Raw genomic sequence first — 72089 nt, 5'->3', positions numbered from 1 at the left:
GCACAAACTTCAGATAATTTAGGAGAGAACCTGTTTATCAAGGAGTCTCTTTAGAAGAGCTGAGCATTGAGGGTCCAGGTCTACCTGCAGGAATTTCCCATTGACACCCCCCCCCCGCCACCATGCCTGGGCTCACCCACAAGGACTCCAGAACCAAATTTACCAAATCTGATTACACAAAAAGAACCACCAACAATATATATGTGTGGGATGAAAAAGGCTCTGACTATTCCTATTTCATCTGTCTAGAAATTTCTATCTGTTGGTAAAGAGATTGGATTGGATTGGTCTTCAAAATAAGGTGATTTTATGTGCATTTGTTTTACTTTGACAGTCTTCAAATGCTAGTTGGTTGTAAGATTGTTATTTTTTAGTAACAACTGTAATGACAAAATGGTAGCTGCTATTGTTTGAGCACATACTGTGAGCCAGGTGTTGTTCAACACCACAGCTTCACAGTCCTTGAGATAAACACTGTTACATCTAGCATTCTCCAGTTAAAGAAATTGAGATTCAGAAAGGTTAAGTAACTTGTCTAAGACCACCTAGCCAGTCAGTAAGACTCCGGTTTTGAATCCAGAACATCTGACCTCAAGGACTGGTCCCTTATTGGTGCACCCACAGGCCTCGCTACTGAAGTAGTTTGCCCACCGCTGGGCTCTGTTGTTTGTGGGGGGTGTCTTATCCTCCGACAAAATGACTCAACGCATACCTGTTCGACAGGCAGTTGTGTTATGTCAGTACTTGGTGCTGAAGGTCATGGAGGTGGGTGGTGACATTGGGCTCACAGGACTGTTGAGCTCTACAGAGCAGTGTAGCAGTCAAGGGTCCTTAAGTCCTGCTTAGGAGTCTATACGAAGGAGATGGCAAGAGTTCATATAAAAGATGCCCGTTAAAGGATTGTATGTCTGACCATCAAAATTCAGACAATAGAAATATAAAATAAAAATTTAGCTTACCCTGATGGAACATAATCTAGCTAATAAAATCATGTGTTGACAAAACATGTAGTAATAAAGGAGATCAGGAGAAGGGACTGGGATGGGAGAGTGGGGAAGTGCTAGGGAGTGATATTGGCCAAATCATGTTGTGCATCTGTTCGAATATGCAACAACAGATCCCATTATTATGTACAACTATAATGCACCAATAAAAAATGGAAAGATGAGAACCCCCAAATCACATCTCTTATTCTGGAGGTGACCCTGATTCTCCCTTCCTAAATCAACCTGTCTCTGCTTCCAAAGAAAGAATTTAGTAATAAAAAAACCTTTCAAATTAAAGCTAAAAATGAAATAGCATAAAGAAAACAGCTATAATTTGCATACATGTATATGTATTAAATAAGAAATATAAGCAGTTTCTTGAGGATTATGAAATTTGTGGCATTTATTCATACTTTACATTTTCTAAACTTACTTACATTCATAGTGTACTGGTTTATTTGGGGGAGGGGGGAAGCATTAAAGGCTTTTCCTCAAGTTTCCTAAATCCAATGAATTTACTTTTGAAGGTAGAATTTCTCACAAATCTTTTATTCTGCAGAGTCTATAGATTTCAGTAGCATTTTCTGTGCCTTAGAGTACTAATGACATAAACGAAAAAATTGAGTGGCATAATGGCTTTGACTTGTGAGGGAGAAGCAGTGGCCTTCTTTGACTTCTTTTTAAATCACTAGTTTATCATCTGAGCCTGGAGCAAGGCGGTCAGAGAGGCAGCAATCCTTGGCTGTCAGGAGTAGCCAGAGCGGTGTGGGTGGAAAGCAGAAATAGACGCCACAGAAGAGGCACTGCGTCCACTGACTGCAAAGGCCATGTACTTTCCCAGAATCCTCTTGGAATTCCCTGCGGGATGGCCCACCCCATCAGTGTTTTGGGAAATGTCCTCCCCCCCCCTCACCCGTGAAGATGTATCTGATCCAGACTCATCTGCAGCCCCATAACTCAATAATACATTTCTCCATTGTCATCACAACCAAAGACTAAGGAAATCTGTATCGGAAATCTAGTTGTGTTGAAATCCTAACATGAATCCAAAATCACAATTCTGATACATCTTAATGTCAGCTCGGGGATTTTTATGTGCATGATTTTTTTAGAATTTGGCTTTTAATCTTCAGCTTTGTAAAAATTCCTGTTTGGTTAAAATTGTCATGTCAACTTTTATGAGGCGATATTAGAATGCAAATGTAACACAGAAGACTGTTGGCAATGAAGGTGAATGACTCCATTTGCGACCATAAAATCTGGACTTCTTGCTGAGGGTGAGGACAGAGGTTAAGGACCTAGACGAGTTCAGCCTTCAGCTAATGTACTTCCAAAATAGACCTTAAAAATCTTATGACTTCCACTTGTAAATCAATGGAAATGTAACTGATGTGATACAGCAATCTGTATACGGGGTAAAAATGGGAGTTCATAACCCACTTGAATCAAACTGTGAAATATGGTATATTAAGAACTATGTAATGTTTTGAATGACCAACAATAAAAAAAATGTATTTTTGAAGATTTGCAAAAAGAATTTGAATAAAAAAAGCTTATAAAATGTTTATTTGAAAAAAAAAATCTTATGACTGATTGGGAAAAAAAATCTGTTCAATTTTTAAATATCACTTTCAATGAAACACCCAGTTGCACTGGGTGGATTTGCACTTAGTATGTCAGGATTTAAAGACTTTGAAAGGAATGTTTTAAAGAAGGAAACGATGCTCATTTGGTCATCATCCAAATTCAGCTCAAAATTATCATGGGAGTTGAGTATAGGTACCCATCTGGTAGATGGTACCCTATAAGGAAACATGCAATCAAATATTCTGAATCTTAACTTTGTTTTCTTCATGGGGTTTTGTCAAATAATTGGCATGTAGTTGTGTGTAAAAATCGCAACACATTGCATCTCCCTATCTGGACAGCTCAACATTTGCTCAAGAGCTCATTGCAAAAAAATCACTCAGCAAAAATTTGCAAAAATTCAAAAGAATGTTCTTAAAACCTGCCTTCAATTCATTGTTAAATCTAACAGATAAACAGCCTATGCTTAATCACCTAAACTGTTGATGGACCAAAGTTGATATTTCACCCCTACTAAAAGATGTTGCCAGTGGTATGTGTTCTGCACAACAAATATATCCAGGAGAAACAGCTTTGGAAGAGGCAAAAATCGTTGCTGTAGAACTCATTTCTCCTGGACATATTCAGTAAAACCTATCATTTCTAGGTAGGAGTGGGTCAGACTGAAGTGTCACTTTGATTTTATAACATGGAGAACCAACTGTTTTCTAGTGATGTAAATTTTTCGAATTTGGCTTTTAATCTTTCAGCAGTATTTTCTGTGCTTTAAAGGTGATATGGAAGTCTCAAAAACCTGAAGCAAGTAATTGAATCCAAGAGGCAGTAGGTTGTGGGCTGTTTTTTTTTAATGTTGTTTCAGGTGTTAATGAACCTTTATTCACTTATTTATATGTGGTGCTAAAAGTTGAACCCAGTGCCTCACCCATGTTAGATGAACATTCTACCCCTGAGCTACAACCACAGTCCTAATGGGCTGTTTCATTTTAGTACTAGAGATTGAACCCCAGAGGCACTTAACTACTGAGTGACATCCCCAGTTTTTATTTTTTGAGACAGGGTCACACTAAGTTGCTGAGGCTGTACTTGAACTTGGAATCCTCCTCCCTCACCTCCCGAGTTGCTGGATTATAGGGTATGCCACCATACCCAGCTGGGCTAAATATGATGTAGAACATAGTAGTAAAATTTGATCTAAAAATAGAAAAAGATTTTTTTCCAGCCATCAGAAATTACAGTAAATATTGAGATGTTATGCTACTATAGTAATATATGCTGATATTTCAATGATTTCACCTGCTCAAACAATCAAATACATATGAAAAGGTAACTGACAAAATCCTGATATTCTGGGTTGCAGAATTGTTCATTTTCTTGTAATTTCTAAAATTTTAAATATGTGGATGCATTAACTTCTTCTAACTGGATTTCCAGTTCTTTTAATACCATCTGGCTTGTGGTCACTAGGTCATTATAGGGAAATGAAAAGCAGATGTATTTCCTCTTTAAATTCTAGTTCTACATGACAGTAGAATTTGTTTTATTTATATGGTTTTGGTCCCAGAGATTGAACTCGGAGACAATTTCTTCCTGAGCTACACCCCCAAGCCCTCTTTTTTTTTTTCCTTTAAAAACAGGGTCTCACTAAACTGCTGAGACTGGCCTTGAACTCAGGATCCTCCTGCCTCAGCCTCGTGAATAGAGGGGGTTAACACATCTGGCATATTCCCTTTGTAATAAAGGGGTAGTAAAAAGTTTGAAGTTGTTATTAAAATGTTAAAGCTTGAAAATAGAAACTTTTTGCATCTTGTGTACAGGGGTACATATACACCCACATATACCTCCCCTTCATATGTAACCTGTCTTAAGGCAGGGAAGGGATATTTGTGCCTTAACTGAATACTTGTTAATTGGGATTAACAATGAGTAGTATGTTTAGTCAAACGTATTTTTTTTTCTTAAAAATCCATTTTTGTCAGTGAACAGCATCCACTCTCTTCCTACTAGGGTCACTGTGCTTTGGTTTTGGAGAATTTATTCCTTTCACTGGTTGATTGCCCTCCCATCCTGGTCCCAGGGTGAGTGCACATGCATGAGGTGCGAGCCAGTCACACTTTCCCCAAGTTTCAGTGATGAGTGCAGAATTAGGCACATGGTCCAACCTCCCATAGAAGAGAGTAAATCCCGGACTTGGACAGCCCTGACCTGAGACATGTGAGACCCTGAGATTGTGGTATTGTCCAGTTGTGAGCCTGCAGCTGTGGGAGGGCCACCATGCAAACCCCAGAATGCACAGGCTGAGACAGGGATCCTAATGGAAACTCTTGTGCTCTGGATCCAAGCTGCCCCTCTTAACCTGGGTTTTTCTGGTTGTGTGTGACAGTAAGTTTCCTTGTTGCACGAGCCAGTTCAGTTAGATTTTCTTGTACTTTCAACTAAACACCACCTGATACAGAAACCAGATAGGAAAATGATAAGCAGATGCTGAGTCACTTTCTTCCATCCTGTAGGTTGTCATACTACCTAAACTTCACCTTTGTCTTTGTTGTGGGAGCCTATAAAACTAGGAGTGCCTGTCCCAGGGGTATTTAGAGATGGGTGTTTGAAACAACTGTGAAGAAGTGTCTCCTGGGGGTGCCTGTGTCTGCTTCGTGACTTCAGGGCGAAGGGATATTGTTGGAGGCCTAGTTGTCTGATTTTTTCTCCTTGATTTAAAATTTTGTTAGTGTTAAGGCATTACAGACATTAAAGATCCAGTTTTCACCCTGCTTAGAAGCAAAACATCCGTTGCTTTTTTTATGTCACACTGGAAATCCATGTTCTTTTTTAAAAATTCTTTTTAGATATACGTGACTGTATTTTTTGACACACATGCAGTATAACTTCTATTAGGATCCCATTCTTGTGGTTGCACATGACGTGGAGTTTCACTTGTGTGTCCATATAGAACAGGAAAGTTAGTCCCGTTCATTGTGCTGTCTTCCCTCTTCTTATTCTTTCCCTTTCTATTCCCTTTGTCCAATACAATGAATTTCTATTCTTCCCTCCCCCACCATTGTGTGTCAACACATATTCACAGCCACATCAATGTTTATAGCAGCTCAATTCATAATAGCTAAGTTGTGGAACCAACCTAGTTGCCCTTTTTTTGTGGAATATGTACACAATGGAATGTTCTTTAGCCATAAAGAAGAATGAAATTCTGGCATTTACCAGTATAATGAATGGAACTGGAGACTGTCATGCAAAGAAACCCAGGGTCTTACATATGCTGGACGGGGGTCCAGTACTGAGTCACACTCCTATTGTCTCCTGCATTCACATTCTTCTTGTATTTTAGCCAGCGGATCAACAGTCTTTTTCCTCTTTCCCAAAATAGGACAAAGAACATCCTTTGTGTACGTTAGTTGTCATTTTGTTAGAATAAACCCCTACACAGTGGAATTTTCTGGACACAAGTTACTTTTCAGAAAATTGCACAAATTTACATTTCGGCCAGCGTAGTATGAAACAGCTTGTCACACTCATCTACTCTGGGTGTTAGTAAAAGTCCCTTTCACACGGGCAGTTTTATGAGTAGGATTTAAAATCCTCCCCTGCTGGACTGTAAACCCCGAGGACAGGCTGAGCACATATTCTGCCAGCACCTCCCACGGTGCCTGGCAGAGAGCGTGTGCCGACACATGATTCTGTGGAGAAATGTACATGAGAATTTCAATTGCAGTTCAATGAGCATTAACATTTTGCCCCCCCAAACTTTAGAGTACCGCATCCATAAAACCAACGGGAGATCCATCTTGGCCACAAACCTCACATGTTGCTAAGTGGCACTGGAAGGTCACTGTCATCAAAGCTCAGCCTTTGGAGATGCACCAGCCCTATTTAAATGACTGAATTTGTGGTGCTCCATCCTCTTTCCGAGTTATGTCACCTCCAGCTGCTTTAACAATTCTACAACCAAATGAGTGATGTCTCAAGTTTTCTTCAAAGGCTCTTAAACTCTTTGTGACAATGTTTCTTGAAGTCATTCAGAAGTTTCCTTAGAGCTATTTAGCATCCCAGAGTCCTTAATTATTCTCACACTTAGCACCAACATCCCCACTTATGATGGTGCCCCTTATGATTATCAACTTTATGATGGTTCAAAACATACCCATACAGTCACCTGTCGTCTTTAGTATTTAATAAATTACATGAGGTACCATATTCAATACTACTATAAAATTGGCTTTGCATGAGATGATCTTGTCCACTTAGTCTAGTGGAAAGGTCAGGAATGTGTTTAAGGTAGGATCAGCTGAGCCAGGATGATTTGGTAGACTAGATGTATGAAATGTGTATTTGATTTGATATTTTCAATTTATGGTGTGTTTGTCAGGAAGTAACCTCATTGTAAGTTGAGAGACACCTTATAAGATTAGTCTGGAACCTCATGGTGTCTCTCTGTTTCTTCCTCTTTTGGTGCTGGTCATGAAGCACAGAGCATTGTGCATGTGGCATTATGGAGGCAGAGCCATTAAGTTACTGGGAAACCTTGCAGCAGTCTTGGTGGAGCTGACCCCCCCACCTTGTGTCCTCATGTTTGCAGTGTGTGGGGAGCTGTCAGCTTCTTTCAGGAAGCATCTCTGTCACCTTGCCTGTTGATCCGCTGGCACAGCTGTCCACACAGATAAGCAAAGAGGTACATTTAACAAGAGCTAAATCTACAGGGATTATAACTGAAGTCAAGAGTGACTATGAAGGCCAATTAGGGAAGATCCCTTAGCAAACAAGTCTTCAGAATTCTCATCATAGTTACATTATGAAGTTTTCTTCACATTACTTTATTCAGTTTTCTTTATTCAGCAAAGAAGTGCTGATGAACACTGCTTCGTGTCCAAACCAGGCATGGTACAGCGTCGCCTTTCTCCTGACACTGAAGAAAGGCACAATCTCCCTCCAGCCCCAGCTTCCCAGAGAAACACCCTGCTGAGTTCAGAACCACGGACAGTGACGCTGGAGGTGACATAACTCGGCACCCAGCAATCTTGGACTTTGGTGATCCTGCGACAGATCCCTCTCTTGATTTCTGGGACTTCGTAGGCCCTGCTGAATGATCGGGGAATGTTCACTGTCTCCCCTAAACTCACGGAAATGGCTCATTGGTGACCCTGAATCCCTTGCCAACCTAGTACTAACGCAAGTAGAAATACTGGGTGCTCTGGAACTTCTTTGTGTCCTCTGTCAGCGGCACTTGTTTTTAAGTGTGACTTGGAAAGGAATGGAATTGATGAGGTGACTTCATGAAATCAGTGCATACTTGCACTCAAATCATAAAATGCAGTTTCCATGAGATGGGGGGCTTCTAGGGCCCAATGATATTTGGCAGAGCAGAAGCAAGATAATGGCATTTATTACAGGGGAGTCCATGAGCTTTGCCTTGGGGTGTGATTACACGTGGTGCTCCCAAGGCATGAAATTCTTCATGTGAAAATGATTTTTTACCTTAACAGACAAGCTATCCCTCCCTGAGGCTTACCCTTATTTACATGCATAAAACAGGCACAGATTCCTTCTCCAGTGAAAGGAAACTGACTACAAGGTAACTAAATTGAATAGTCCAAGAACTCCAAATGGCCAAGATTTCTTACAAGTAGCAGCAACATACAAGATCAGTTTGAGTGTGAACCATGGAATTAGTTCACAGTAGTGCAAGCCAATTTGATGCCTTGTTTCCTTTTTCTCAAAAGGGCCAAAGAGGTGATCAGAACAGTGAGTTGCTTGTACCATTTTTCTGCGGCTTGTCAACTTCCAATGTTGCTAAAATGGGGAAAAAGAAGCTAAATGACTTGTATTATCAGAATCTGGTCCTCGGTTATCTATCCCACCTCCCATAGGGGGGAAAGGGGGGGCAATCTTATTTTAGACCCTTCTTTTTTGTACAGTTTAAGTGTATGAATATGAGCAGAAATAGCAGGAAATGTATTCAAGTCACCTTGCTACAGTAGGAAGCTTAGGAGCCTGAGATATTGGTAGGAGAAAAGGTCATGCAGTGCCAAGGAAGACAAAATGGAAAAGTTGAATTTTGACAAACTCATATCCTGACAGATGATGGCATGAACAGCCAGGGCAAACCCTCACCAATACACTCTTGATGTTGGTGTGATGTCTGGCTACATGGCTCTGTATCCCACACTCCTATGCAGTCTGCTGAAGCCCTGCCCAAGAGAGCCGGGAACTGACCTCCAGAAAGTCTGGAGCCTCAGGAACCAGGTCACAATGTAAGAACCAGTTAAACAGAAACTTGGCCAGCGAACCAAGGAGGGTTGTGGTAATGAGCCAAATTATGTCCTAGGAAGAAAAACAGACCCTGAGTGAGTCATAACAGGAGGGTAAACAAAGATAAACTGCAGTGACCTCCGAACTCCCTTTCAGCACAGATCCTTTCACCCCGTATCAGTGGAATGTTAATGACTCGCATCCCTCCAGAGGTCCTGTTGCAACAGCAAACACTGGCAGCTACTATCGCCCCTTGACAAGTTCGCTGGCCCTTCTCGTTTTCACTGGCCCTTTCTTATCTTTCAACCTCAGTGAAGACTTGCAGATATTTGCATTCCTAGCAGGAGAAAGTCTTAAGAGGAAATTCTATGTCCTTATCCCCTTTTCTTAACAGCATGGCTTCTAAGGATCAAGGCAATTATGGCCTGCAAAGTGACTTAGAATAAAGAACGCAAATAGGGAGTGTTAAACACCATAAACCCTGTATTTAAGCCTGCCTTCAGTTACCTCTTCCAGTCTCCCTCACACCCATGAAGGAGGTCCTCCTGATAGGCCCATTTTGGAGATAAGGAAACTGACAGGAAGATGAACCTGCCAAGTCACACCTGCCAAGTGACAGATTTTTCTCACTATACAGTTTTCATCAATCTCATTACACTATCTTCTCTTCTCCAACTGTGCCTGACATAGGCTGCCTCTCACAGGACTTGTGTGCCCCATCCAAAGGACTATTGCTCAGATAAAATCAGAACATCACAAATTGCTGGCATCAAAGATGAGAACTGAGTAACTCTGAAAAGACCTGGTGGAGCAGGAATTTTTCTTATGGTGGAGGGCGGATACTGGGGGTTGAACCCAGGGGTGCACTTAACCATTAAGTCACATCCCCAGCCCTGGAGAATTTTTCTTTTTAGTTGCTGATAGATCTTTATTTTTTTAATACGGGGTACTGAGAATCAAACCCAGTGCCTCTCACATACCAGGAATGTGCCCTACTATTGAGCCACAGCCCCTGGAGAATCTTAAAAAATAGGCCAAATTTTGCCCCCCCCCCAAACATACCATTTCCAATCTACAACTTAAGGCTGTTAGGAGTACTAACCTCCTTATATGCTAAGTGCTAACTGCTTTCTTGTGTTCAGTACCATCTGATTTTTAATAGGCATTGGATGAGTAGTGGCTGTTTCTGATAGATATGGTGTGTTTATTCCTGAATAATTATTTTTTTTAAACAAAGCTATGATTTGTACAACTACAACGCCAGCTAGAAAACTTTGAGGGAATATGGGAATTGACATGGTGGGTGTGAAAATGTGACAGGTGTATGCTATCTTGGGTCTCATTCTAGTTCCCAGCTATCTTCCTACCCTTCACATACATCCACTAATTATTCCTTTTCTCTTGCATTTCGTGTATTACTTCATGTGACCTTATATCATCTTAAGAGATTGCTGAACATGCCTAAGTTTTAAAAATAAATACCAGGGCTGGCCAGCTTCTCAGCTTTGCGAACACAAAAGGAAGACCATGTGTCTGTGAACATGGCCTAGTTACTGTAATTCTGTGCATCAGATGAGCTAGAATTGGGAGAGTCAGAAATTGGAATTAGAGATTTATTGAAAATCACTGAAAAACCTAAAGAACTGTGGCCAGAGTAGCTTAAAATATACCTGCTACAACTGACTTGTCCCTGATGTTTTAGTGATTGAAACCAAAAGGCACTCACTGTTGTGGAGAGGGTGCTCTGGATAGAGGAGTGAATGTTTGTTCTTTTAAGTCAGCAGATGCCACTTAGATTAGGGTTGCAGCCTTTAAAAAAAAAAAAGTTTAAGGGGGAATAAGAGAAGAGGAAAACATGTCCGAATTCCCCTGGGAAGCTTGTATTCCATAGAAAACAAAGCCCCAGCCAGCAGCTACCCTTGCACACAGTCAGCTCCAGCCTCGGGGACTGAGCCAGCTGAAAATGTCCGTGGGTTTCCCAGCCGCTCTATCCCATGTGGTTCCCAGTGTTGGTAGCGTGGAAACCTGAGCTGCAGGGAAACAAAGAGGTGGATCAAAGCAGAGATGAGCGCCCTCAAGTCTGCTGCTCTCTTGAGGGGGCCACGTGTTGACGAAGGACCCCGTCTTGGAGTGCCCAAGAGTCTAGGCACAATCAGCTCATGTTAAGTGCCACTGTGAACTGGACTGTCGGCAGCAGTCTGCTAGGTTCAGTAAAATGTGGAGGCTCCGCATCTATGGGCCTCAGTTCCCTCTCTGCTGCAGGGAGCATGTCTGTATGCAGTTAGGTTTTTGAACACAATGTTGCTGTGAAAGAGAATTGGCCTGTCCTTCAAAGAGCCCGTGAACTAATCTTACAAATTTGAGATAGGCAAGTGGTATGGTGCGTGCATGCTTATTAGAAAGACGCGTGAAGCATGGCTTGTATAAGAGGGTGATAATGCTATTTTTGTTACCATGTCACCATGCAAAGATGCCCAACCATGTCCTTGGATTCATGAGGAAAGAGCTTGAGGGTAGCTGGTTTCCAGCCCCTGCTCCTACAACCTCTGAAGCAGAAACCTGTTATGTCCTCCCTCAGATGGCAGTGTGGGGACTGATGGAAGCATAAAGGAACCATTAAACCCAAAGACAGCAAATACGGTGCCTGTGTGCCTCGCATGAGCAAGAATCACAGGCTAAGGTCATTCGATGATCTGTTGCCTTAAATACCTATCTTTTCCCATGGTTTCTCTCTGGGTCTGCCCTTTGTTCTCATCTTCCTGTGCTTTTTCAATTTACACAGGTCCCACACTATGGCTGCCCTTGCTGTGGAGTTGCTCAGTTCTTCTTCCCACAACTGGTATTAATCTACTCTATCAAAAGTCCTAAGCAAGCCAGTATGGTGACAGACACCTGTCATCCCAGCAGCTTGGGAGATTGAGGCAGGAAGATTGTAAGTTCAAAACTAGCCTCAGCAACTTAGCAAGGCCCTAGGCAACTTGGTGAGACCCTGTGTCTGAATAAAATACAAAAAAGGGCTGGGAATGTGACTCAGTGGTAAGTGTCCCCCAGTTCAATACATGGTACCAAAAACCAAAAAACTCCTAAGCAAATTTAATCAGCTCAGCCCAGCTATGGTTGGCTCCCTTAGGCAGGGATCCTCTAATGGGAGGGGTTCTAAACTGGGATGCACTGGGCAGAGGTGGTGCGTTCAGGCTACAAAAAGGGTCAAATTCCCTTGAATTTAATACTTACCATTTGGCTTGACTGTCATCAATTCTAAGACACAGTTGCATTTTTGATCTCTGAAATGGGGATGCATCTTTGCATCTGTTAGGAGGCAGCAGAGAGCTACAGGTGCCACTGCCTGTAGGTACACAGTGAATACGCTGTCATCAAAACTGGCATCAGGAATTCAACTGGTTGGAAACCCCAAAGACACAGTAGAGACTCTAATAACCCCGGACAACCAAGCATGGGTCATGGGCTAATCCCATATCCTTATCATTCCCGAGCAGGGGCCATAGGCAGGCTCTAGTGATCCTACAGCCACTTCCATGATCTAATTCTTTAGGGATTCTTAAAATGCCATCATTGCCAGGACCCCCAATAGGATGAAGGGTATGTTTTGTGGTGTGGCAGAGTTGCCAAGACAAAGTTGAGATTCAGAAGAGTTAGGTGCCATGTATGAAAGTGTTCGGGACTCTTCGCCAAGCTCTTTTGTTTTTATATGTATAAAGCCTGCAATACTTTGTCTAATTAGGATCTAAGACTACTTGAGTAAATACAGAAGAGCTTTAGCAATAATGAAGCATTAATTGGCAACTTTAATTTTTATTTTACTCAGACTAAAAGATCATGCCACAACTAATAACTGTCTCAGTCAATGAAATATGGTGACATCAACAGAGGTAGCAGAGTTCCGAACCTTAAAGATGGTTAAGTCCTAATAAATGCATCACCTCACTCTCTCCCTCAGAATTCATGCCCACAACAGACATGGCAGACGATCCCGTGATTCTCTACCATTCACACGGCAGCAATAGTGGTCATGCAGAATAGACACTGGGGTATACTTGTTCTTCACAAAGGCGTCACAATGTCGGGAGCACCTGGATTCTGTCGTGACAATGGTTCGTGTTCAGTTTTGAACACTCAGCGTCACCCTGGCTTGGTGTTCAGATTCTCTGGCTTTTATCTGGATTCCCACCCATGACCGCCCCCCCCCAGGGTCCTTGGGTAACAAAGTGCACCATCACTCCATTCTCCAGCCTTCCCCTTAAGCCACCTTACTCCATCCCTTTGAAAACATGTTGGGTCATTTCAACAACTATTCGACTTCTCCCTCAGCTCATTAATAATGGCATTCACTAAATCAGCTCACTTAAAAATATCTTTCAGAGAAAAGAGGGCATCTGAATTTCAGGAAGGTCAGCAAAGAGCGCACATGAGATAATTATTTTCTAATTCCCTCCTGTATGAAAATGGCTCATGTCCACTAGGCCCTGAAGTTTCTCTTTCATGCGGTGTACCACTGCAAACTTGAGAAATGTGTGAGATTCAAAATGGATCCAAAATCTCATTGTTTCAATGTGTGCCCATGAGGAGTTCTGGTTAAGGACCAAATTCTTTGTTTTTCTTTTTGTGTCCCCTGGTATTAATTACATTCAAAATAAAATGGTGACATTCTTTTAGTTTTCATCATGCATCTAGGAGTGCACAATGAGAATGGAAACAAATTATTTCTGGAATTTTATTAATTATAAAATTTGAAATTATAACATTTTATTTCTGGAATTTATAATTTAATGGAATTAAATTATTCCTATAAATCATGTATATATATTTATATATATACTCCTGACAATTAGGAGTTTGGTTTATGTTGATAGCAATCCATTTGATCAAAATTTTTAGAAACCATCTACACATCAATTGCTATCAATTACAGGTACTGCATAGATGGAAATGAGTGAAAGATTAAATGCATCCTGATAGGGATAACTTGTACAATAACTTTTTCTTTAAATGTGCTGCTGGGGATTGAACCCAGGGCCTTGTGCATGTGAGACAAGCACTCTACCACCTGAACTATATCACCAGCTCTGCACATTAGTTTTTGATTTTGACATTAAGCAATGCCCAAGAGGCAGTGAACCATGTTGATGAACATGAAAATAATGACAGCCACTCTTCCTGTGGCCAGAGAGTCTGACAATTTCACTTAGCATTATCTTCTCTAACGCCATCCATTTACCTGCAAATGCCATGATTTTATTCTTCTATTGCTGAGTAATATTCCATTGTGTATATATGCCACATTTTTTAATCCATTCATCCACTGAAGGGCATCTAGTTTGGCTCCACAGTTTAGCCATTGTGAATTGTGCTGCTATAAACATTGATGTGGCTGTGTCCCTGTAGTAGGCTCTTAAGTCTTTTGGGTATAGATCGAGGAGAGGAATAGCTGGGTCAAATGGTGGTTCCATTCCCAGCTTTCCAAGGAATCTCCATACTGCTTTCCATATTGACTGCACCAATTTGCAGTCCCACCGGCAGTGTGTGTGTGTGTGTGTGTGTGTGCCTTTTCCCCCACATAGACCAGGGTGGCACAGAAGCCTGCCCTCAGCAAGGTCCTCCTCACCACCCACTGGGACATGGCCAACCTATGTCTCAGTAGGTGGTCTTAAGTAGAATAGTCAAGAAATGATCCTTGGAAGCCAGGGGCTGGTTCCTGGCTTTTACGAAGGAGGGTGTGGGGCAGGATGGATCATGGAAGAAATGGAACATGAAGAAGGCCTTGGCCGTGGCCAAGTTGGACTTGCTGAGGACTAAGCCTGAGTTCCTGTGTAGAGTGTGTGCCATCATTTGGTCACAGATGGATGTGGCCTAGGTGCAAGGACAGTTGTAGAAATGGAAAGAAACAGGTGGAAAGAATCACATTAAAATTGACAGGTCTTGACATCAGGAAAAAGTGAATGAATTTGAGGGTTTAAGTCTTAAGATGGTTTAGAGAAACTGGATGAGAAATTCTGAAGTAAGTGTTGGTTTTGGAAGAAAACACATGGTTGCTTTTGAGATGTTTTGACTTTGAACAGTTTATGAGGTCCCTTGGTGAAGATTTATTTCCTGGGGTCATTGGAAAATGGGGCTCAGACTGGAGTGAGGGGTTGGGCCGAGGATGCAGTTGTGGGAATGAGCAGTTACAAGAAAGGCCATAACGAAGGCCACCATGGGGACAGATGAGCAGTGGGCTGAAGAGAGACTTGAGGTAAGTAAACCTCACCAAAGACAACTGGAGAAGAGGGTAGGGTGGGGAGAGAGACCAATTACGTCCCCAACATTGTTTTTCAGGGAGAGTAATAATCACCTTATAGGAAGCCAAGGTTTACTTGATACTCCTCAGCTGTCATCCCAGAGACTCTGGTTGTGAATTTGATCTTTTGTCTGCACCTCCAGGTCCATCTTCCACTCTTAACTCCTGCCCTCATTCCAGGAGGCTGGCCTGTGCACACAGGCACATAGGCTTCCCTTGTCCCGTGGCTCCCTTCTTGCAATGCCATGTCCTTTGTTTGTGTGTGTGTGTGTGTGTGTGTGTGTGTGTTTTGTTTTTGTTGTTGTTGTTGATGGGCATAATCTTTATAATTTTTATATGATGCTGAAGATCAAACCCAGCACCTCATACTTGCTAGGCAAGCGCTCTACCACTGAGCCACAACGCCAGCCACGGCCATGTCTTTTGAAGGTCATTGCTCCTCCCAAAGTGGTACCTTTTCTCCTGCTGGGTGTGGCTGTCTCTTCCTCTGTTCCTTTAGGAAGTAGGACGGTATCTTAGTTTCCTTGGGCTGCCATGATAAAGGACAAGGGGTGTCTTAAAACAACAGAAATTACTTCTTTCACTGTTCCGGAATTCAGAAGTCTGAAATCCAGGTGTTGCTATGGTTGGCTCCTTTGGAGACCTTGAAGGAGGAACTGTCCCTGCCTCTATTTGCTGGTGTTTGTGACACACCTTGGTGTTCCTCGTGCGTGCTTTACACTGCCTCTGCTTCTGTCTGCACATGTCCACCTTCTCTGGGTCCTTTGTGGTCATAGATTGAGGCCCCACCCTAGTCTAGCATTGATCTTAATCCTATTTTCATCTGCATGAACCCATGTTCTGAGGTTCCTGGGTAGATGAGAAGGGGGGTATACTATTAACCCCCTCAGCTCTACTGTGCCCTTGGCCCCAAGTTCCTGTACTTGCTGTCCTCATTTCCCTGCCCCCACCCCCATTTTGATTTCAGTCCTTGTGTTAATAAACCTTCCTTGTCTCATCCTAATTTCAGTGTGCCCTCCATCTGGGGTCGGGGTTCTGAGTGGTTAACATACTGTCAGTAAAATTTTTTAACCTCATGTACAAACCTAGATTAGAACTAATTTTTCACATCTCCCTTTTGGGGCTCAGCAGTCAGGAAAACCAGCATTCAAGTGTAAATGCTCTCTCCAGCCTAAATTTCTGCTATATTTATCCTTTATTCTGAGTGACTCTTGTTTTGTTCTCATTTTAACATGCTTTTGTTATTTTAGAAGAGATGAAATTGGATAACTTAGTAAGAAAAATGCTTGATCTCCAAGTCTCCCTTTCTCTTGCCAAATCAAATCTAAGCATCTATTTTTCACATTACGGGGGATGAACAGTGGCTAATCAAAAGCATCATTCTTGTTCACCCTGGTTGATTATGACTGAGAGAACATGTAAGTAGTGTTTCCCGAGTGTGTACTTCCATGATTCTATGCAATCATGATAACCCAACTTCATGGTAAGGGTTTCACAGCACAATTAATACAGCTCTAGTATCAGGCCCGGTGATGGGCTTACATCCCGCTGGGCTGGTGCTTGGTCTTGTGTTTAGTTTGAGGATATTGTCATGGGGGCCTTGGCAAGAAGAGGAACATGAAAGACAAATCCTGTTTCAACCCTTAACAGTTCGAATGTGGCCTCTTCTCTTCTCCTTCCATCTCATGAGGGAGCTTTGAAGCATTATCAAGATTGGGCAATTTTTCGTAGAAACTTAGAGCTGGAAGACGGTAACCCCAGAGTCTGTCATTTCGCAATGAGAAGATAAAGGCCCAGAGGGGCAGATCCATCCCTCAGTGCCTGGGATGCCTGCATGTAACAGCGGTGTGGTTGACACTTTGGCTTCCAGTGGCAGTGTGATTTGTTCTAGGTGACCGTGGCAGAGTCTGAGTGACCACAAAGAGCCAGTGCTGTAAAAGTTCAGGGGGGGAGAGTGTCGCTGGCTGCTTGGCTTAGAGAGCCAGAAAAATGTCTATGCAATCGTGATGATGACGTGGGATCAACCCCGAAAGGTGGGTAGAGGTTACGTAGCTTCTGGTTCCCATGGGTCAGGCAGGAGAACATTCCACACTCCTGCTGGTGGTCATTTAAGAGAACTTGCCACCGAAACTGCCTGTAAATAAATGCAGCTGTCTATTTAGCACTCCCAAGGCCTGCGCTATTTAATTTGCTATTAACTTAAGTCATAAGCTTTTCATTTAAACAGGAGAGGACAGTAGTGATCAACAAAACACTCAATTAAAAAATAATAGTACTTGGGATAGGAAACAAAAGGGTGCATTCTAGGATCAGATACTACTGATAATAATGGGGAAGTTTTACTGAGGAAAATAGTTTTGAGTGGAATAAGTCTAGACTACCCTACTGAGAGCATGAACATAGCTCACATCTAACTTTTTAAACTGAAAAAGTTTTGGGTTCATTCCAGAGCTATCAAACTCCAGTATGGGAATTTATAAAGACTGACACTGAGAACATGTATATTCAGCTGTCAGAAATTCAGTGATCTTTGATGGTTTTCCACCTTTTGAGGTTTTCTGTTCAGTGAGTGAATTGGCTGAGTAACATGGTTAGCGCTGAACCTTCTGAGGGTATTAGAGATGAGCAAGATGCACCTCTTGCCTTGTAGGAGTTCGCGGATGGAAGGACAAACATGTCAAAGAGGAGTTGGAGGAGGAGAATGTGCTGCAGGGGGCAGGTGTCTCTGGGCTGGACCCACAGGTGGAGCTGAGGCTCTTCTTGGAAAACTTAGACATTTGCTGTGTGATTGATCAGTTGGAAACAGTAGGGAAGACCTGGCAAGAGCGTAGTGGGGCCACTTGTGTTTGGCAAAAGACTTGGACTTGATCTGCAGGTAGTGGGAGCCGAGAGGTTATATTACATGAGGTGATAAGAAATTTTTTAAAAAAATTTGCACTTGATGTAATATCGACAGAGAGGAAAATGAATTAAGAGGTTCTGAAAAGGGTGAGAGATCTTAAGGTCTGTTCAGACCTTAAAGGATGCTGGCAGCAGAGATGGAGAAGGGAAATGGATGTTAGAAACATGTCTGGGGGGCAGTGCTGGAACTCAAGGGGTAGAATAATAGCATAACTGGGAATCTGGGCTCTGGAGTCAGACAGATCTGGGCACAAATTCCAGCCCTGCCGCTTACTGGACCTGGCCAAGTTGCTCAACCTCTCCCAACCTCAGTTTCCTGATTGATGCCTGTCGGTGGTACCAGTTGAGAGCCCTCAGCAGGATGATTGAGTATGTAATAACACGCTCAATAAATAATAGCTGCTGCCACTGGTATTACACCCAGGTATCCCAACTTCCAGCTGGTGAGCCTCCAAATTCTATTCCAAGTATCATTACTGTCAAAGACACTTGATGGGGAGTGTGGGGAACTTGACACCGGGGCAGTTCACATTGCTCATTCATGACCACCAACTATCTATAGGCTGTGTCACGTCCACATCACAGACTGGTCCTTGAAGGGAACAGGCACAAACCCATCCCCATGGAGGAATAATGGGTCAGGGCACCAATCTGATGGGACGTTGGGAGCCTGTCTTGTGTGAGAGCCTTTCCTCTCACTGTTTGCTGGTTGTGGTTCAGTGGTCTCTGTCCCTTTGCTATGGGATTTGTCATCGGGGACACAGAAGTTAGGTGTCCTTTGATGGGGAAACAGTGCAGAACTGGAAGGGATTCAGCAGGCTTCCTCCCAGCCAGGGAGAGAGCGATGTTTGATTTTCGCAGCCTAGCAACCGAGTCACCTCAGCCAAGGAGCAGGGGTTCTTGCAGCTCCGCTCTGGCACGCCTTTCATTTCTGAAGTGGAATTTATGGCTTTGTCCCTAATGTGCCTTTTTTTTTTTTCTTTTGGAAATTAGATCCACAAAGCCAAGTCATGTAAGCTCGAGAATTCCAAGGGCTTGGGAGTCGGGCTCAAATTCACTGCTAGACCAGTGTTTAGAGCTGCCCTCTGGCTCACCTTTGTTTAGATAAATAATTGAAAGTGTGTCATTTACAAGGCTGGGGCTCAGAGGCGCATAGAGGAATCTGGCTAAAGGCTCCTTAATTGGAAGCAGCAGATAACCAGCAACACAGCCCGTTCCTCCCTTGGGAAGTTAACTGGGGATGCGGAGATTATGATTTTTTTTTTAATTGTGTTCTTGGGTTGCCCAATTTAGAGGATGGCATGCATATGACCCTTACCTGACATGAAAAGCAAATGTGCTCCCCTATCCCACTGGGGGATGGTTTAGATCACGAGGTGACGATGCTTCCCTCTGCTCACACTTGGAGAGCCATGACTGGGAGGCCTGGGCTGGGTGCTGAAGGGTGGCACTACGGGAGGCTGGGGCCTTGCCCTGGAGCACCATCCAGGTGGAAGAACAAAGCACTCTAAAATTCCAGAACGTTACAGATGGTGTCCTCAATCTTGGCTGCTGTTTTGTGCTGACTCTGGGATCCAGCCCAGAGATGGGCTTGATTGTTCCCTTCCTTGGACCTGGGCATAGGTCTTTTTCATCAGAAAGAAAATATTTTAGTGGATTGCAGCATGCAGCCAGGACAGAGAACCACCGATTCTTTTTTCCCCTAAACATCCTGAGGTTGCCACCAGTGGTAAGAATGTGGGTGTTTAGTGCAGTGGAAATCCCTCCCCAGTAGATGAGAATTCGGGGAAGGCTTCCAGGGAGAGGAGGAATGGAGCAGAACCTCAAAGAGAAAGAGGGTCAAGTAAGAGGATGAGCCACACTGCAGCTCAGCAGCAGAGGACTGGAGCATCCCATCCCTGCCTAGCTCATCGGCTTCTTAGAGTAGTTCATCTCTCCCCTCAAATCTGGCCAGTCGCTCAGACCAACTGCCCACCGTCCTGAACTCCATCTCGGAGTGTGAACTGTTCTGTCCTTGTGTTCCCCACTAGAGCGTGGGGATGGAAGGAGAGGTGCTGTCCCCAGGAAGAAGAGGACCCAGCACAGGTTCCCAAGAAGCCCCCTCATCTGGCTGCTTCAGCTGAGCATTCTTGGTGCTTCTGGCTTAAAGGAAGCTTTGCTAACAAAGGCCCAGGGTGTCACATTCAGTCTTCTCATTCAGATCTTGTCAATGAGCAACTTTTCTGAGCCAGACGCCTTGCTTTAGACTCTGGGCATGGAAATCCTGGATCTAACCCGTCTTCACTTACCATCTGACACTGAAGAACCATTTCTTGGCCTATAAAGTGTCGATCGTCACAGAGTCCACCTTGTCCATGGTTCTGAGGGTTCCATGGAGCTCGTGCAAAGGGCAGCTGTCTGCCATGTTACTCGGGTTACTCGGCTCTGAGGCTGCTGTTAGCAAAGCCCTCTACCCTTTCTGTATTTCCCCTGTCACAAGGAAGAGAGATCTGACAGTAGCAGAGGCATGGTCCTTTGCAACAAGGGTAGGCCCTTCCTTGGCTGCTTTCTGTGGAAGGGCACAATGGCACAAGGCCAAGTGCACAGGGAGAGAGCAACAAATGTGCCGCTGCAGGTGCCCTTGGGCTGTTTCCACGGGCAGAGCATGCTCATTAGGAAGGTGGGGTGGGGACTTAACAGAATATCACTGACAGTCTGTTAGAAAGAGGCTGTCATTTCTGGGCCTCTACCTGCTGAAGGTTTCCAGATGCCCAGGGGACCGAGACTGACTGGAGTCCGCACACCCTTCAGCAGGAGGAGATCAATGAGTTAAAGGGAAGTGCTGGCCTTTGATCTAAAAACCTTGTTCCCACTGCTGTGAGGGCTTCTCCTACAGGGGAATACAGACAGGGTGGTGTGGTCTTGCCAATAGAGGCTTCCCGGTCCTGAGGCACAAGGTGGGAAATGGCCACTTCAGGGGGTCTGCTAGGATCTGTAGAAGACATTCTGCTTTGGGTCCAGCTTGTTAGCATAACGGTCACTGGCACAATTATGCAGTAGGACTAGGTGCTAATGTCCTGTATAAAACTGCCATTTAGAAAGAGTGGACTATGACTCGATGTATACCCCCTGCTCCATGCTTGCCCAGAGCCCACCTAGGTTCTAATCCCTGGGAAGGGCCTAGCCCCAATATGGGAAGTCCTTAGGGCAATTGTGATTTCCATCCGAGGCTCTGCTGGTCCACACCTGAACTCCCACCACTGTGTATACACACACTTCAGACCTGGGGAGACCTCAGAATCTCCCTAGTGAGGAAGTGGTACCTTAGAACCAGAGAACCACTGCTCTGTCTAGAGAAGACAGCACCTACCTAGACACCAGAAAGTGCCCCCTCTTCCCTTCCCCATATAGCTGTCACTCCCACAGCATTCAAGATTATTACAGTGCCTGACATTCCATGTCAGTTATTTCTCTTAGTTGGAAGCCATTATCTTAAAGTGGATGCCCTAAAATTGGTATCTTAAGTACCAATTTCTCCTTGTAGATTCTGGCTTGACAGTGTTCTAGAATTTAGTGATGGAATACTCTAGTCACTCGATTTTTTCCAGCAATGCTTAGGATGATGAATGGTGCCAAATCTATGCCAAGTGTTCAAGGTCACATATATCATTTAATCACGTGGATCTGTTTGCTCTTTATCTTAAATGCCTGTACTTGGGATGGGGAAGAAAATTCACTCTCTACAAATTCCAAGAGCCACTTGGCCTTGGAGTACAGCCGGGGACCACAGGAGAAAGCATTTTGAAGATCTGGGGGAGGTAAGTCGATTTATAATGTAACAGGAGTGGTTACCACAGGAGACAAATGCATCCATCAGCCTTATCACTTATTCTAATGGAGCCCCCAGGAGGAATTTTGAGGGGAGAGGAGGGCTGGAAGTGGACCCTGGGGAAAGCAAAACAGAAGACCAACAGCAACAAGGCAGTGCCAATGGATTGTGCACTAAACTTGGCAAAGACACTAGGACTTCCATGTTTAAAGCAAGCTTGCATTTACAGAATTCATTTTCTGGCTCTTCTGCTTGCTTGGTTGTGCCTGGTACAAATGGTTTCTTGTTTTAAACTTGCACACCGATTCTTTGTCAAGGTTATCTGTAAATAATTCAAATGAGTGTTGTAAAACACGTGGACATCCAAATGTTGATAGAATCCGAGTCTCAGTACGATTAAAAATGTTGACATTTGAGCCACTTGAATGACTTCTGTCTGCAAAACAGGAATTAGTTTTGGATGAAACTAAGCTCATTTAGAAACCTACCTGTGCTTGACACTCAAAAACTTTGTACACTATTACTTCCAAAAATTGAGTCTTTTCTGTGTTACCAGAATAGCTGAAGAATAATAATTTCTTGGTTGTAAAGAATAGAAATACCAGGTGAATCTCGAGGATCCAGAGAGTTGTGGTTGGGATACTTGGGCTTAGAACAGGGGCGCTGTCAGAAAGTGAGGCTCTCCCAGGAATGGCTCCTCCCTCTGTCTCCCCCAGAGTCTCTGCTATCGATGCCCAGTTTCCTAATTCTCATTCAGGGTGTCGGCTGGCTCTGTTCTCTCCAGACCCCTTCCCACTGTCAAAGCCTCGGCTACATACCAAGGCTGCTGAGCCTGACCACTGGGCATTTGTGGGTGAGGGCCATGCAGCAGTGTGTGATTGGTCCAACACCTTGATGTGGATTGGGAGAGGAGGCTGAATTAGCTGGGAGATCCCTCTCCCAGTCCTTTCAGCCTGGAGGGGTGGTGCCATGCCTCATGGTACCAAGCCAGAATATCCATACTGAGTGATCATAAGACCATGGGGACAGTTTTATTTAGGAAGACCTGTGGACCATAAGCACAGTGGCTGATACCTCTGGTCCAAGGATACTGAGCCACATTATGTTCTAGATAACAAGACACCAACGACCATCACCGTATAACAAGCGAGTAAAGCAGTGTTATGTCTCTTGGCCAAAGTGAGGAGCACCTCATTGTTCTCTGCGTGTCCTCATCGTGCCCCAGTAGGATCATCCAACCTGAGATCCAGACCCCATCTCAGAAGAACTCTCAAGGCTGTGCCCAAATGGGCCCACTCCATCCTTTGGAGATTGTTAATGAACTGGGTGCTGTTTGGTGTCCTGGGTATTTTATTTTTAAAGCTCATGTTGATAAACATTACTAATATCCTGTGTCCTCAATGATGGTTCAGGCTCTTTTCACATAATTCTTTGCATTTCCCCAAGGCATATGTCAGTGACATGCCCAAGGGCAGCCTTTAGTTGTTGTTGATGCATCTAGATTACTGTGCTGTGATCCTTCATTCCTGTACTTCATCATAACTATGATAAACTTTCACTTAATATATACCTCAACCCTATGTTGAGGGACAGTAACAATCACTATTACTCTGTAACTACTACTTTCCTTCATGGGACATACCCTATACAGCAGGTATTCAACTGGATAGTTCATACATCTCACTTAATATTTATAGTAATAAAGTAGATGTTGGTATTCTACTTATAAGTTACATGTAAGAAGTATCCATTTCTTCTATCAATTAATGAAGAGAGTGGCAAAGTCAGATCCTAGTCTTAATATCTGCCTGTCTTTAAAACATTGGCCTGTGGCCATGGTGCCGTGTGTCACCTCCCCATTCTTGTACTTGTTTATGGTTTTGATTAGTCAGGACCCCTAAACATACAGGCCTATATGATGCACAGCAGGAGTACAAAATGAATGTCCTTGGCTGCCCTGTCCAGCTAAGAAGTTACCAGTCAACCCCTGGGTGGAGCTTCACCAGTAATAGCTTGCCTGGACTGCCTGAGACTCCCAGTTCTTCACTAAAAACAGCAGAGTAGATGGTGTCTAAACAGATCAAGTGGAAAGTTTTCAGACCCAGGAGGCTGAAGATGGTAAAAATGATCCATTTGTCATTGTTTCCTACAAAAAAACATGAGTGTATACCATGTGCCAGGTACTATTTTGAGTCGGTATCTGGCTTCTGGCAATCCCTAATTCCTTTTATACCCATGATACAGAAAGGAGGAAAGAATGAATGAATGAGAGCCCACAAGAGACCAGGAGAGAGAGAATGAAGAGAGAAAGCCATAAACCTTATTTTTATAAATAGCATCTTGGATAGGTTCTTCGCAAGGAAAGAATTCTTGCCAACTTCAATTCAGGAAAAACAGGCTGAGCATCTGTGATCGTTCATACGCAGGCTAAATGCTCAAGACAACTAAGGCTCAACCCCTGCTCTATAGCAGCTCATGGTCAACAGACAGGGTTATCTGATACTAGCAGTGTGTCCTCCCGTAACCTGTGAGATACTCTGTGGAAAGTTACCTTTTATCACAAAGCCCAAAACCATAGTACTTGTTGTTCAGACTTACTTATTCTGAGACACTATGTTAAAATTGCAAAAAAGAAATGGTAAATGACGAGTCTATAACACATTGAATATAGAGATGGGGCAGCCTTCCCTTTAATTAAATTGTTCAGCTGTCAAGGAGCTTAAGTTGTATTGAAAGTGGGTCTGCCTTGCGCCGAGAACATCTGTCTAGTCCTGGCCTTGGAAGACCTTGTCAAATTTAGCCATGTATTGACCAATGGGTGATTCTGCTTCAGAACCACCACTGGAGTAGATGCATCTAGAAGTCATTACCAGGTGAGAGTGGGGTGGCCAGGGATCAGGGCTGCTGTGTGCTCCCCTGTGCACCTTAGACTATTACAAAAAACCTGTACGTGTCGCAGCTAAAGGTACACCAGAGGTGGCTCTTATGTGTTTATAAAACACTTTCAAGTAACATATCACACCAACCTCTGGAGTGATCAAAGACTATCTGTTTTAAACAATCCTTTCTAATGCTTTTTTTCCCCCTGAGGACCACCCTGAAAAAGGTACCTATTAATGGGACATTTCATACTATAACTGTTTTATATAAAATGTACTACTTTCAGCCAGAATTTCTTTTTAAGGTGGAGGAGACCTTAGTGATTTCCCATGTCCAAGGTCTGCCCCGCTTTTCCCCTCCTCCAGGTAGAGGAAACAGACTTAACACAGGGATGATTTGCCTAATGTCATAAGTTTGTTAGCTTCTTGATGTCACTTCTGACTAGTTCCTTTTCTCTCTGGCTTCCTGAATGTGTTCAGTTCTACAGGAGGACATGTTCCCAAGTCTCCTTCTGGGCCCCTGACCTCCTTGGGTGAGAGTGTCAACTGTTCAACTGCATCTGCTGCTCTGGAATCCGTCCCTTCCCACCTCCACCTGCTGCTCGCCCTTGAGCTGCCTAAAGCCCTGAATACATCAGGCAGATGTTCCAACTGATGTGAGGCCTTCTAGTCATCCCAAAATCTCTGCTCCAAAAATCCAAATTTCACACTCTGCAGACTTAACCTGTATTAGAAAATGGCAGTATCATTCTTCAGGCAGCAATGTTAAAATAACTGTCTCGACTGACTTTTCATTGTTTTTTTTTCCACACCCAGCAGTTAGGAAGTCCTATAGAGTCTCCCTCAAATATTTTTAAAGCCCATTTTTCAAGTCTCACTACCCTGATGGACACACTCACATCTCTTAGATGAAACATTTCAGCAGCCTTTTTAACTGACCTGTCTGCAGTCTTTTTTTTTTTTTTTCCAGCCTCTCCTCTAACCATGTTCTATGGTTCTCTGTATCCTCGTAAGAAATAAATTCAGGTCTGGGAAATGCACCCTATAAACTGTTGAAGGATATCCTGAGCGAGCATGAAGGAAGCTATTGCTCAGGGGAAGCTGAGATCACCCAGCATAGACATCACTGTATTGGGGCTGGTTCAAGGGCTCACGAGTTAGCCTATCTTTTATATCTCCAAGAAAGGTAACACCTCACTGGAGCCTGGTGTCTGCCGGTCAGGGGTACCTCCAACACACTACATACTTCTCTGCCCCTGAGTATTAACTCAGTTGCACTGAGAGATCTCATATAGGTCTGCTGGGTTGCTCTTAATGCTCTTTTGTGTTATCCCTAGCTGTGCATATGCATTTCTCCCACATTGTCACTGAGGATGAGTTGCTAATCTTACTCATCTGTCTCCTATACCACCCAGCTCAGGGCAGAGGTGACCTCTGGAGCCCAGCCATCTGGGCTCATGTTTCACTTCAACTCCTTTGGAAAACAAGTTGTTTGTGAGAATTAAGCCATGGAAAACGCATAGCAAGTGCTCAATTAGTATCGGTTTAATTAAGTCAATGCTTCCAGTTTTTAACCTGAATTAAAATTTTTATTGCATTATTGGCTCATTATTTTAAATTCTGACCTTTATAAATAGAATATTCTTATTATCTGCAAATGATTTGGAAATAGGTCGTACATTGGGTGTTGTATGAGTTTCTCCAGTGACTTAGACATGAACTGATGTCATGTGTATTTCATTTCATCCCCTAAGGGTTTTATGCATGTGGGATAGGATGTGTCATTATGCATGGGGGATAGGATGTGTCTCATTATAATCAACCTATAAAGGAAGACTTCTGATAGGTCCCCGGTCTTTTCAAATTCATCACCAGTGAAACTTCCATTTTTTCTCACTTAATTCTCAAGTGACTGGCCAAAAAAAAGGGGGGGGGGTAACAATTTGAATCAGCATATCTATTGCATCTCCTTATACTGAGATCTCTCTGAAAATGCTTCATTTACCTGATGAAATGCATGAAAAATGGGACTGAGTGCCAGTGAAACTCTGCCCACTGTGGGATGAAAGATCCTTGCCCTGTTAAGACAGAGCAGCATTCAGCCTTGAATCATTTACAAGGAAATTTCCAGGTATTTACATTCCAAAGATTAACATTTCATCAGGTTCAAGGGCTCCATGCACAGTTGTTACTGGAGCAAAACAAAGGCCATGTCTCCTCTGCCCACCTTTGGCTTCTTAACCTTCTATTTCAGTAGCTTTTCTCTTTAGGAACCAATTCTTGCCATCATGTTGGCTTTGTGTTTTAGGCTCCAATAACTAAACCAAAAATAGCTTAATCAAGACAGTTTTTCCCCTGGGTGCTCATGGTGATGGCACAATTCATTGGATTGGGTTCTTTGTGTAAGATATACCCATCACCCAGGTATTTCCTCACATTGCCTGGGTGGTGTACCACCACCACAGTTACATTCCCCTTCGTGGGAAGTTGAAAAAGAAGGGAGAGGCCATGTTCCCTTCCATTTAAGGCACCATCTGAAAGTTGCAGACCTCATGGTCACTTGCATCTTGCTGGCCAGGCCAGTTGTCAAGCTGGAGGTGGTGGGATGAGAGGCTGGGAAATTCTGCTATTCTGGGTTCTTAAAATACCCAGCTGTATCCCGGTTTCCATTTTTGTAGGAAAACAAGGGAAAAGTACAGGAAAACGGCTGTCTGTGCCATAGTAGTGACTCGAAAAGGCTGTGGATGGTTTGGGTCTTGTAGAAGGAAGAGAAAAGGCCATATTTAAAAGCAGGCCTGTGGGTAGTTTGCCTTAGAGCTCTGACTCCATTAGAATTCTTTCCCACCTTGGCAGTCAAAAAAACTTTATTTTTTCGGTTAGCTTTTTTCTATTTTCTCATTACAAATGAAAGAGCTTGTAACTCAAGGAAACGTAAATATAGTTAAGCAAGATGAAGGTGCTCAAGGTGTCTAGGGTTTGCCATTTAGGAGTCTTGAGCAGAAGGTCAGAGTTGAAATCCTAAGAAAGGACCTACCCTTTGAGGAAAAGGAGTAAGAAGGCAATGACTGAGCTTCAGGTAGAATCCACACAGTGGGAGGATATGGCAGGAAAGAAAGCAGAAACTTTTGGGAAATGCAGAAACTTTGGGGATTGGGCAGTAAACCAGCCTGCCTGATTGAGATGCTGTACTGATTATCACGCATGCTATTACTGAAGATACAGTCAGCTTGATAAAGCTATCGTAGCAGTGTTTTTAAAAAAATAGCTTTTAGTTGATGGACCTTTATTTGTATGTGCTGAGAATCGAACCCAGTGCTTCACACATGCTAGGCAAGCACTTTTCCACTGAGCTACAACCCCAGCCCCTATTGTAGCATTATTAAGCATTTGGGCATTACTATAACACTTAAAGGAGAGCCTCAAAATAAAGAAATGTCTAGGACTTTGACATTAGTCCCACAAAGTTACTGCATGCAGCGAACCAAATTGCTGCCAGGGAGCGGTCTGTGCTGTTCCGTGCCTTGCCTTCAGAGAATGACCACAGAGTAAGGTTCCTAAGCAGAGCTTCCAGAAGTAAGCAACTGTGGGAACTGGTGAGAGCAGAGGGTGGTTGGTTTATATGTGCCTCTCAAATGGGAAAACTGGTCAATGAAAATTTTCCTTCACAGTGAACCTCTGTTAAACCAGTTAAATGAGGTGGAAAAGTTAATGAACAGACTACTGAATTATGCTCTAATTTCCTAAAGCAATTTAATGATTGCCACATACTGGTTCTCAGTGACTAGGCCGAAAGCAACTTAGCGGAGACCACCTTGGTCATGGTGACTTCGTGAAGGAGTCGCCTCCCACTCTTGAGTTGGTTTAGTGGATCCTGGTCAGTGCAGTCCTGCTCAGACCCGTGCTCCTGAATGTTACATTATGCTAAACCAGTTTCCAACACCAGAAGTTTCTGAAGCCACTGCTAAGTGTGGCCTGAGAGAGGTACCAGAAGACTTGGGAAAATGATCCTTGAGTTATTTCCTTTAGTTCCTTTTATTATGAACCCAATTAATGCTCATTACAGAAAATTAAGAAAACACAAGAACATCTTTTATATTGCCCACATAAGGAGCACCACTTGACCATATTGTGGAGAATACCTAATCTTATTTTCGTACACTTAATGTAAAAATGAATCTCATTCTTCATATGTAAGCATACATGTAGATAACATTTTTTGCAAAGATAGCTTCAACCCACTCCCACTTCTCAATTTCTTATATTTAAAAGAATGTTGTATTAACATTTAAAAAATAATCACCATATCTGAATGGTGGTGAAAGGGGAAAGGCAATCAGGATGATGATGGTTGCTGAGGTGGACACTCACTTGGGGGAGTGATGAGAGGGGAAAGGGGCTAGGAGACAGCTGGAGTGTGTAGCGTTGAGGTTAGTTGCAAAGAGGAAGTGAATCCAAGTCTCTCATCCCTGGACTCTGACCACCCATCTGCTGAGGACCATGACTCTGCCTGTGGAGCACACTGGTATGAGGGGTGACCAGGTGTGTTAGCCTGGCAGGGTAGGCGGCCATTGCATTTCCTGCGAGTTCCCATGCCAGCTTTCCATAAACAGCTCCTATCAGACACCTTCACCTCTGAGAGGGGTGATCACAGGGAGGGGAGTCTACTAGATTGAGAGGGCTTTTCTTTAGGCTGAGAACAATCTCTGTGCAGTAGTGACGGGGAGGCATGACACACCTCACTGAGATGCTGGTCCTGTGTTGCTGTCAGGGAGGCCTGACTGCCGCTCAGTTAAAGCCATGTATGACAGGCGTCACCCTGGCAGGCATACTTCTTGGTCTGCCCGCTCTGCTGCATCATGGTGTCCTTGATGTGGGCTGGGGTGGGGACACAGCAGGTAGCTTTTCTGTTGGGCTTGATGTGTGCCAGTCCTTACTTAGGTCTTGGTGGGTTGAGCCTGTTAACCCTCACCTGTATGTTGGGTACTATTGCTATCCCATTCTACTGATGAGGAAATTGAGGTAGAGCCCATGGGAAGGTAGAGAACCTGGATTAAAAACCTGGAAGTTCATGTCCAAGGCCCAGATCTCTAACCCTCAGCTCTTCTAAGTATATGATGAATATCTGTTGGCTGAAAACATGGCTTTCAGTCTTGTTGGAATTCATATCTTCTGGTTATTTTCCTGCCCCCATCAAAGAGTAATTCTCCCACAAATACTTAAATTTTTCCCTCATAATTCAAATGGCTATGGTTCAGCTGACACCGTGACTAAGGTTTTTAAAGTTTAGAAGAATGATTTCAACTGTGTTGCCTCTTCATTTAATCATGTGTATGTGTAGCAACATAGACAAAAAAATTACCATTCTAATCATTTTAAATATATAATTCTGTAGCACTAAGTACCTTAACATTGTTCTGCAACCATTACCACCATCCATTTCTAGAACTTTTTCACTTGCCCACACTGAAACTGTAACCTCATTGAACAGAAAGTCCTTGTTCCCTGACCCACCGTCCCTGCAGCAGCTGTCCCACCTTGTCTCTGAATGTGACTATTGTAAGTATCTCATAAGCAGATTCACACGCTGCCCTTTTGCGCCTGGCCTATTTGAATGAGCACAGTGCCTTCAAGGTCTCCCTGGGGTGCAGCCTGCGGCAAGACTTCCTTCCCACATTTTATCTGTTCCCCTGTCAATGGACACTTGGGTTGCTTCATCTTTTGGCTATTGTGAATATCTGAGCCCCTGCTTTCAGTTCTTTGGAGAAAGTTGAAATGGAATGACTGGATCATAGGGTGACCATTTCAGTCTTTAGGAACCGCCATACTGTTTTCCTCAATTGACCTTAACCATCAGTAATTGTGTATGCAAGCAGATTAGGCCTAAAATGCCCATTAAGAGTCTTTCAACATTGACCCCAGGACTTGTAATAACAAGTGCACAGGGGGATGAATTGATGAGTTTGGGGGGTTGGTTTGGCTTTGAGTTTACCTTGGTGATTTTGATATGGAATGACTATTACATTTGCCTAGGAAGAATCCTCTTTCTGATTAAAAGAGTGGACCAAGCACACCCAAATCAGAGTGAGTTGTTTTACTCACTTCTGTTCTCAGGACTCGAATGATGTAAAAGGAATTGTGGTAGCTCCCACAAAGTTGAGCGAGGTTCAGTGAAGGTTGCAGGAAAGGGAGAAGGTAAAAGGAAGAGAGGAAAGATTGCTCACTGCAAGGAATTTCACAAAGAAATTCAGAACTCACTTTTAAATCTTCAGCTCTTTAAAATAATCCCTAAGGGATCATATTCTGTGTGCTTCCTGACCGAAGTTTCCTATGGACTGTTCTCGGGCACACTTCAGGATGGTAGGAATGATAAAATAAATCAGGCAAATGGGGTTTTCTCACTTTTAAGTCTCATGCTCGTTAAGGGCTTTCTTGGTTATTCAGTTCTAATCTCTTGCTTTTTTAAAAGCTATTCAGGAGAGCCTGTTGTTGGAATGAAATACTAAATTGAAGGATTTCTTTAACAATATCTGGAAATTCTGTGTGTCTATGCTCTGGCTTGGTGTCCCATAGCCTGGAACGGGGTAAAATTTTCCAAAACAATTTGATTGCATTAGTAGGCAAAGAATGTTTGGCCAATTGCTTGGAACTGGAGAGGGAACTGAAGTCTAGCTTTTCATCAGATTTTCAGGTCACCTCACTGTCTTCTGGCCTTCACTTTCTTTGCTAGCTGGCTTAGCTTCTTTCTCCATGGTAACCATCTATGGAGGCACCTAGGTTTAAAGTTACTCCTCTCTGCAAAACCACTCCCAACTTTTCATCCATTTGCCACATTCATATATTGTGTTTCAGGGTTAATTAACTAAATCTGTGGAGCATGCTGTTTGTGAGTTTATTATTATTTGAAGTTAACAAAAGAGCAGGTGGCTTTAAAAAAATTGCTTTTCTGCCATCTTGAAATCAAAAGTTTATCTCCTTCCTCTTCCATGGCCCCATCTTGGTTTTGGAAGAAGAGAAATGACTGCTATTGAGTAAGAAGTGGAAGAAAGATTGGTTGTGAGGTGAGAGCAGGCAGAAGAGTTGCTTTTGCTGTCTGCAAAAAGCTGCAGCTAGAACACGATTCTTACCCAAGCCAGGCCCACGCTAGGCTCCTTCATCATATTCTTTCTCATCCCTGCAGCGTTCCTATAAGACAAATATTATTCATCCATGTTTTATCCACATGTCGGCAAATTTAAGAAGCAAGCCTAAGGTCATGCAAGCCTAAGGTCATATCCCCAGCTTGTTAAATGTTAGAGACAGAATTGTAAAACCAGATTTGCTGGGCCCCAAAACCAACAAATGGCTTGGCACCAAGAGCTATAAAATTCTCTCAAAAATACAGTTCTCATTTTTTAAAACAATCTGATACCTAGGTGCGTAAGTAGGCAGTTATGTAATGGAATCCAAGGAGAGCTTAGGAAAATTTCTGTTGTGGCAGGAGTTTATCTACTGACTCACTTGGCTTTTGGTCTCTGCTAGTCCTCTAATTCTGTAGAAGATTTAAAAAAAATCTTCTCTAGACTCCAGTGATCCAGTATGATGCTGTTATCTTTATTTTTCAAGTTTAGTTTTTCCCCTCCCAAAGCTCACTATCACACCTTGCGGATGGGCTGTATTTCTGGCTGCCCCCACCCCCCTTCTTTTTTTTAAACTCCTGACAGTTCTCAGGGGCACCCAAGGGAAGCCTCCCCAGGCCTTCTTAATTACCAGAGTCATCCTTTCTATGTAACAGCCATCTAATCGCAGCCTCCCTTGCCAAGAAATGAGAGAAACATTTGCATTTGGAAAAGCCAGCCCCAACACGTGATGCATGTTAAGAACCACTGCCTCCCAGAGTCCTCATAAGTGTTCCTCATCTTCGTTTGTTTTCCTTGAAGATAAAAATTGCACAGCAGTGTTTGTACTGAGATCTAACAAGTGCCCTGGCTTGCATGACAAGATTTCCTTTTGGCCGTCTCAACTTTGTTATACATAAATAATGTTGTAAGTCATCCTTGAAATGGTATAACATGCAGCCAGTGTTTATTTTTTAGACTTTCTTGTATTTCATTATTTATTTAAATGGCGATTTGTGATTGGATGTTTAACATGCAGAATACTGCGTTCCCAGGAACTCTGAGGAAGGCAGGAGCTTGAACTGGAATCTTGCTCCTCTCTTGAGCAGAGAGCTGGGTCAGTGTGCAATTAAGAGAAAATCCGAAGGGGAAGTTCATTCTTAGCCAGGCAGGTAAATGATACCTGCCCATCCAGAAAGTTCCATTTTCGGACAGATCTGTAGCCTTTTAGAAGCATGTCAGATCATATCACTGTCGTTTAATTTCACAAGAAGCAAATGGCAGGTTGCTTCTGGTACCACTGTGTGGGCAATTTCAAGTCCTCAAAATGCTCAAGAGTCACAGTGCACAAGTTCAATGTTGGGATGTGGAGAGTGTAAGGGTCGTATCCAGTTGTTATAAACTTTAAAATGCCTTTAAACATCTGACACTGTACCTTAGCTGCAGCTTTTAAATAGAAATGGGCAAATACAACCACATGCTTAAATTTGGCGTGGGATTTGAGAATCAAAAACACATGTGTTTCGTGCCTGAATTTTTCATGGATCACTTGAGTTTCTGACCATCTAGTGTGTTGCTCTTCCTCTTGGAGCTTTCTGCAGGACAGCCCCAAGTAATATAGTAGGTAATAACTGGCTTTATAGAGCATTCATTAAAAATTTAGCAATTTTTGGTTGCTAGCTTTCTTAAAAACCATGGAAAACTAGGCTGAGTTTGAGTCCCACAAATTGTAAAGGTAGATTCTCCACGTCTGTTGCAAATCATCAGCATCATTTACAACCCCCTTGGGCATGTAAGATTATATTTTAGTTGGAGATGTTAGGAAATTATGCCTAAATTCTGGACCTTGCCACATGTCATTAATATCAGTAAGTTAGATGGGTACATATGCTGAAGAAAGATTCAGATAAATCTATACTGGAAGATGAGTATAGGCAGGAAAATGTATGGGTGGGGGAAGGAGAACCTTAACTGTTTCACTCAACCATGTTTTGAGAGCATCCCAAATGCCACTGTTTTCCTTTTGAAAACTCTTCTCTGCTTTTGAAGTAAGATCTCTCCCACAGCTGGGCTGCATGTGGGAAATGCTGCAGAGGGGAATGGAGTGGTGTAGCTGTGCCCAATTGGACTGCAAAATTCTCCTGGAAAATATAATGCTTGTAAATTTCATTTTTCTTAAGATTTATAAATCATGGATTTAATTTTGTATAGTAAGATTAAGTTTCTCCTATGAATGGTAAGTCACCAGTTGATACAAATTGATTTGACCAATAATTATGCAAATTTGCAAAAGTAAAAAAAAATTGATTAAAAATAGGTGTATTAAAAATTCTTAAATAGAAGTCCTAATGTAACCTGGTTGAGCATTCTGACCATTTGTTGAAGGTGAGAACTGGCTTCAGTATATCTGCAGACATACCTAATTTCCCAGATCAGTTGTTTGTGCATCTTTCTCCACTATACCATATATGTAGTATATTCATTTCAGTGGTCTATATACTGCATGCCAACTGCACACCCAGCTGCTAGACTATATTTAACTGAGCTTCTTTTCCACCTAGACAGTGTGTCCAGACAAAAGTGAGACTGACATTGCTATAGCAGTAACCTTGCATCTGACTTCTATTACAAAGTAGCAGTTTTTTTTTAATTTAGCTATTATGTCAATTCAAGGTAACTTGAAGTGTATTCTTGAGTTTTGAAGATGACTTGAATATGGTAACTCTGCCTCTGTGTGATGTTGGAAGTGGTGAAAGAAAGTTCACATGGACTCCATCTGGGAGAGACGGGAAGGGAAAGTAGCAGGAGCCATGGAGACGCATAGGGACATTTGCTCCAGTTCCAGTGGAAATGTTGATGTTTTTCAGGTAAAATGTAGAAACTTGTAACCATATAGGTCTGTTTCCCCCTAGTTATGATTTTTATTGCATCTACATTATAAAGTTTACAAGATATTATAATACTTCATAAAAATTAAGGGCAAAAATAATCTTCTACATATATCCAGATATCTACCACTCGTGATGCTCTGCAGTCCTTCCTGTAGCTCATATCCCTCAAGGATAATTTGTTCGGCCTGAAGAACTTTCCTTAGCATTCCTTGTCTTGCAGATCTGGTAATGAATTCTTAGTTTCCTTTTATCTGAAATGTCTAGTTCATCTTCATTCTTAAAGGATATTTTCACTAGATATAAAGACAGGTTTGTCTTTTCAGCACTTAAATGCCATACCACTTTCTTCTGGCTACCAATACTTTCTTTTTTTAATGAGAAGCTCATTGTCATAAAAATTATACTTTCTCTGAATATGATACATAATTCTCCCATCTTCAAAGTTTTGTTTTGAGCAGTATGACTATGATGTCCTTGGGGATTTTGTGTGTGTGAGTGTGTATGAGAATGTGTTTAACCTATTGAGTATCTGCTAAACTTTAATTTGCAAATTTGTCTCAGACAAAATTTGGGAATTTTTCAGGTTTTTTTTTTAAAGCACTTTGTTCCACTCCATTCACTGCTCTCCTTTTGGAATTCCAAACAATATTGGTTATGGTTATGTTAGACCTCCGATACTGGCCCCACATGACCCTGAGTCTCCATTTATAAAATATATCTATTTTTTTTTTTGCTTGATATTGGATCATTTCCATCAATTTGCTTCCAAAATTACTAGTTCTTTCCTGGATCATGTCTCCATTCTTCAACCTTATCAGATTTTTCCAAAAAAATTTCAGATACATTTTACAGTTCCAGGAATTCCATATTCTTTTAATAGTTTCTCTTCTGAGATTTCCTGCTTTTTAAATTCATTATATTTTTATTTATGTCACTGAACATAGTTAATTAGTTTAATAGCTAGTTTAATATCTGATCATTCCAATATGGTGGGTTTTCTGGGAGTTTGACTCACTGATAGTTTTCCCTTTTGAGAAGGTCACACATTGCACATGTTGTAGAGACCCTGCATCTTTGTGATCTTGTTCTTGGAGAGGATATTTTTCCTTTATTGTGCAATTTACTTGGTTAGATTAAAAGTGAAATCTCTAGCTCGTGATAGGTGGCAGCTCAAGTTGTCATCGTTCTTTTTATAGTGTAAGTACCTTGACATCTCAGGTCATTACTTCATAGCATTCAGAGGGTTGATTTCATGTGTTTTGTGTCAGATCCTGTGGTCCTGTTGTGCAATATTTTTCTATTTAATTTTAAATGACTTAAAAGTATCCCATCTCTACTTTATTGCTTAGTTTTTCCTGGGCATAAGTTCTTTCACTCAAAAACAATAACCAAAAACAATTTTATTTTTAATGTCGTAGTCATCATAATTAAAATGCCTTTTTGTTTGTTTGTCTCTTAGGAAAAAGTGCTGCAAAGGGTATAAATTTGTTCTTGGACAGTGTATCCCAGAAGGTATGTAATGTAAAAGATGGCCTCATCTTTCTATTCATGACTAATCATTAGAAGTCTATGAAGTTCAGATGTATATAGAATATTATCTATGGTTATCTGTGTTTATGTATAATTCTTTCTTGGCATTAAATTCCTTGCTAATTTAGTCATATGTGACATGCTCTATCTAAATCATTACATGAGGTATTCATATACAGTGAAGGTTTTTTGAGATATTATACTTCCATAGGCTATAATTCCCTAATCAGCATTTCATAGACAAATTACAATACAACCCTCCTCCCTGTTCCCTCTACCTGGTTTTCATGTGCTAAACTTTAAGCCCCATCAGGGGACGCTATCTAAATGCTCAGCCTAGCACTGCACACAGAGATGTTAAGATGAGCCCAGCCCTCAGAGACAGGAGGCGGATCATATAGAATCAGACCTGGATTCTAATTGAGCTTCCACATCCTGCTCAGTATGACCTTGGGAAAGTTAATTTTCTAACCCTTAAGTTTTTAGTTTTTTTGGTACTAGGGTCATATGGGCATTTAAACTTTGCCTCATGTAAAGTACTTGGAACAGGAGGCCAGTTCTTAAGCACTCAGTAAGTGGTGGCTGCTGCTGTCCTTATTAATAGCTGCAGTGTGTGCCTTAGAGACAATTGAGTGCAGCAGCTGTTCAAAGGTAACACACAACATGGAAGACCAGGTGGACTCGCGGGGATACTTAAGCCGGGTTATCAAGGAAGGCTGCCCAGGTCTTAGCCAGGTAGTTGGAGTGGTGCAGAGGATTCCAGGCTAGCAGGGACATAGAAAGCACCAGGGACTGTTGGGGGAGGGCATTTGGTTTGGTGTTGCAGTCCTTAGGGGTTGAACCCAGGGCCTGGCACCTGCTAAATAAGCACTCTATCACCGAGCTTCATCCCCAGCCCATCAGAGACTGAAAAGCCTGGGGTTAATTTGCTCAGTCTGGGATGGAGCACATGAAAGAGCTTTCTTCACTGCTGCCCAGGAAGCCAGGTGTCTCTAGAGGGAGGATGTGGAGCCCAGCCAAGCTAATTCTGTTGCGTTGTCTCACGGAGTACAATGTCTTCATCAGTTGGAAATAGATGAATCCCTCCTGTGTGTTGCTGTCTTTGGTAGAAGAATGGAAGAGTTCATTAAATCCTGACTGACCTTTGAGAAAGCTGCCATGGACAGCTGCTTAGGGAAGGATTTCACATAACATTGTTGAGGCCTGAGGTCTCTCTAAGCCGAATCTCTCTCTGCAAGCCAGTTCTATTGATCAGAGCCTGGCAGGAAAAAAAACCCATGAAAATCAGAATTGCTTTTCTTTATGAGCCGGCTCTTCTCAGTCAACAGCTGTGTCCTTTATAATGCAGTTTGGCAGATTCCAAAGAAAATTAAGTCAAGGCCAATTTAAGATCCTAACTAAAGAAAGACCTTGCTCAGTGTTACTGAAAAATACATCCTCTGGATACCCCATACTTAGTTTCTTTAAATGTTAGACCTTGTGGTTTAAAATGCCTATTCTCCCCTTAAAATGGGAGCACAGCACCTGTGACTAGTGTAACCAAGGGCTGAACATTTCCAGGCAAAGTGGACTCTACTGCCAAAGGTTCCTCTGCCATGATTTCTGCTCTTACCAGAATACATTTTCAAGCTGATTTGTTTTAATCCGTGGGAATAGATTAGTGATTGCTTCCTTGACTAAAGATACATTTAGTCATAAGGGATTCTATCACCCACAAATGCAAAGTACAAATGTAGAATTTTCCAGTAAAGTCTGTATATTAGGGGCCTGGGGTTGTAGCTCAGGGGTAGAGTGCTTGCCTAGCACATACAGAGGCCCTGGGTTCAATCCTCAGTACTAGAAGAAAAAAAGATTGCATGTTAGTGTTCTCCAGAGACAAAAAACCAATAGACTATGTGTGTGTAGTGGGGGAGACAGATTTTGATTGAGATTTATAAGATCAGTTCATGAGATTATGGAGGTACAAGCCTAGATCTTCAGGGTAAGCCAAAAGCAGTCTCCTGGCAGAATTCCCTTTTTATCAAAGCAGGTCAGTGTGTTTTGCTACTAATCCTTCAACTGACCAGATGAGGCCCACCCACGTACGGGAGGGTAATCTGCTTTACTCAAAGTCTGTTAATCTCATCTAAATACCTACACAGAAATGTGTAGATCAAATAATCTTAGAATAATGTGGGATCAAATATCTGAGAACTTTGTCCTAGTCGAGTTACCCATCACAGTCTACTCCTTTTCAACTTGGCACCCATACACATTTAATCTCCTGAACTTAATCTCCGAATGGAAACGATCATAAGGCCATACCTCCACCTGATGCAATGCTGCTACCCCCATGTTAAAATGCACTGACACCTTCTCCAGAAGAGGATGCAAAGTAATATTTATTTTTCTCCTCCATATGCTATAACTTAAATGCTGTCATGTTAAAGTTCACCATATTTCAATGCTGTGATACTGTGTATCAATAAAATGTATTAACTTATAAGAAAGATATTTGCACACATACATATTCTAGAATATAAATGCTCATGACAATCATGGTCCTTGTTTCTGTAACTGGTCACATGGTCATAGCTGCTATTCGTAACTACTTTCTTCCACTAATTTTTTTTCCCTTTGCCTCCAATAAGCTCCTCATCTGGTCATGTTTCTTTTGTTGTTGTTGTTGTTTTTTTAAACCTGGTGAGGTATTCCACACCTTTCTTCTGAGACGTTCATCTAGCCTGAACTGGGTGGTTGTTTTCCGTCAGCTGTAATTGCAGGACAGAGTAACCCAGAGACACCTTAGGATAGTCCTTATATCCAGACACTCCTCTGCTGAGGAGTAACCTTCCAGCTTCCCCTTGTTATAGACTGTCACTGGGCCAACACAGCGACTCCCTTCCTTGCAGGCCTATGAGGCATGAGGACCCCAGGGTCCAGATGGCAAACCTACGGAAGCATTTTTTCTCCTCCTGCAAGCATCCTCCATTTGAAACTAAGAGCATAAAGTCACAGGAATGGGAATCAGAAATTCTGCTAGTAGAACTGGATGTGTTGTTGTGAACATCTAGTCCCAGCTACTGGGAGGCTAAAGCAGGGGGGTCATTTGAAACCTGCCTGAGCAACAGCTCTATCCCCAAAATGAAAAGGTCTTCTCTAATAGATCATGGAGATGAAACTGGGTAATCATAAGAGATTACACCTGATCCTGTGAATGAATACTGGTTAAGGGAGAAACCACACCATATATTGGGTACTAATTCACAGCATGCACACTCTCTTGGTGGACTTCGGACCAGATGTATAGGTAGCATGGCCTGGCCAAGTTAACTAATGAAATTAACCATCCCAGGTAGCAAAAAGAAACTAGTGTGTCTAAACAGATGTGTTAACTGATGAGTGGAAGTTAGTTTTTTAAAGTGTTGCTGGCTCATTTGTTACTGAGTCATGGGCAGTGACCTGTGTGGCCTGTGGAGCAAATCTGGTCCATTCCCTGCCTCTAGAAATAAAGCTTCATTGAAATGGGGCCATATACCTATTCACTAAAGTAGTACTTATGGCTGCTTTTGCATGACAGCAGTGGAGCTGAATAGTTGCAAGGGAGATCTGCAAAGACCGGATCTGGTGCCCCTACACCCGCCATTGTTATCTTGGCCGTGTGATAGGATGATCCGATTTGTTAGGCTCTGCAGTTATGAACTGAGCATACAACATGGGGAAGAAATCCTGGCTGTTACTCCAGGGGGCATAGTCCCTCCCCTGAAGGCAAACAGTGATGGGAACCAGCAGCAGAAAAGCAGGTAGAGCTTTCCCTGTGTGTCAGGCGCTATGCTTAACGTGTCATCTGGTTTCACATCCACAGAAGTGAAGTGGGTGTTACTATTATCAGTATTTTACAGGTGAGGAAATTGAGCCTTAAAGAAACAGATCACAGAGTGGCCAAGTTGGGAGGGCGGGTACCTGATAATGTCAGAGCTCGTGAGTGGAAGATGGTCAGAGATCCATGGCCTTGAGAGGAGACAAAATAGACTCGATGGAGGAGATCAGGGAAGGCCTTTGCAGTGAAGCTTGAAAACCTGGATAGAAAACCACAGTTACAAGGCACTGAGAGTGAGGGTGTCAGGTTGGACATTAATTACTAAGGTGAAGTGACAGAAGTATGTAAGAAAGAAGGTGTGACTGGGACCAAGGACAAAGGTGAAGAGAAGCTCAAAGGTAAGTCTATGTTGGAGAAATCTCAAGGAATTTAGTGCCCAACCTCAAATTCGAGAGTGACCCACCCATGCTTCATTAGTACAAACTTAAGGATCATTATCTGAAGTGCTTAGGACCAACCAGAAGAGTTTTAGTTTCAGAGTTTCTTGAAATTTGGAATATTTGTGTAGACTTCACTGGTTGATCATTCCTGATCCAGAAATCTGAAGTACTTCAAAATCTATCACATGGTGCTCAAAATTTCTCAGATTTCCAATGTTCAGATTGTCAGAGATGCCCCGCCTATTTAGAACTAGAAGGCTGTCTGAGCACTGTGTGTTGGTCAGGTAGCCTAGCGGCGGTTGTGCAGAATGGATTTAAAGGAGAAGGTTCTTGGGAGTAGGATCCTGTTTACATAGACTATGAAGATCTGAGATTGGAGCCAACAGAAATACAACAGAGTATAGAAAATGTGTAAATTTTAAAGATAAAAGCCACATGACTAAGTTGATAGGCTCTAAGAAACAAGTTTTCAAAAACAAAGGACAGAATAAATTTCTTAGCCTTGCCTCTCCCACAGAAACTCCACAAAATTTGGTGGGGGGGAGCAAAAGACATACACCCACAAGATTAAGGAGAAAGGAAAAGATAACAGCAACAACATTTTAGAAGCTGGAGGACAGACAAGGTAGTAAATAATTCAGCAAAATGAGAAGCCTGAACCCTCAGCCAGAACCAGGGAAAACTAAGGAGCCAACAGTTTATACGGAAACTAATGACGATCAAAACTGAAAACAAGGGTTGAAGTGGTGTCAAAACAGGTTAGATTTAAAAGTCTGAAAAGTTGGACTATGATGTGCCCTCTATTCCATGCAACCAAAGTTATTTCCCCTTTTATACCCAGGCAGGAAACCAAAGATACCCTCTTCTAAGAGGGTAAAGCAGAGGTTCTTGAGGCTGGCTGGGGAGGACCACTCAGATGAAAGTAAGAACTCAACATCAAACATGGAGGCATTAAGAAAATGCTACACATTGAAGATTTAAACACCCAGTCCTCTCCCTTCATAGTTCAAAACTGACTTACTCTTGGAGAGGGATTTTTGTACATGCTGCCTCTGGACATAGAGCAGACACAAGGAAAATCTCTAGAAACTGATGCTGGAAGGCACCAGTTGAGTCACTTAAGCTGAAGCTTGGGATTTATAAAAATCCCATGTGCAAAGAGCTGCTGTTGAGCTATTTTTAATACTCCACAAGTAAACTAAAACAGCACCCAAGGAGCACCAGATGTTAGAGGAAAGCGTTCAAAAAGAAACGTAAGGGAAAGTCTTAGAGAAAGCATGAGCTACCCGGACAGAGGGAAACTTGGAATTAATTCACTTAGACTTCAGAAACAATACAGAATGCATCAAACGAAAACAGGGTGTCAATAAAAAGGAACAGAATGAAGAATTCTTAGAAATTAAAAACATGACAAATAGAAAACAGTGAAAGGGTTGAAAGGTGAAATTAAGGAAATTACCCAAGACCTAGAGCAGAAGATCAAAGAAATGAAAAGTAGAAAAGATGAGGAACAGTCCAGGGAACACAACCTCAAGATAATTAAGTTACACAGAGAAAAGGAGTTGTCATTGAAGATGTAATTCAAGGAAATTCTCCAGAATTTTCTAGATAGAAAGGGCCCCATCAAAGAATAACAAAGCCCCACATGAAAACCTCATTGTGAAATTTTAATACAATGGAAACAACATTAAAATTTCAGAGGGGAAGTGAAATTCGTATGAAATATTAAGTAGTAAAATCTCATAGGACTGAGCTGCAGTGAGCCTGAATTTAGAAAACAATGGAGCAATGTCTGCATACTGTGGAGGTAAACTTCTCTTACAGTTTTATGCCCAAACTATCAATCACTAAAATATATTTTTAGACATGCATAAGCATAAAAATTTTACCTCTTATGACTTTTCTCAGGAAGCTACTGGAGTATATGCTCCAGTAAAACTAGAGCATAAACCAGAAAAGAGGAAGACGAGGGAGGAGAGGGAAGCATAGGGTCAAAAGAGTGGATGGAATCCCCAAGATGATAGGGAACGGACACACCAAGAAGCAGCTACAGAGATTTCTACAGGGAGAAGAAACTTCCTCACTCCGAAATGGGAAAATACTTAAACATCTTAAGAGATTTGAAAAATTCAGGGAGTCCCTAGAAATAAATCATAACTGTCATCCACATGCTCCATTATTTGAGAGCATTTGATACAACTAATGACTAGACATTGAGAACTGAAGTCAAAAGGAAAACTTTCCCAGAGGTAACAACCATGTACGGTAGCTCCCACTTCTAAGCTAGGGGAGCAAAGAGAGGCAGGAGACCCATTAAGACGTAGAAGCTCAGAGGAGGTGCCACTGGGCTAGGACCCAGTCCTCGTAGGCACTGGGCATCCAGTGCTATTTCTCTGAACTCAGTTTCTCTGAACTAGGTAGGTGGCTCAGGGATCTGGGAACCCGCTCACTGGTGCTGGTGCCCCTAAGATGGTTGTGGTGAGGCTGCTTCTGCAAGTGATAAACTGTGAACTGGCAGTTACTGCTGCTATCCAAAGGGTCTGGATGGGGGTGGTGGGTGGGACTGAGGTAAGGCTCAGGAACAGCAAGCACAAGCAGAAAGGTGCAGAGCCCCTCTTCCTCTTCCAGCCTCCTTGTGTTTGTGGGGGTCTCTCTCTGTACTTACACCTCCCCTAAGCACCCCTTATTGAAAGCACCCAACAAGCTGGAGAATTGTCTCCAGAGCCTCATGTCACCAAGTAGCTGTTGGAAGAAGGTGGAGCAGACTTGAAACTAAATGAACTCAATAACTTGGACCCCCAAAATACACAAGGCACTTCCCTTAAGGATGTCAGACAGTTCTCCAGGAAAGGGCAGTTCAGTGGAGTGTAACTCCTGGCTCTACCCAGAAGAGCTTTTATGTTGTCACTCCAGGGCAAGTGCTGGAGATTTATCAAACTAAAATTTCAACAAACCCATTGACCAGACAGAAGGAACCAGAAGTGCCAAGTGCTGGGGTGGGGAAGTGCAATAAAAATGCTAAGTGTCTCTCGTGACTGGAAGTTAATAAGGAACCTTTAAAGTAAAAGCAATATTTAAAATAAAGGAAGCAATGCAAATTGGATACTTAGAGGTCCAGGGGTAAATATGAAAACAGCTGGAAGAGTTTAAGTGGCACCTAAGAAGCAGAGCAGAGTGGGAACGGCTGCTTCTGAAAGCAAGACCTCATTGGGCACCACAGCCAACCAGTGCCCTAGATGGCCCTTCTGCCTCCTCCATGGCTGATCCCAGTAATGGTGACAGCTGGCAGGACAGGGCAGCTCATTACCCGTAACACTGAGACTTGACTTTTTTTTTTTTTTTTTTTTTTTTTTTTTTTTTTAAAGAGAGAGTGAGAGAGGAGTGAGAGAGAGAGAGAGAGAGACAGAGAGAGAGAGAGAGAGAGAATTTTCAATATTTATTTTTTAGTTCTCGGCGGACACAACATCTTTGTTGGTATGTGGTGCTGAGGATCGAACCCGGGCCGCACGCATGCCAGGCGAGCGCGCTACCGCTTGAGCCACATCCCCAGCCCGAGACTTGACTTTTGAGCAAAAGAAACAGAACTTTGGTTGCCTGGAGGTGATGCTTAGTTGAGGAAAGGTTAGCCAGATAGTTTGTAGGCTTGGTCAGAACCCAGGCTGGCAAAGCAGACCTGGAGTCCCACTTGTGGGAAGTATCATCAAACAAGGGCCGCTCACCAGGTCATCCCCAGAATGGCATGATCTTTGTCAAATTTGACCCTGTCTGCATCAGAGATGGCTCACTTCTTTCCCTTCACATACAGGAGAGCAGACCCAGGTTCACCTGTGTCTCAGGAGGGTCCATCTGGGACTAGTACCTGGAGATGACAGTGACGAGATGCTGGAAATGATCTGAGAATATGTCAAAACTGAGCTATTTAGAGCCAGAGGCCCTTCAGAAGCTCATTAAATATCAGTCCATAAGAATGGAGAGTAGCAGATGCCCCAATTCCTGACACATTATTGGGCACTCACCCTCATATGCACAGGCATAGGGCCAGCAAGAGATCTGCAGCCATTCAGTCTCACCCAACCCCTTCTCACATGCAGAATCTCCATACACACACACCCCATCATGTGCACACCTACCACACTCACTTGTGCGAGCAATAGGCTCTCTGAAGACTCTCACATATCTACTCCTAAAGCTGCCCTCATTTTTCTGAGTCTGCCAGCCAGCCCTTCCTCTTATATTTGGGCACCAAAGCCCATCAATGCCCTGCTGGAAGGATTTTCTTGTTCCTCTAGCAGTTGCAGATCAAAGAGGTCCCCAGGAACTGCCCCAGAGCCTGGCTGACTAAAGCATCTTTGCTTCTGGACAGTGACCAGGACCCAAGGGCACAACAAGGCAACTTCAGAGAAAAGTATGAGTGATGTTTGCCTTCTGCCACCACAGTGCTCCCAGAAGCTGCACCACAGTCTCCAGAGCTAACGCCCCTGTAGGTGGGGCTGCTCACAGGTCACACCTGCAGAATGCAGCCCAGAAGGTGAGCTCCAGGCCAGGCTGCCCTGCCTCCCCCTGCGGCTGGTGTGAGTGCATGCTTTTTTTCTTTCAGATTATGATGTCTGTGCCCAGGCTCCCTGTGAACAGCAGTGTACAGACAACTTTGGCCGCGTGCTGTGCACCTGTTATCCAGGATACCAATATGACCGCGAGAGACACCGGAAGTGGGAGAAGCCCTACTGCCTGGGTGTGTTGGCAATGCGCGTTATTTTCCAGCTCCTAACTGGCAGTGAGATGTAAAAGCCAAAGACGGGAACCAGGCCAGATGTAATAGAATAATGCAAAACAGGAAATGAGTGGTCTGGAACGTAAAACAGAGAAGCCAGAATGAGTGTTCTCAAGAGATGACTGGGGAAAAGGGAGGTGTGCGTGTGGCAGGAGGTTAGGGGCAAACTTGGCTGTAGCTGAGCAGTTGCCTGGCCATCACCAGGGGCACCAGCTTGTTCTGGTTGTTTTCCTTGACTGGGCAGTTCCCTCCTTGAATTCCTGAGGAGGTTTAGTGTGGGAAGCCATTCTCACACGTGATCGGGCAACTCCCGGATTGGGGGTGAGGCGCTTTGGCTAAACTGTGTCGGAGCTTTGCCGACCCTCTCCTGGTGCGAGAGCCTGTCCGTGTGGGGGTGTGACTGACCACTGACCCCGGGGGCCAATCACTGACCCTGACCTTGGAGTGCTGCCCCCCTCGACCTTCATTGGATGGAATTCTCCCCTGAATTTCTTGCTCCCCAATAAAAAGCCACTCCCGGGCGTGCTCTGCCTCTCTCTCTCTCCTGATAGCCCTGAGTAATCCTTGCTGCCCTACCGGGTGGTTCGAGGTGTGAGCCAGAGAGGTGAGAGCCGTCTCGGACCTGGTCATAGAAAAAGGTAATTGAGTCTGTGGGTTTATTTTGATCTCACTAGCTAACTTTTATGCCAAGAACCTCTTTAATGAAACCAGTGTGCTGGTCGCATGGTGGAAGTTTAGGGCTCATGGTCTGGAACCATGTGTTTGAGTGTGGCAAACCCATGGCTAACCTGTCTCCACAACTGGGGTCCCTGCTTGAAAGGTTCCTGGTCCCTCCTCCATACATAGTGAGCCACAACTCTGAGGGTGGGTGCTATGCTCAGTGAAGTTTCAGGTCAGCTGGAAGAAGAGTAGAGACCTCAGATGGACCCGGGTAGGAAATAAGCCATCTGATATGAGCAAGGCTCCCTCCTCCATCGGGCACCTGGGAAAGTCTAGCCTTAGGTCCCCTGGTTTCTCCCAAAAAGCATCTGGGAAAGGTACCCCACACTGACAAGCAAATAGAGGAGGGTAGGAGGGACTCGGGGTGCCTCTTACAAAGCTCATGGGACACTCCATGCAGCTCAGGGCTGGGCCCAGGGGCTCTCCTTTCAGTTGGTAGGAGCTATGTGCCCTAATTACTTTTCTGTAGACATTTGGGGATCAGCAGTACTTTGCATTCTGTGGCCAGTACAACTGCTTCACTCTGACATTTAGGGTGGGAACACCTGGAGAAAAAGGCAGTCAGCCTGAGGAACTGCAGAGGAGGCTCCGACCGTCGCCTGCATCCAGGCTCCCTATGACAACAGTGTATACTGCCAGAGGAACACCTGAATTGCTGTGCTCACTCTTGGCACCCAGGGAGCCTGCCGGAGCTGGGTCCTTGGCTGCTTGTCCAGGCTAAAGTTATCGGCATCCTAAAGTTCAAGGCTGGGCTCTGTCTGCCCACATGTCACCATCAGGGGCTGTGTGTCCTGGTTCCCACCCACTGCTACTGGGTGTCTTTAGCCAGTGAACAGGAAATGGAATTGAGCCTGTCTTCTCATGGTGGGAAACGTGTTGCTTCTTCCCAGTGCAGCAGGGGCCCCTGCAAGCCCATGGTGTGGGCAGTTGACGCGGACCCTCCGGGGTTACTCATTTGATGGTCTCATGCCTCATTTCTGCAGCTCCTCAGGGGTCTGCTTGGGTCACTGATGAGGCAGAGATTTCCTAGGGAAGCCTCTCCCCATTAGACATCTGTGACTATTTTTTCATAAGTATCTTTTCCCAAGTATATTGTGTCCCTTAACTGGGAAGGGGCTATTCCTAAGTGGCCCTTGTGTCACATATAGAATTCCAGCCATAAAGGAGAACTTTAAAGACCTCAGCACACTAGGCTGCTTGCAAAAAATCACTTAGCTAATGTCTGCTCATCAGGGTGTGTTGGCCCCAGTCGCTCTCCTGAGGAGCCCTGGGAAGTGTTTAGGGACAGGCTTCATTCTCATCGTTTCCCAGGTGAACTCTCTAAAGGCCAGCCGCAACTCCATCGGGTCCTATGACAGCCAGGAACCCATCATTGGTTGGTCTGTAATGATAGTCAAATGGCCAAAGTGCTGCTTCCACAGATGGCCCATCCTCCCAGCGCCCAACCTCATGCCAGGCTCTGTCCGGTCAAGGTCTGGAATAGTGTTCTTGGTACAGGTATTATGAGGGACAAGTCTCGTGCCATCTGTGGCATAAGTGACTTCTCAGAAACTGAGCGTTTTCTGCATTTGGTTTACACCAGACATCGACGAGTGTGCCACCAGCAACAAGACTCTGTGTGAGCACATCTGTGTCAACACCGTGGGCAGCTACCGCTGTGAGTGCCGGGAGGGCTATGTCCTTGAGGACGACGGGAGGACATGCACCAGGGGGGACAAGTACCCCAACGACACTGGTGAGTGAGGCATGGAGTTGCCCTCTGTGCACATTTTTATATTACATGTTGTCAGATGATTATTGTATTATTTGTGTAATGTTTATATTTTAAACATATTGCCTATTACACATGTATCACATGTTCCCACCCACTGCTACCTAGTGTCTCCAGCCAGTGGATCTTTTATCTTTTTATTTGTCTATTTTCCTTTATATTATATAAATAATGCATATTACATTATATATAATGTTACAGGTGCTACTGTAGCCACAGATATCTCATTTATATAAGATTCTCAAGTACCTATATGATACAAAACAGGTACAACATGGTCAATATTATATAGTTGTATTTAGGTAATATGTAGTATTTACATGTTGTACATAGTGAGCCGTAACATAATGTATGTAATATGCTTTTAATACGTATCATGTGTGACAATTATACACAGGCACTTGGGAGCCCAACCAGGTTCCTTGGAACAGGGCAGGAAGGGGCATTTACATGGACCCCGGTGGCACCTGGGGTCTGGGGACGTATGTTCAGACTCCTTCTAGAGAGGAGGAATTAAGGGGACAGTGATGCCCATTAGCATGGAGGGTGTAGCTGGTGTGTTGGAGGAGGGTGGTGCGCTCAAGAAATCAGTAGCACTTGATTTTTGTAGTAAGAGCAAACAAGAATGAGCAGAGATGAGACCAGAAGGTCTGTATTCTCCCCAAGGAAACAGACTGAAATATAAAGACAAATCGCTTTCACATGAGGTACCACTCCACACCAGTGTTGCTCAAAGCATGGTCCATGCTTTGTCCTCTCCACAAACTATTTGTTCTATGAGTCATGATTGGAGAGAAATAGAAATTGAGTGTTTAGAAAACTTTATTTATTTGAAAGGAATTTCATTTAAATCCAAGCATTTGTTTGTGTCACATTATAGCTGAATTTTAAAAATATTTTTAGTTGTAGGTGGACACAAAACCTTTATTTTTATGTAGTGCTGATGATCAAACCCAGCGCCTCACACGTACTAGGCAAGTGCTCTACCACTGAACCACAACCCCAGTCCTATATCCAATTTCAAGCAATTCATTTTGCATAATTATCAGTTCACAATCAGAAAAGATCTCTTACAGCTGGTTGTCCAACACAGTTAAGAAGCTGATTTACATACAGCTACATAGTACCGACTACATTGTACACGTTTTGTATGATAATTCAGGTACCTCAACTGAGATGTCCCATCACCTAGGCATAAGATCAGCCTGGTCTGTTGGGTTACATCTTTATTTAAATTGGAGGAAAAAATAAGAGAAGGAAAAAGAGCCCCGAAGCTGCTGTGGGAGCTTCAGGGAACACTTTGGGGGTCAAAATATCATCACGTTCACATCTGAACTCTGGGGTCTCTGCCAAATTACAAGTGCCCGTTATTAGAGTTTAGGATTTCAGCCTGTATGGAGGAATGTCCCGGGCCTTCCAGTCAGGATGAACTTTAAAGCAAATTGTACTCCACTGACCACGGTTGACTGGACAGGTTCCCTGTAGAGAAAGTCCTCAGTCACTCAACCTCCCTGGGCTCCTGTCTACTTCCCTGGGAAAGAAAAAGTTGCTACAGTGCTGTGAGGGGGTTAGCTGGGCCTGGGCCATCCCTGGGAGGGGCACAGGTACCCTGGGCAGGTCTCGTGGATGAAGAAATGAGGGACATCAAAAAGCCACAACCATCCGGGCGCTCATGAGAGCCCAGCTTCAGAAAGGGGTGGGAAGACGGACAGCTGGGGACCAGCTGCCTCCCGAGGAAAACCTACAAAGTGAAATGAAATGCAGAGGAGCAACTGGGTTGAGTCACGAGGAAACTGCCATGTGTTGGAAATTGATGAAAAAAGCTATTTTGAGCCACCTTGGCTCTGAGCAATTGGGAATCATGTAAATTAGCCTGGCCCTCAAGCAAGGGTAGACAGGTTAATGAAGTTAAAGACATTTATAGACTATTCTTGTATTCAAAATTAAAATCGCTGCAATTTGTGGTAAGAGGAGCAGGGATGTGTGACTTGACTATAAATTATGTCCTTTATTGGGAAGAATCTCATGGGAAAATGGGGTGCAGCTTTTTATTCCACTGTAATGTGGGGACCTTGTAGAGAATAGGTCACAAGAAAGCAGCTTTGCAATTTTTCATTTAAGAATTGGGTTTCCAGCTGTGCTCTGAGCTGTTGGGCTGCAGGCTGCTCAACCTGGCAAGTGTATTGTCTCTGCCTCACATTTCTATGTAGAAAGAATCCGCTTCATAGGGACAAGAAGGAAGCCTGCAGCAACCCGACCAGGCACAGAACAACAGACACTTGCTGCCGAGAGTCAGGGCAGGAGCCCATGATCTGGCTGTAAAAGTAATAGGATCTCCTTTCTATGAGGAGTCCCAGTCTGGTGGGATGGAGTGGTCGGCAGTAAGATAGACCACAATGAGCTGGGACCAGAGTCCAGGTGGGAGTTAGACAACAGGTAATATTTTATAAGCCAAGTTGAGTTGCTTTTGGTCTTGGGTGACGTCGACCTCCTGCAGTAACTTCTCGCCTCCTGCAGCTATATTGCCCTTCAGTCCGAAGGGATGGCTCTGGGTCAGAGTGCAGTGACGAGGTCAGCCTTGGTGAGAGGTGCTCACCTGGGCCCCCACCTTCAGCAAGGGTGGGGCCATCTCATAACATCTTTGAAATTAGTCAATACTGTATTAAGTCACTACTGGGGCTTCACTAACCTTGTTGATTCCCTGACAAGGGTGGTGATCTTCTTATAAAAGTTTGCAAATAAGAGTTTCAAAATACAAGAAGTCAGTTTTATTTGGGTGACAACCAGTTAGACTTCCATGACCGAACTGAGTGAAAACTCTGAGTCGCAGTATTTAGCCAGCACAGTGACACATGCCTGTAATGCCAGCAGCCTGGGAGGCTGAGGCAGGAGGATCACAAGTTCAAAGCCAGCCTCAGCAATGGTGAGGTGCTAAGCAACTCGGTGAGACCCCGTCTCTAAATAAAATACAAAATAGGGCTGGGGATGTGGCTCAGTGGTCGAGTGCCCCTAAATTCAATCCCCAGTACCTGCCCTCCGAAAAAAGAAACACATATTTGCAACTTTTTCCCCATCTTCCTTGGTTTTTAAAGATGTATTTTATCTCAATAATACGTTGCAGCATTCCCCCATATTGTGTTCAGACTTGGGGGTCCTGTGTGGTGGTGTGAATCCTGTCTTCAGGTCTTATGCTCGGATGTTTGGGAAAGCATGTACTACTGCATCCACTCACAATTCAAAGTTAATTTCGATTAAAACTACATTTTGCAAAATTATTTAAGAAATCTTAATGTCTCACAGGTAGTGATATCCTAAGAAACATGGTTTGGGAAACATTTAATGCCAGAAATCTTGGCTATGGGGCCAAACTTGATAGGCCATCTGGTGGACTGTCGGCCAAGGGTGGGTGTTACCAACACATGGAGCAGCCCAAGTTCGGGGGGGAGGTGATTTATTGTGGAGTGTTCAGCATCAGTGAGAACGGCACAGTGCTGCTTCATTCCACCATGTGGAGAGACACTGGGTTCCTCTTCCAATGCTGTAAATGGAAAATGTTCTCATGCTTAATCTTGTAAGAACTGTCTGGTGGTTCAGTCGTTGGGCCTTATTTTAACACAGAGCTTATCACAGATTAGAGCAGGGACTCTTCCCCTTCTCTTCCCCCACTCCTCATCCAAATATAGCAACTTCAAATAATTAGAACAAAAACAAAAGCCCCTGTTAGGATGCCACCATCTGCTACACCACACTTCTCCAGCAGCAGCCTTACGAAGCAATCTCTCAGTATTCAATTTGCAGTAACTAATCCCCACCGAACTCACCCCAAACATTTAGAAAACTAGCATACAGTCTTATATCGTGCTAAGAAACATTCCAACACCAGTGGCCAGGAGTCTTTGGGGTGGGGACTGAGGAGTCATTCCTATGTAATTAAGTAATAACCAAGGACAACAGGTATGTTGTGTGCCCTGAATGTTCCAGTCCTGACTCGAGTGGTTGGGCCGGTGAGCACCTAGGGCTGGCACTAATGGGTTCCCGCAGAAGGAAGGAAAAGTGCCCAAAAGTCATCACATTTGACAGCTGTGGTGCCAGGGGACGTTCCTTGACATGGAAGTTAGGGGAGAGAGTAACAGGGCTGGTTCAGTCTTCACTAGCTGCATGAGGCTGGCAGTCTCGGAGCCTTGGTTTGCTCATCTGTAGATGGGTGTGTTGAATTCCGTGAGTCCTGAGGACCTTTCACCCTCTAAATCTTCAAAACTGGATGTCATATGGTGTAAGTAGTAGTAGCTCCTACCAACTCGGGGAGTCCCTGACAGTTTTCATTCCTTGGTCCTCTGAACAAGTACTGATGCTTGAAAACCTGCCCACCTTCATATGCCTTTTTTTCCTTTTTTTATTGTTGGTCGTTCAAAACATTACATAATTCTTGATATATCATATTTCACAGTTTGATTCAAGTGGGTTATGAACTCCCATTTTTACCCCATATACAGATTGCTGAATCACATCATTTACACTTCCATTGATTTACACATTGCCATTCTAGTGTCTGTTGTATTCTGGTGCCTTTCCTATCCTCTACTATCCCCCACTATCCCCCCTCCCCTCCCCTCTTCTCTCTCTACCCCCTCTACTGTAAATCATTTCTTCCACTTGTATTATTCTTCCCTTACCCCTCACTTCCTCTTGTATGTAATATTGTATAACCCTGAGGATCACCTTCCATTTCCATGCAATTTCCCTTCTCTCTCCCTTTCCCTCCCACCTCTCGTCCCTGTTTAATGTTAATCTTCTTCTCAAGCTCTTCGTCCCTACTCTGTCCTTAGTTACTCCCCTTATATCAAAGAAGACATTTGGAATTTGTTTTTTAGGGATTGGCTATTTCATATGCCTTTTAAGCAGAGAACTTTCCTTTCAGTATCTTAGAAGATGAGCAGCTGTGGCTGGGGTTGTTGTGGCTCAGTGGTAGAGCACTCGCCTAGCATGGGTGAGGCACTGGTTTCGATCCTCAGCAACACATAAAGATAAATAAAGGTATTGTGTCCATCTACGACTTAAAAATATTTTTTTAAAAATATGAGGAACTGAACATGCAAACATTCATCTCGGCAGTAAGAAATGTTACGGGTCCAAAGAGCCGTACCTCCTGGAAGAGCAGAGGCAGCTAAGCAGTTTCATCTGCTCTGGACTAATAAGCCCCAGCATTTCGTCACCTTTTTTGATAAAGAGAATGTTGTGTTTAAACACATGGGGTCTAAAGTCGCCTCTCCTTCCTCCTGTTTTAACTTTGTTGTCCAGTGTCTGTAATGTTAGTCAAGAATTTAAAATCAAACAGGCAGAAAGTAGAAGGGAACATGGCCCTCAAATGGCCTCTGATGATTGAAAGGTTGTCACAGGCTTGGTGACACAAGCCATCTGGCTGACAGGCATTCAATCACTTTGATTTTTCTCTTTGAAAATACTGAGCTGGAGCCAGTTTAGTCACCCCAGGGAGTCAGTGTAGCACCATTTGGGAGACAAATTAAGGAAATGTTGGCTCCATAGTAATTAGGTTACTAGTCTTTATTTTTCAGCTTTTGTTTATTTTCTGATAACATAACCATGACCTTCGTCGTCACTTATTAAAGTTCAAAGTGTCAGAGACAGCCAGGCATTTCGTGTAACTTTCAAGCTCTGCTAATCCATAGATGAGTGGTTCTCAGCCTTGGAATCACCTGGGGAGCATTAAAACACTGATACTGTTTTGCTACCACTCCAGGTGGTTGGGGTGCCCAGATTCTGCAGGATTATTTTTTCACCCCACACCCAGGTGACTGTAATGTACTGCCAGGGCTGGGCACTACCACCGGAACACAAAGGGGCACAACTTAAAAACGAACATGCTTTGTTCACTTGTGGCACTGCCCACTTGGAAGATTCTGGGAATATTCTTTGGCTTTCCGAGGTACAATTGGGTATTGCTACTATCATCATTTGTGAGGCATTATATTTCTAATGCTTAGGGTGTACAACTTGCTCAATGAGGGTAAAATTTAGAGCTCTGCGCCCCCATGTGGTTGATTCATTATATTGCTCCTTTAAAATATGAAGAACTTGGAGCAAAATTTAATGGCAGAAGCCCTTTCTCTGAGACGCACCACTACATCACTGAGAGGGCTGAAAACATACAGGAAGAGGATATCACAGGCTATCAAGGGCCCTACCACATGTTCTCTAACTTGACAGGGAAACAATAAAATCAACAGCAAGGATACATTTAGGGCACCTGCTGTGGGCAAGGCAGTATTCTGTTTCCTGCATGTCCGATCTCATTGACTTCTCATGTCAGCCCCAGACGACAGGTGCTATTGCCATTCTACCATTCAGGGAAGAGAGTCCAGAGATGCTGACTTACCTAAAAGGTACTCAGTTACAGCACTAAGATTTGAATCTTGTCCAAGTCGGCCAGCCCCTACATCACTCACCCCTGTGCTTCAAAGTCAATAGGAGCTTTGAGTCTTTTGGATAAATGTTAATCTTGATTCTCCATCTTCTGGTAATTCTACAAAGGAACAGAAAACGGCCCAGGCCTTTCCATGGAAAAGATTGCCCAGCAGAGCTTCCTTCGTGGAACCTGCCTGGCAGATAGCTCCCAAGTGTTTTCAGTGGAACTGCTAGTAGCAGTCTTGCTTCACGCCTGCCTCACCCTCAAAAGGGCCAGTTGGACCCCTGTAAGTGCCAGGTTACTGTAGACAGCACTAATTTTCTTCTTTGAGTCTTATTTTCCTTATTAGAACTAAAGATAAACTAAAGAGGTTTATCCTATCTTGAAGTTGTCTAGTTGCCCAATTACACTCAGAAAACTCAACTGGGCATGTGAAAATAGAAACAGAAAGACTTCTAATTTGTTCTTGCCGGCCCAGCTCTGCCAACAGGGCTGGCTTCAATCATAAGTCGTTGAACAGGTGTCTTTGTTTACTTTGCATTTGTATCACCCCATTCAGGGCCTAATAGCAGATGCTCCACAGAAGGATGGGAGGAAAGTGAGGTAGAATGAATGGCAGCTGGATGGACAGATAAATGGCTGAAGGATGGATGGATGAGGATAGGTAGAGGGAAGGTAAGACGGATGGATGGGATTGTATAAATTGTGTCCTTGTGAAGCCCTGAAGCCTTAGTCACCTTTGGTTGTGGAGGCTGGTGGAGTTCTGCATGAAGAGATGATCCAGGCTCCAGGTCCGTTAGGCTTGTTGATACCAAAGGCTGGTTGAGTGACCTCCATCTCTCCCACTCCGATCATCTACTCCACTGGAACCGGGACAGTTGGGTCCACATTCTGGCGGTGCTAGTCTGACTCCTCTCTTCAGCAGAGTTCTCTTTCCTGTCTCTACTTGTCAGGCCCCACTCGGCCTGCGGAGCTTCTCTGAAGACCCAGGTGGCCTGGGGTGATGAATGCCAGCTTGGAGTCCCGTGGCCTGAGCTGGGGGATATCGGCAGCCTGTGAACACTGGCCCTCTGTGGACGTTGTAAATCATGTCAAATTTACAGAACCCGCCCCCAGGAAAGGCACTGATAAAGTGCCATTTCAAACATGAAAGGTGTAGATAATCAAAGGGCCACAGTGCACTTCTCCACATATTTCGGATGCCTGACTAGGAAGAGTTGAGCCAAAGGGCAGCACGGCTCTGTCACCCCTTCCTGTCTTCAACCTGGATGGCAGGGGCCTGAGAACTGTATAATTGTCGGCATTTACCCTTCACATGTCCACTGTAGGCTGCTCTGTGACCTCCCCCCACCACCTGCCCAACCGGGGACTGCCTTCCTGCAGCAGTTGCCCTGAACCTTGGGTCTCCTGACCTTCCGTATGGAACTGAGCCCATCCTCTTTCCCAGGGCATGAGGAGAAGTCTGAGAATGCGGTGAAAACCGAAACTTGCTGTGCCTCATGCAAGGAGTTCCACCAGATGAAGCAGACGGTGCTGCAACTAAAGCAAACGGTATGAGGGCAGGTGGGGGCCATCTTGGGGGGGAGAGGAGGGCTGGCCAGGTGAGGTGTGGGGGGCCTGGGGTCAATGAGAAAGCAGATCACCCACACTGCACGTTCTCTGGGGTTGATGCCAGCTGGCTGTGGACTCAGAATGGTCCCACTGAAGCCACCAAGGGAACAGTGCAACACGAGGCGAAGAATCAAGGAGGTAATTGGACACAAGGTCCGTGGGAATGGCAAAGCTGTCGCACTTTCTCCTAAAAAGGAATGTCCGGACATGGCCTGGGGTATCCCTTGGTCATTGTGTCGTATGTGTGCTTCAGCAATAGGAAACATTATTTCTCTAATGTTCTGTCAACTGACAGCCTTCTGCAGTGGTCTTTCACTTCTGAAAAAGTATGACCTGCCCTTCATCCAGCTCCTTGCACCTAGGGAAGCAGGCCTTTGGGACCTCGTGTCACCAGGAATGAAGACTGACTTTATGAAGGGCTCCCTGAATGCTGGACAGGATACCAGGTCTCCAGCAGTGTCACGCTATGAGTAGGGTCCCCGTGGCAGATCTGGTGATTTGACATCTTGCACACCTGTCCTGACCCAGGGAATGCTAATTATACCTGAGATCAGCGTGCTAGTGTGTCAGCAACTCAAATTGCTTTTCAGCTGCTAAAACATAAACTGTTCTGTTTATTTAATTGCTTCCACTCAAGGCTCTTAGTAGATCAAAGAGGTGTGTATAATCTGTTTAACTGTGGCAACCACTTCTTCTAAAGGGCAAAAGGGCAATCATGAGAAAATCTTTTTTCCGTGTTCCACAAACTTGCAACCAGCCACTAATGAGAACCACAGCTACCAGTTAAACAAGCAGACTAAGTTGCTTTACAGTCTCTTACACATTGTTGCTGAAGACGTCGTTGACCTTAGCAAAGGTACTCATATATATTTGTTGTATAATCATGAGCAAAACATAGCTCCAACCGCGAGTAGCTTGTGATCTGATAGGGAGATCAGGCAGCTCACCTTCTGTGTGTGCCAGTGTAGACACAGGTGAATAACTAAATGCACAGAGATCCCTGGGTGGAGTTTGCATTGACACTGGTATTCATCAAGGGGACTTAAAAGAGTGTGTGGAATAGTTACAGTTGCATTTTGTAGGCTGGAGGATGGAGGCTGTTATCAGTGTCCCAGGCTTACCTTGCAAGGCACAAAGCCACCTTCACTTTCCTTCCCTGGAAATAACCCATGGGCTGTAGGGTAGTTCTTCCCAATAGAACAGCAGAGTTAAATATCACCAGTTCAGAAATTCAGGGGCAAAGTTTGGCTTTCCTTTCACCTCCTTACAGTGTCTTGTAATCAATGAAAGAAGAGCTATTAAAAAAAATTGAAAATGTGTGTCATGATACCTGTCACCCCCAAAGACCCTGCTGCATACTGTGTAAAATCCTCTAGGCTGTCTGATCCTGCAGTACACCCATGTGGTTGGGTGGGCTGGCTGGCAAGAGGCCTTCCTCCTCCAAAGTCTCCCTACATATGCATGGTGACAGTTCTGAGAAACTGGATGCAGACCCTTGAAGAACATTATGAGGAGCAATTCATTTTTAAGGTATCTATTAGAATGTGTTACATCATATAGTTTATAAAGCAGTTTTACATCCAGAATCTCATGTCATTATTTCTGTAACCCTATGAGAAAGGTACTTGCATTCTCGGGGGTAAAGTAAGTGCCCGAGAGGCCAAACCTCACACCTAGGTCTTCTCACTTCTATTCCTGTGCTGGTGTTCGTACCATCAGTTGATTGTTCATATCAGCTGGCTGCTACAAATGCCATCGTTTTTTGTTCACAAAAGAAATTGGGACAACTGCCCAAATAAACATTGGCCAAGAAGTGGTACCAGGTGTCCTGGTCTGTGGCCAGCCCCACCGTATGAAGTGATGGCACCTGTTGAATTGCACCACTGTGTGTGCAGTCAGCCGAATTCCACATGTGGGATGCTGCAGGTCAAATGCCCTGGGGCCTTCAACAATAAATTGTAAAGGACAGGGGAGGTGGCAACCTACCTACAGAACACAAGGGACTTAAAAGGCCTGCCGTTTTCTAAAGGAGAAGGGCTAAACCAGAGCCTCTAGGCTTGGATGATAGATCATTTTCTAAAATGCAGGAAGTAATATTAAAGTGAGGTTTGGTGTGGGAGAAAAGTGGTGCAGTTGACTTGAGTGTGTTTGAAAGGCTGCTTGCTCTCCAATCATGTACTAGGATATGTATCTGGTTTTTGAGGTTTCTTGATTGTCTTATTTTCCAATGAAGTTTGTTTTTGTTAATGTGATGCAGACCCCAGTGCCTCTACCCTTTCATTTTTTCCCCCTGTGGTATGGGAAGGAAACAGGTGATTTGGTGAGAAAAGGGATTGAGAGGAATAGATGAAATATCTGTTATTGAACTTCTGGGTCAGTTTCGGTTCTGTTCCAGCTCTGGGAAAGACTAGAGCCAACCAGCCTGGGGTCTGGGTTTTGTTTTTTTTAAGCTATTTGTATCCCAGCTGCAGGGACAGTTGGAGATGGGGGATGACTACGGAGTCCCAGGGGAAGGAGACCCGAGAATGAGGGGCCAGTCTGGACCCTGCAGGTTCCATGGTGGCCACTGGGGAGCCAGGGATCTCTTTAAACGAATAACCTTTCCTCTGGTGAACCACTAAGGGGAGAGTGAATCATGATTCTGGAGGTGTTGATGGAGCACCTCCTGTGCCCCACAGTGGTCTGGGAAATGAGGAACACGAAATGATATGGAATGAAGTCCTGCCTTCAATAAAGATACTGTCCAATGGCACAAACGGGCCCACAGTGTAAGTCGACCAATAATGGCCAAAGGCAGTGGGCTAAATGGTCAAGCTCGAGGAGTCGCAGGTCCTGAGGTTTCAAAAGCCAGCAAACATGAATAGGCTGCTCTGCCTGCTCTGTCTGGTGCTGCCTTTGGTGTCCGGTGCATTTGCAGCTTCCTTGCCACCTTGATCTATTTATTCTGTAGAACAAACATTAGGATTGGTGGGAAGACTGATCCCAATATTAACGTGGCTAGATTTCTTGGCCAAATATATTAAAGTGGCTAGATTCTTTGGCCAAATATATTAATGTGGCTAGATTTCTTGGCCAAATATCATAGTAGCTAAGAGGCTATTTGGGACAATGGTAGGAACACAGATTCTGGGAGGCGAATGGCTGTTTTTCCTTTCCCATCACTTGATAACTGTGAGACCCTGAGTTAGCTACTTAACCTCTCTGTGCCTGAGCGCTATAAAAAGGAGATAAGTCACACCTGCTACATAGGATTTTTGTGATCAAATGAGTTTAATATTTACAAAGGACTTAGTGCCTACCACCTAGAAAGAGCCCTGTAAATGTGTACCAAATAACTAACATTGGCATTCCTTAGAACTTTACAGGCAAGCCGGGCGTGGTGGTGCACGCCTGTAATCCCTGCAGCTCAGGAGGCTGAAGCAGGAGGGTCATGAGTTCAAAGCCAGCCTTAGCAAAGTGAGGTGCTAAGCAACTCAGACCCTATCTCTAAATTAAAAAAAAAAATTAAAAAAATAGGGCTGGGGACGTGGCTCAGTGGTCGAGTGCCCCTGAGTTCAATCCCTGGTAACCCCCCCACCCCCAAAAAAAGACCACTTTATAGGCAGCATCTCACCAAGTTGTGACCAACAGCTTGGTGAGGTAGATCCTGTTATGAAGCTAATATAAGATGATAGTTTTACTGATTGGAATCCAGAGGAAACGGAGACTCTGCTTGCATTGCTACATAATTCTTTCTGAACAACCTGGTACGGCAAGCCCATCTGCTGAGTTTGTACAGATAGTTGCCTCTAACACCAGAACCTGCACCTCCCACTGGTCTTTCTGATGCACAGAGGAACTGAAGGGGACTGGAATGTGATTGCCCAGCAGGCTCATCCAGGCTGTGGGGTCAACCTTTCCTCGCTCACCTCCAGTCACCAAAACAAAGTGCAAAGCCTCCTGAGAGGGGTGCTGCAGAGCAGCTCCCAAGTCTCATCCCCGGCCTGCTTACGAAATTTTTAGTAGGAAGACGTGATTATCTGGTTCAAAGCTCTAGTTTTGTAGATGAGAGAAAAGCCTAGAAGGGTTAAAAAAATTATCTAAAGTCACACAGCTACTTGGAAACCCCCAGGAGCAAGTCCGGGCAGAGCATTTCCATTTTGTTAATGACAGTGACCAGACACGGGCCCAGACACATTAAAGGCATTAGCAGCTTAACCCTGGGGCACCCTTGTAGGTGGATGTGACAACCCCCTTTTTGATGGTGAGGAAATCGAAGTTCTGTGGCTTATCCCACAACCTACAAATAGAGGCAGGGCTGAGATTGCAATATGAGTCTGCCTAGTGCCAGAGGCCACTGCCGGAATCTACTTTTCAGTGTCTTAGTTGGAAGCGGATAACAAAATTGGACCTGCATTCAGTATCCGTGTGGGGCCCCCCATCCTGCAGTTGGAGACTTAGGATCCCTTGCTTGTCGGTTCACTCCAGAACCAGGAACACCCATTTGCAGGTTGGAGCCAACTGTTGCTGAGATACCATGTCACCGGCACTGTTTTAAATAAACCCCAGATCACAGGCATGTCCTAGCGGGAACTCTGAACCACGAGCCCTGGCCTGAAATTTTATGAAGATGACTTTCAGGTTGTACAAGATTGATTCCTACAGTTACTTCCACTGGATTCTGAATAATGATCATAGGGGAATTGAATGGGAGACATCTCAGCTGAGTGCCCTCCTTACATATTGTAAGGGAACCCTAGGTATTTTCAAAACGTGGAAGGCAGTGGGTAGGTAGTCTAGAGTCTCTTAGCTCACAGACTTACGTAGCTATCCATGCCCAAGGACAGGCTCCTAACTCCCTAGGAGTGTGTGCTCGGGAGCCCTAAGGATATCAAGGAGCCCATGGAAGACAATTTTGATGACTTTGAGTTCCCTGTCCCCAGAGCACCCTTGTACTTGAGCTAACTTCAGTCCTCTTGAAGTGCAGGACCAGTCCTGCCTTAAATAGGACAGCTGGGGAGGCCAGAGTGGGGATAGGCCCTGTTGACTCCAGGAGAGCCTGGCACTGGCTTTGTGGGGGTGTGAGGAAAATGGAGCAGGAATTACCCTATTTGCCTTGTGGCTCTCTTCCTCCTCCTCACCATTAGTAGGGATGTCACCAAGACGTCCTGTTGAGCTTTCCCATGGCCTCGTCTTGTAAACAAAATATCAAGTGCTTTGTTACAGGGATAATGGGGGTTTGTGAGACAAGGGCAGTCACCTTATGAAGGGGCTGGAGGAATTCATTTTCCTTGATGTGTCAGGTAAAGGTTGATGCCAAGGTGCAAACCACGTGACATAATGCTACCTTTGTAGGATGTCAGATTTCTTCCATGGGCAAGAATACCTGTTTGTGACTAAGAATCATCATCAGCTCTAAGGCTGTTTCAGGACCCCAAACCCAGCAGGAGAATGAGATTGTGGCCCCCCAAGTTCTTCAGAACTAGGCTTCATAATGGGAGCATGGTGTACACTAGGGCCAAATCTCCCTGCTCAGAAACCAGAGACTGAAGTCTTTTTGAAGCCAGGTGAGAGCTTCCTGGGCTGCACCTGAACTTGACTTAGGGTCTGCAGTATCTTGGGAGGAGGAGGAAATCTCTGAGGAAGGGAGAAGTGACAGCTTCTGTAATTCAAATCAGCGTTTAAGTTTCTTTGTCCCAAAGCCATACTGCAGAGTTGACGTACATTCCAAAAGGAGAACTTGGCACAGCTTTTAACTTGGTGCTCTGCGCTGGTGTTGATCCCCACTGGATATGTTTTCACAGTGGCAGTCGGCCACCCCAATCATGCACTGGGATCAGGTACCCCTCGAAATATCACCCAAAGATGGGTTCAGAGCCTCAGAGCACACAGAGGTTACGGATGGGATCAGTTGTGTGCATACTTGAACCTGCATTTCCCTCTGAACAGAGGGTCTTCAAGCAGGGCCTTGTCTTGGAGGATGGATGAAAATGCAAGATGCTTTGGAAAATGGTGGAAATGCCCCCTTTCTACAGAACTCTGGGATACAGAGAAGCGTTCTCCACTGGATCTTGCCTCTCTGGATTAACTTCTTGGAGGATGAGACCAGGACCCCCACTTACCAAGCACTGTGCTCCCGACATCCACTTCCTGACTTATCAGCCCTAGAGGTGGAGCTCTGTCCCCTGTTCCATTTGCCAGGGAAGAAATTGAATCTGCAGCCTTTGTTTTCAGCAAAGTTTTCCTGGATCCACAGTGGGCCCGACCTCTAGGAGCACAAAGGTCATTCATTCATGCAGTCCTCTGGCCTTTCCCAGACAGAATCATCAAAGACCGCAAGCAGCAAGGTGGATGTTATGTCCTTGGGTCCCAGGCTGAGAATCCAAATGCTGTGCTTCTGTCACTCTTCAGTGAAGGGTTACCAAGAACAGGCCGTGGTCAAAGGGGTGGGAGGTTAGTCTCCACCTTTGAAAGAAAGCCACAGCATTTGTGGGTACATTTTAAATCACCACAGTCACCACTTCCCACGTGTGCTGAAGGTCAGCCCTGAGTGTGTGGGTGAACCATCAGGCACATTCTCGGTCCTGGCTCCCAGTGCTGAGTATTCTTTAGGGACACAGACCTTTGGAACCTATGAACTAAGCGTGGAGCCTGGCACATAGGAGATCAATAAAAGTTTGAGCCAACTAACAAAAGTTTGAAATCAATTAACAAATTGGAAGTATGAACCATGAAGGTTCTGGTCATTGAGGGGCATGATGAGCACTAATCACATCTACGCAATCAGGCATCTATCTAGGTTCACCACTGACTAGCTGAGGGAGCCCATGCAAACTGTTCACATTGGAAGTCCCCTAGGCTGAGAAGGAATTCTTCAGTCCCTATGAGTTTGAACTAGAAAACAATCCAGGTAAGGCTTCACGACCTCTGCACACAACCCAAGAGCTGGGAGTCCCTCTCAGTGGGGCTGCTGTTCTCTGACCTGGGTTTCCTCTCCTCTCTGCAGATTGCACTGCTCCCTAACAGTGCCGCTGAGCTGGGCAAATATATCACTGGTGACAAAGTGCTGGCCTCCAACGCCTACCTTCCAGGACCACCTGGCCTGCCTGGAGGCCAGGGCCCTCCCGGTGAGTGTGGAGAAGGGCCCAGGAGGCTGGTGGAGTGGCCAGCAGAGGCCTCCCAAGAGCTCATTTAGCTCATGTGTCACTGGGAAGCAGAATTGTGTCCAGGGAACTGCCACTAGCCTGTGCGAAGGGGGCATCAGGAGATGGCCCGTCAGCCTGAGAAACCCTTAGAACTGATAGTCGTTTGGGAAGGAAGGGTGATTGTCTTGAGATTGGTTAAGATTCCTCAAGATCATTTTAGAAACAACTGAGGAAAAAATTTGAACTTTATTAAGGGAGAAAATTTAACATATGCAAGAATAGAAAGGTCTAATCACTGTGGCCAGCTTCGTTTCTTCTATCCCTTAGTTCTTTCACCTTCCTGTATTACTTAATACATTTACATCTAAGTTTACTGTTTTATCTATTTCTCCTTGGAAGTGGACGTTGATATATTCAATAAATAAAATGCACTCAAGTTATAACTGGGTGAGCTTTGCAAAACTTGGTTGCACCCTTGTACCAAGGCCCTATCATTCCAGAAAGATCCCTTGAGGCCACTTGCGGTCAGTACACTCTCCAGATCAGGGTATCCACTGACCTGCTTTCCTCCAGTGTAGTTGGCCTGTTGTGGGACTGCATGTCAGGAGAATCCTGGAGCTTATGTTCTTTTTTTCTGGCTGCTTTCACTCAGCATATAGTTTTGGAGGTTTGCCTTTATTAATTCAATGAAAATCCAGAATGTCCTCTCATTGCATCAGGAAACGCACAATGAAAACTTCAAAATAGTGTGTGTGATATTTTATGAGGCCATCCAGAGATCAATAGGTTTTTTTTGCTTAGCAGTAAAGGAAATTTTGTATTAGGAAATCATTTTTTAAATATTTATTTATCAGGTGTAGATGGACACAATACAATGCCTTTATTTTTATGTGGTGCTAAGGATCGAACCCAGGTCCCACTTGTGCTAGGCGAGCACTCTACTGCTGAGCCACAATCCCAGCCCCTTAGGAAATTATTTAAACCATTATATCCCTGGTCATCATTGCTTAATAGGGTGCTTGGTGTTAGGAATGACCTCCTGACATCCTAATCAGAAGGACAAGACACACACAGTGGGTGCAAACTGAATGAGTATCCACTTGCCAAGAGATAAGAATATGGTACTTCCTGCCGTGGAAGTTCAAAAGAGAGATTACCATAGCCCAGAGCAATCTGGGGCTTGGGGCTTTGACCTGCACACAGAAGATGGGTAGAATTTGTCCAAGCCAAAGGGACATGGGAAAGTTTTAAGTTGGAAAGTCAGCAAGAACCAGCTCAGTGTTATTCCAGAAGGATTTTTCTCTCTGCTTGGGTCTTGGTCTTCTGGTTTCTATCAGGCTCTCTGGGCCTCCATCTGTACAGAGCAGAACTGGCCCAGGACTTCAGTTTATCATCTTGTTCATTCCCTTTGCCTGAGGTTCTCCAGGTCACGACAGAGTTTCCTCCAGATGCCTCACACAGCAGCCTATTGTGCCCTAAGCAGACTGGGGGGGTTCTCCTTACAAACAGATTCCTTGCAGTGTTTCCCATCCCTCTATTAGAGAATGCTCCTGCTTGGCTTCCCAGGAAGAAGGTCATCCCAGGCCAGTGTACACAGCCCTATGAGGGACAGATTGGCTGGCAGTTTTCTTAATAAATGAGTTGCTAGCTCTCTTCTCCAGCTCTGCCATCTGGTTTTCAACATGTTTTGAGCTGTCCAGGGTCCTTGATGGAGCATGGAGTGATTGAGGATGAGTGAGCTTTTGCAGTAGACCAGGAGAACTGCATGGAGCTTTTACAGGGGGAATGGCCCACTCTTACTTCCAGTGTCTGTGATGCTCTTTATTGGGATGTGTTAGGGCAGCTGGGAAGCTAATAGGATTTCTCTAAGTGAAAGTCCAGTCTATTTCCTGGAGCACCAACCTGTACAGGGCAGCGCCCTGGGTCAGCATCCTTTGGCTTTGGTGGTAAGGGGGTGGCCCCTTATGAAGTGCCAATCACTTGTGCCAAAGGCTGAATTGTTGTTCAGGTTTTAGTTCTTGTTTTCAAACTAAAGCCAGAAATTCGTGGTTTTATATGAAATCTCAAAATTTTAAAATATAAGTGTTCAGACATAATAACACATAGGAAAACATGGGTAGTGTATGTGCACATACATTATATACATACACTACATATTCACACATTGCACCGAAAGTATAATAGTGTGTGGTGAGGCAAGCAGATAATTCTCTTACAGTGAAAGAGTACTGAGATGTTTTTGGAGGTCAGTGGTATAATGAGTTTGAATTTTACACCAAGGGGAATTGGTGTAGGGTTTTCTTCTCAGGCATCAGTGACACATAGCCTGTTTGCTCTACCGTTTAAGGATGCTCTGTTTTGCTTTTTGCTTCCTCTGTTTCATTTTGGATAATTTCTGTTGATATAACTGAGTTTCCTGGTTCTTTTCTCAGCTATGACTGTCCTGCTAAGTCTATCCAAAAAAAAGTTTCATCTCTAATATTGTGTTATTTCCATTTAATCATTTTTTTTCTCTCGCTTCCATCTTCTCCACTGTACTGTTTAACAGATAATCATTGTTATTTTAAAGTCCCTGATAATTCCAACATCTGGATCACCTCTGAGTCTAGCTCTGCTAATTATTTTGTTGATTGACAGTGCTTGTTTTGCTTTTGCTTTTTAAACATGTGCCTCAATTATTGATTGAAGGCTGAACATAGTTTGTGGGGAGAGAGTAGAAAAAAGTAGAGACTGCTACATAGTAATTACTTCTTGTGACTGACACCCTCTTTTGTCTGGTTGCCAGTAGGGAGTTGAATCAGTCTAAGGAGCAATTGAGCTGATTTTTCGTTTTGTTGTCACTCGAGTTATCCTCCGTGTTTTGTCATATTCAAGATGTCCATTTCCTCCTATGGTGGGATATTGTTCCCTGATGCTTAGAGGGGGCTGAGGATGCTAGTAGGTTGCTGTTTGTGCTCCCCTGTCGGCAGCTCCTGCCCACTTCTCGACACCCTTCAGTGGGAGACCTCTGGGCTCAGTACCTTCCATGCTAGAGTTGGGGAGGAGAGAACATCTTCAGATCTCCAGGTCCATCTGTAATCCTAACCCTGACCTGTGCATCTGAGCCTAGAGGTGAGACAATCTTTGCCACACTCATCCCCAGTGTGCCTTGTATGGGGGCAAACCTTGCACAGGAAAGCACTTCCCACCCCTCAGGAGCAGGGGATGTCTGTCCAGGGCCCACAGGAGGGCAAGTTGACTGCCTTACCTCAGAGGCTTGAGGCTTTTGCATCAAAAGGTTGAAAGTGGGAAAGTTGCACAGTCGGACTCTAGAAATAAAATGCATACAGAAGCATAAAGAATGGTGAAGAGCATACAAGGCTGGTGGAAAGTAAAGGGAGCCTAGCTGTGAGGCAAGAGTTGAGACAAACATAAAAAGCCAAAGGCCCAACAGATGAGTTTTAACACTCACTGTGCATGAGACACGATGCATAGTAGCATATATGTATCTAAAATCTTGTTAAATGAGATTTCTATGAGGAAGATTTCTTTAGAAATGAGAAACTGAGTTCCAAAGAGCTCCGGCAACCTAAGGATTCAGTATAGGGCTCTCTGATGGCAAAACCTGTGCTTGCAATGACTGTCCAGAGGTGGTAGCCACTGCCCTACATGATAGACAGGTTGGGAGCACAGACTGTTAGTGGTAAATTGGGTAGGAGCAGGTAAGGAGGGTGTGGAAATGGGGTTATTCTAGGAAGACACTCAGGTTTCTGATATGAGTGGACAGGTGACTGGTGGCCCATAAAAGAGGAAGGTAGGGAAGTCACTTTTGATCAGGTTAAGTTTAAAATTCCCAGGGGACAACTTCATGGGCAGGCATGTCAGAAGGCAAAGAGAAATGGCTGAAGCCTGGGCTCCTGGACACGCTCTGCAGCCAGAGCCCCTTGTCGTCCTCTGAGGCTGAGCACTAATGAGCTGTTCTTTGATTGCAGGTTCACCAGGACCAACGGGGAGCCCAGGCTTCCCAGGTATGCCGGGCCCTCCTGGGCAGCCCGGCCCCCGGGGCTCAATGGGACCCATGGGACCGTCTCCTGATCTGTCCCACATTAAGCAAGGCCGGAGGGGACCTGTGGTCAGTATCTTATCAGAGATCCACTTAGCGCTAAGGAGAGGTGTCCCATACTCTTTCCTCCTGTTAAACCTTATCCTGTGTTTCTTAGGGTCCTCTGGGTGCACCAGGAAGAGACGGCTCTAAGGTAAGTCTTCTGAGTGGTCCTTACAAGCTGTAGCTCTGTTCCCACCTACTGCACAGTCATCGAACAGCTCCACCAGCACCGTTTACCACCCCTCAGAAATGGCAAAGTTGACACACAGGTGGACAGGTTGAGCATTCCAAACCCCAATTCCAAAACGCTGCAAAATCGGAAACTTCGTGAGCACTGACAGAAAGCTCCCAAAATCCTAGATTTTAGTATTAGATTTTCAGATTAAGAAAGTTCCAACCAGTAAAGTCTGTGCAAATATTCCAAAATCTGAAAAATTCCATAATGGGAAAATCTTCTGATCCCAAGCATTTCAGATAAGGGATAACTCCATCTGTACTTTGCCCCCAATGCTAGGAACAAAAAATAAGCAGTTTTCTTTTTTTTAATATTTATTTTTTAGTTTTAGATACACAATATCTTTATTTTTATGTGCTGCTGCTGATCGAATCCAGTGCCTCACGCATGCCAGGCAAGCGCACTACCACTTGAGCCACATCCCGAGCCCCAGAAGCAGTTTTCTTAACATGTAGAACCAACCCTAAAATCAAGAACCACCACCACCACTCCTAATAGATGACCTCTGTATTTCAGATGAGCCTCGTTTGTGATCATTACATGTTTTCTCATTAACCAGTATTGTTTTGTAGGATGGTTTTTTGTGGGTCCCCATTTCTTTAGATGTTTGAGTCAACCAAAGGAGTTTCATTCTGTGTAGTTGGGTGGCTTCACTTTTGAGTTGTCGCATAAAGAAGTGGCATGCATTACTGGAGTTTGCTGCTCCAGGCACTGCTTCCAAATACGGTTGTTCCTCTTGATCTGGTTTGAAAATATATGGCTCTGGGGGAAATCAGCATGAGCGATACTTGACCCAAGAAGTTCTATTCAAATAAATGATCCAGAGTCTGCTTCAATCGTATGTTTGAAAGTTTCCTGTAGAAAAACTTTTTTTTTCCATGCAGGGAGACGATTATGGGTGAGGGTGTCTAGGTAGTGTGGTGGTGGCATCCATGTGGTCCAGAATGCTAATGCTGGCCTTTCTGTTTCTAGGGGGAGAGAGGAGCACCTGGGCCCAGAGGGTCTCCAGTAAGTGGCACTTACTCTTTGTCCTGCTTCCCCAGTGAGAGTGTTCTCAGGGATGCAGCTCTTGTCTTAAAAGTCTGTAAGTAGGTCTTAGTAGCAAACTGCAACTGGCCCTAAGACTGACCAGGGCTCTGTGGTTAGGCCAGGAAGCCTTTAGCAGATGATTTGGATTTCTTTTTTAAATTTGCTTTCTGTTGTTACTTTTTCTTTTATTGTAGCTAATTTCCATATAGAATGTCTTCCTTTAAGCCCAGGATGTCGTGAGTCTATGTCCAAGTATATTATAAAATATTTCAAGGGACTGGGATAGACATCTGTGGGCTATACTAACTTGGAACACTTGAATGTAGCCACTGCTGCAGTCACAGCAGGTCGAATGGCAGCCCCCTCCCAGAAGTGCAAAGACGGGGCTGTGCTTGAGACCTGAGAATAAATTAGACACATACATGTACAGTGTCTGGAGGTTAAGTGTGAAGATCAGTAACATCCAAAAGTAGAGGAAATGTGTCATTTCTGCAGAAAGACCAGGCACAATGGCCACGGAAATAGGTGGCCTGGGTCCCTTCTCTGCTCTCCTACCTGTTAGCATTCTGAACATAGGCATGTCACATAGCATTGGGTGTTCATTCCCTCACCTGTGTGGTGCCAGTTAGTGGGGTTTGATCTGCCACATGCCAAGTGGTTATTTTGAGGGTCAGGGGGATACTGCAGTGTAAGGGCTGCCATTAAGCTGCTACCTGCAGTCACAACTGCCATTGGGGTGGTAGTGAGTGGGGAGTAAACAATTTTACCTTTAAGCTTCCAATAAGTCCAGAATATACATGTTTGTACACTTTTTTTCTCTTGCCTTACCCACAACACTGCATGGAAATTAAGGCATAATGTTATATAATGATAAAAATATTTTATAGAAAAATGAGGAAGCTTTGTTTTGGTCTTTCCTGGTCAATGAGGAATTGGTATCTTTATACTTTCAGCTTTGTTTAGTTTGGAGTCATAGTCATAAAGGTCTTAATGATTTCATGTTTAAAAAATGAATAATGGCTAACAATTTTTGAAATTTTATTATGCACTAAGCCCTTCATTAATTCATTTAAATCTTTACCTATGAACCCCTGAAAACCTGTGAAATTGGGACAATTATTGTCCTTACTTTACAGATGGGGAACACAGAAACCCAGAGAAATGGAGTAATTTGCCCATGATCCTACAGGTTATGAGGGGCAGAGCTGGGATTCAAGCCCAACAGAATCCCAACCGCTTAATCACTATTCTCGTGCCTTCATGTATATTTCCCATATTTATTTGGAAAATTACCAAAGAATGTTATTCTTATGTTCGTTCATCTACCAGATTGGGTGTAGCCTAGAGTTAGGAGAGAGGAGAGATGAATATGTCACCAGCGCTTATCAGTGAGATATGGGGGATTAGCGGATAGTCCCCAGGGTCACAGGCTACCCTCAAAGTCTTTACACTGACTCCACTTGGGGAGCAGTTACCCACAGGTAGTTGCCAGCAAGCGCCAGGACCAGCAGATCACGGAGCCGCAGGCATCACCACTCATGTCCATTTGTAAATTGCAACTGTGATTCCTCCCACCTGCACAGGGACCCCCAGGGTCTTTCAACTTCCTGCTGCTTATGTTGGCTGACATCCGCAATGACATCACTGAGCTGCAGGACAAGGTGTTCGGGCACCGGACTCACTCTTCAGCAGAGGAGTTCCCTTTACCTCAGGAGTTTTCCAGCTACCCAGAGAGCATGGACTTTGGCTCTGGAGATGAGCATCCAAGGAGAACTGATGAAGCAAGAGACTTTCATCCATAGCACATCCCACAGCTTCACCCCAACGGAAGAGCAATGGAGGAAAAAACCACTGGAGACCTAGAAAGGATATTTTCATCTTCTTTACTCTTGCCCGGCTTTCTCCCTACTCTTCTTCAAACACTCTCTTCAGAGTGCCCCACTGGACCTGCTAGAGAGACAAGAAGAGATGGCTTTACATACTATTCAGTCAGTCAATATCGTGGTCTACGTTGGGACTTTTCTTTGAAATTTCAGGAACATTTGGGTTTTCTGAGTTAACTCCTCCCCAACACCCTAAAATTGGGCATAATATTTAAGAGGGAAAACAGCAGGGTGAGCTTTAGAGAATGTGAGGCTATTTTTTAAAAATTGTGTTCAAAATAGACTAGACCATTCTTCCTCCAGTATCAAAATTAGGACTCTTCATTCAAAAAGGGTGGAGAGGACATATAGATGTACCTTAGTGGATAATTCTTTTTCCCCATGATTCTAATAGATTTTATTCTATTGTTATTCAACCTCATTTCCCAAATTTGATTATAGAAAGAGAATTAAGGAGTAGAGATTAGGGAAGATAGAGAAGAATTACTACTCCTAGGTTACCACACTTTGAAATTTAAATGATTGAGTACATGCCATGCTTATCTAGGAAAATCCTACTAGCAGAAAGTTATTTGTAGGAATAAATCCCCTTTTCCAAAGACAATGAAATGCCCTGATTCACATTGGAACAATGAGCTCCTGGTGCCAGAACATTTTAAGCTATTTGATCAAAAGTGTGGTCCAGCTCCATAAACCACAGCTTATTTATTAAATGAGGTGACCAGAGGCCTTCAGGTGCCATTAGGCTGTGATCCAGGCTGAGTTATTGAACAGTGGGGCTTGAGGCTGGAAGATCATCCCTGGTGTAGGTTGTTGGCAAAGGGACAGGGACCCCTCTGAAGCCCTGTCGGCCAGTGCAGAAGGTAATGGGCTCCTCTTGGACATTAGAAGTCCTTGCCTAGAACCAGCCAAACTTTCCAACATGCCTAGAGTCACTCTGTTGAGATGATGGGAAGGGGAAATAAATGGTTTTCCTTGACAGAAATTTTCTTCCCGATATTCCCATTTTTCCCTAATTGAGTCTAAATTGCGGTTCTTTCGGCCGCCTTGTATATTTTCCCTTAGGAATGTGGGAAGCAGTTTATAAAGAGGTACATTTCCCGGCTTCTTGTGAAGTTGTAGTGTTTTCAGAGCACTCTGGGTCCCAGGGGAAAGCATGTTCCCAACAAGGCTGTCTTTGGAGCCCTTGGCACCAGGAGCCAGAGCCCAGCAGGAGGACCGGCTCCATCCTGACAGCATAGGGCCGCACATGGTGTCGGCAGGCAGCCTACAGGTTTCTGAAGATGGACTTTTCTCCTGGGACACACAGAATGGCTTCTTCGCTACCTATTTAGGAGAACTCCGCCCTTATGTTGAATTTCACGTGATCAGACTCACGTTTGTCCACATTGGGGTCTCCCACTTCCCATCCTGCTATGAACCCTTGCATTCATCTCTGAGCAATTTGTATCATGCTTTTGTCCATCTCTTCTCAGCCTACGACTCTTACCTCTGCTGTTGTGACACCTTGTTGGAAGACAGTCACTGTCGTTGGGTTTGTGTGCCGCTTTTCAGGTATCTTCCTGAAGAACACAGGGAAGGGGCTCTGTCTGCAGATCTCGGGTAGCATTAGTCTTTCTTCCCTCTTCGCCACTGTTAGGAATCAGGACTGCGGCTGTGTTGAGAACTGGAATGGCCACAGTGGCTGCAACTTTTACAAACACTTGGCTACACTGTTTCTTAATCTGGCCAAATCCCTTGACAGTCCACTAGCATTTTCAAGGTGAAGGCAAATGCACTTGGGGTGCATTTTTCTATCTCTTCTGCCTTAAGTCTCTCTGACCCTCATCACAGAGAACTTCATCATTCAGAGGCTCATGAAGAGATCGACTGTCCCTCTATGAGTCCCACCTGGGATACGTTTAAAGTTTGCTTGTGCAACTGTGTTTAAAGGGTGCAGTGTAAGAATTTAAGAACCAATGAAACTAAACAC

The 72089-nt window shown here is 44.1% G+C and overlaps 1 protein-coding gene across 1 annotated transcript; it reads left to right on the top strand.

Annotated features, from left to right (window-relative positions):
* Nucleotides 1–12906: 12906 nt before the first annotated feature.
* Nucleotides 12907–71391, top strand: LOC308640094 (collagen and calcium-binding EGF domain-containing protein 1-like; the record flags this gene model as incomplete). Its single annotated transcript, XM_081312132.1, has 11 exons — nucleotides 12907–12940; nucleotides 17774–17972; nucleotides 36156–36208; nucleotides 45063–45197; nucleotides 47539–47691; nucleotides 55599–55702; nucleotides 62748–62868; nucleotides 66858–66997; nucleotides 67086–67121; nucleotides 68178–68213; nucleotides 69818–71391. 11 exons carry the CDS (start codon nucleotides 12907–12909, stop codon nucleotides 70034–70036), a joined length of 1230 nt encoding a protein of 409 aa, XP_081168258.1. The 3' UTR covers nucleotides 70037–71391.
* Nucleotides 71392–72089: the final 698 nt, after the last annotated feature.

Source organism: Spermophilus citellus (genome assembly GCF_964194105.1).
Source record: "Spermophilus citellus genome assembly, contig: SCAFFOLD_122, whole genome shotgun sequence".
NCBI lineage: Eukaryota > Metazoa > Chordata > Mammalia > Rodentia > Sciuridae > Spermophilus > Spermophilus citellus.
Note: the sequence above shows the minus strand (reverse complement) of the source record. Positions and strands in the feature narration are given on the sequence as shown.